This window comes from Podarcis raffonei, chromosome 9, assembly GCF_027172205.1.
Source record: "Podarcis raffonei isolate rPodRaf1 chromosome 9, rPodRaf1.pri, whole genome shotgun sequence".
NCBI classification, from domain to species: domain Eukaryota; kingdom Metazoa; phylum Chordata; class Lepidosauria; order Squamata; family Lacertidae; genus Podarcis; species Podarcis raffonei.
In genome coordinates this window covers 19,041,575-19,112,293 of record NC_070610.1, presented here as the reverse complement: position 1 = coordinate 19,112,293, position 70,719 = coordinate 19,041,575, and positions in this window count along the sequence as shown.

Genomic DNA, 70,719 nt, shown 5'->3' with positions numbered 1-70,719 from the left:
CGACCGCCAAACCTTTCAGGGGAGCATTTGCAACTGTTGGGCACCATTTTTGAGTGAATTGCCGAAAGTCACATTTTTTCTGAAATTGTGACCCCGGGGCTTAGGGATTTTTTCAAAAAAATCTTCTTCCGCCGGTTAAGTTGTCGAGGTCTGATTTCTTTTTCTGTGATAAAAAGCCTTCTGTTCCGACCGCCAAACTTTTCAGGGGAGCATTTGCAACCGTTGGGTACCATTTTCGAGTGAATTGCCGAAAGTCACATTTTTTCTGAAATTGTGACCCCGGGGCTTAGCAAATTTTTTCAAAAAACTATTTTTTACCGGTTAAGTTGTCGAGGTCTGATTTCTTGTCTTGTGATAAAAAGACTTCTGTTTCGACCGCCAAACCTTTGAGTGGAGCATTTGCAACCGCTGGGTACCATTTTTCAGTGAATTGCCAAAAGTCACATTTTTTCTGAAATTGAGACCCCGGGGCTTAGGGATTTTTTCAAAAAACTATTTTTCTGCCGGTTAAGTTTTCAAGATATGATTTCTTTTCCTCTGATAAAAAGCCTTCTGTTTCGACCGCCAAACCTTTCAGGGGAGCATTTGCAACCGTTGGACACCATTTTTGAGTGAATTGCCAAAAGTCACATTTTTTCTGAAATTGTGACCCCGGGGCTTAGCGATTTTTTCAAAAAAAATCTTCTTCTCCCGGTTATGTTGTCGAGGTCTGATTTCTTGTCTTGTGATAAAAAGCCTTCTGTTTCGACCTCCAAACCTTTCAGGAGAGCATTTGCAACCGCTGGGTACCCTTTTTGAGTTAATTGACAAAAGTACATTTTTTCTGAAATTGAGAACCGGGGCTTAGGGATTTTTTCAAAAAACTATTTTTCTGCCGGTTAAGTTTTCAAGGTCTGATTTCTTTTCCTCTGATAAAAAGCCTTCTGTTTCAACCGCCAAACCTTTCAGGGGAGCATTTGCAACCGTTGGGCACCATTTTTGAGTGAATTGCCAAAAGTCACATTTTTTCTGAAATTGTGACCCCGGGGCTTAGCAAATTTTTTCAAAAAACTATTTTTTGCCGGTTAAGTTGTCGAGGTCTGATTTCTTGTCTTGTGATAAAAAGACTTCTGTTTCGACCGCCAAACCTTTCAGGGGAGCATTTGGAACCGCTCGGTACCATTTTTGAGTGAATTGCCAAAAGTCACATTTTTTCTGAAATTGTGACCCCGGGGCTTAGGGATTTTTTCAAAAAACTATTTTCCTGCCGATTAAGTTGTCAAGGTCTGATTTCTTTTCCTCTGATAAAAAGCCTTCTGTTTCGACCGCCAACCCTTTCAGGGGAGCATTTGCAACCGTTGGGAACCATTTTTGAGTGAATTGCCAAAAGTCACATTTTTTCTCAAATTGTGACCCCGGGGCTTAGGGATTTTTTCAAAAAAATCTTCTTCCGCCGGTTAAGTTGTCGAGGTCTGATTTCTTGTCCTGTGATAAAAAGCCTTCTGTTTCGACCGACAAACCTTTGAGGGGAGCATTTGCAACCGCTGGGTACCATTTTTCAGTGAATTGCAAAAAGTCACATTTTTTCTGAAATTGTGACCCCGGGGCTTTGGGATTTTTCAAAAAATCTTCTTCCGCCGGTTAAGTTGTCGAGGTCTGATTTCTTGTCCTGTGATAAAAAGCCTTCTGTTTCGACCGCCAAACCGTTCAGGGGAGCATTTGCAACCGTTGGGCACCATTTTTGAGTGAATTGCCGAAAGTCACATTTTTTCTGAAATTGTGACCCCGGGGCTTAGCGATTTTTTCAAAAAATAATTTTTCTGCCGGTTAAGTTGTCATGGTCTGTTTTGTTCTCCTGTGATAAAAAGCCTTCTGTTTCGACCGCCAAACCTTTCAGGAGAGCATTTGCAACCGCTGGGTACCATTTTTGAGTGAATTGCCAAAAGTCACATTTTTTCTGAAATTGTGACCCCGGGGCTTAGGGATTTTTTCAAAAAACTATTTTTCTGCCGGTTAAGTTGTCAAGGTCTGATTTCTTTTCCTGTGATAAAAAGCCTTCTGTTTCGACCGACAAACCTTTCAGGAGAGCATTTGCAACCATTGGGCACCATTTTTGCGTGAATTGCCGAAAGTCACATTTTTTCTGAAATTGTGACCCCGGGGCTTAGGGATTTTTTCAAAAAAATCTTCTTCCGCCGGTTAAGTTGTCGAGGTCTGATTTCTTGTCCTGTGATAAAAAGCCTTCTGTTTCGACCGACAAACCTTTGAGGGGAGCATTTGCAACCGCTGGGTACCATTTTTCAGTGAATTGCAAAAAGTCACATTTTTTCTGAAATTGTGACCCCGGGGCTTAGCTATTTTTTCGAAAAACTATTTTTCTGCCGGTTAAGTTGTCGAGGTCTGATTTCTTTTCCTGTGATAAAAAGCCTTCTGTTTCGACCGCCAAACTTTTCAGGGGAGCATTTGCAACCGTTGGGCACCATTTTCGAGTGAATTGCCGAAAGTCACATTTTTTCTGAAATTGTGACCCCGGGGCTTAGGGATTTTTTCAAAAAATTATTTTTCTGCCGGTTAAGTTGTCGAGGTCTGAATTCTTGTCCTGTGATAAAAAGCCTTCTGTTTCAACCGCCAAACCTTTCAGGGGAGCATTTGCAACCGTTGGGCACCATTTTTGAGTGAATTGCCGAAAGTCACATTTTTTCTGAAATTGTGACCCCGGGGCTTAGCAAATTTTTTCAAAAAACTATTTTTTGCCGGTTAAGTTGTCGAGGTCTGATTTCTTGTCTTGTGATAAAAAGACTTCTGTTTCGACCGCCAAACCTTTGAGTGGAGCATTTGCAACCGCTGGGTACCATTTTTCAGTGAATTGCCAAAAGTCACATTTTTTCTGAAATTGAGACCCCGGGGCTTAGGGATTTTTTCAAAAAACTATTTTTCTGCCGGTTAAGTTTTCAAGATATGATTTCTTTTCCTCTGATAAAAAGCCTTCTGTTTCGACCGCCAAACCTTTCAGGGGAGCATTTGCAACCGTTGGACACCATTTTTGAGTGAATTGCCAAAAGTCACATTTTTTCTGAAATTGTGACCCCGGGGCTTAGCGATTTTTTCAAAAAAAATCTTCTTCTCCCGGTTATGTTGTCGAGGTCTGATTTCTTGTCTTGTGATAAAAAGCCTTCTGTTTCGACCTCCAAACCTTTCAGGAGAGCATTTGCAACCGCTGGGTACCCTTTTTGAGTTAATTGACAAAAGTACATTTTTTCTGAAATTGAGAACCGGGGCTTAGGGATTTTTTCAAAAAACTATTTTTCTGCCGGTTAAGTTGTCAAGGTCTGATTTCTTTTCCTCTGATAAAAAGCCTTCTGTTTCAACCGCCAAACCTTTCAGGGGAGCATTTGCAACCGTTGGGCACCATTTTTGAGTGAATTGCCGAAAGTCACATTTTTTCTGAAATTGTGACCCCGGGGCTTAGCAAATTTTTTCAAAAAACTATTTTTTGCCGGTTAAGTTGTCGAGGTCTGATTTCTTGTCTTGTGATAAAAAGACTTCTGTTTCGACCGCCAAACCTTTCAGGGGAGCATTTGGAACCGCTCGGTACCATTTTTGAGTGAATTGCCAAAAGTCACATTTTTTCTGAAATTGTGACCCCGGGGATTAGGGATTTTTTCAAAAAACTATTTTTCTGCCGATTAAGTTGTCAAGGTCTGATTTCTTTTCCTCTGATAAAAAGCCTTCTGTTTCGACCGCCAAACCTTTCAGGGGAGCATTTGCAACCGTTGGGCACCATTTTTGAGTGAATTGCCAAAAGTCACATTTTTTCTGAAATTGTGACCCCGGGGCTTAGCGATTTTTTCAAAAAAATCTTCTTCTGCCGGTTAAGTTGTCGAGGTCTGATTTCTTGTCCTCTGATATAAAGCCTTCTGTTTCGACCGCCAAACCTTTCAGGGGAGCATTTGCAACCGTTAGGCACCAATTTTGATTGAATTACCGAAAGTCACATTTTTTCCGAAATTGTGACCCCGGGGCTTAGCGATTTTTTCAAAAAACTATTTTTCTGACGGTTAAGTTGTCAATTTCTGATTTCTTGTCCTGTGATAAAAAGCCTTCTGTTTCGATCGCCAAACCTTTGAGTGGAGCATTTGCAACCGTTAGGCACCATTTTTGAGTGAATTGCCGAAAGTCACATTTTTTCTGAAATTGTGACCCCGGGGCTCAGGGATTTTTTCAAAAAACTATTTCTCTGCCGGTTAAGTTGTCAAGGTCTGATTTCTTTTCCTGTGATAAAAAGCCTTCTGTTTCGATCGCCAAGCCTTTCAGGGGAGCGTTTGCAACCATTGGGCACCATTTTTGAGTGAATTGCCGAAAGTCACATTTTTTCTGAAATTGTGACCCCGGGGCTTAGGGATTTTTTCAAAAAAATCTTCTTCCGCCGGTTAAGTTGTCGAGGTCTGATTTCTTGTCCTGTGATAAAAAGCCTTCTGTTTCGACCGCTAAACCTTTGAGGGGAGCATTTGCAACCGCTGGGTACCATTTTTGAGTGAATTGCCAAAAGTCACATTTTTTCTGAAATTGTGACCCCGGGGCTTTGGGATTTTTCAAAAAAATGTTCTTCCGCCGGTTAAGTTGTCGAGGTCTGATTTCTTGTCCTGTGATAAAAAGCCTTCTGTTTCGACCGCTAAACCTTTGAGGGGAGCATTTGCAACCGTTGGGCACCATTTTTGAGTGAATTGCCAAAAGTCACATTTTTTCTGAAATTGTGACCCCGGGGCTTAGTGATTTTTTCAAAAAACTATTTTTTTGCCGGTTAAGTTGTCGAGGTCTGATTTCTTGTCTTGTGATAAAAAGCCTTCTGTATCGATCGCCAAACCTTTCAGGGGAGCATTTGCAACCGCTGGGTACCATTTTTGAGTGAATTGCCAAAAGTCACATTTTTTCTGAAATTGTGACCCCGGGGCTTAGCGATTTTTTCAAAAAATAATTTTTCTGCCGGTTAAGTTGTCATGGTCTGTTTTGTTCTCCTGTGATAAAACGCCTTCTGTTTCGACCGCCAAACCTTTCAGGAGAGCATTTGCAACTGCTGGGTAGCATTTTAGAGTGAATTGCCAAAAGTCAAATTTTTTCTGAAATTGTGACCCCGGGGCTTAGGGATTTTTTCAAAAAAATCTTCTTCCGCCGGTTAAGTTGGCGAGGTCTGATTTCTTGTCTTGTGATAAAAAGCCTTCTGTTTCGACCGCCAAACCTTTGAGGGGAGCATTTACAACCGCTGGGTACCATTTTTCAGTGAATTGCCAAAAGTCACATTTTTTCTGAAATTGTGACCCCGGGGCTTAGCGATTTTTTCGAAAAACTATTTTTCTGCCGGTTAAGTTGTCGAGGTCTGATTTCTTTTCCTGTGATAAAAAGCCTTCTGTTTCGACCGCCAAACTTTTCAGGGGAGCATTTGCAACCGTTGGACACCATTTTTGAGTGAATTGCCAAAAGTCACATTTTTTCTGAAATTGTGACCCCGGGGCTTAGGGATTTTTTCAAAAAAATCTTCTTCCGGCGGTTAAGTTGTCGAGGTCTGATTTCTTGTCCTGTGATAAAAAGCCTTCTGTTTCGACCGCCAAACCTCTGAGGGGAGCCTTTGCAACCGCTGGGTACCATTTTTCAGTGAATTGCAAAAAGTCACATTTTTTCTGAAATTGTGACCCCGGGGCTTAGCGATTTTTTCGAAAAACTATTTTTCTGCCGGTTAATTTGTCAAGGTCTGATTTCTTTTCCTGTGATAAAAAGCCTTCTGTTTCGACCAACAAAATTTTCAGGGGAGCATTTGCAACCGTTGGGCACCATTTTCGAGTGAATTGCCAAAAGTCACATTTTTTCTCAAATTGTGACCCCGGGGCTCAGGAATTTTTTCAAAAAAACTTCTTCCGCCGGTTAAGTTGTCGAGGTCTCATTTCTTGTCTTGTGATAAAAAGCCTTCGGTTTCGACCCCCAAACATTTCAGGGGAGCATTTGCAACAGTTGGGCACCATTTTTGAGTGAATTACCGAAAGTCACATTTTTTCTGAAATTGTGACCCCGGGGCTTAGCAAATTTTTTCAAAAAACTATTTTTCTGCCGGTTAAGTTGTCGAGGTCTGATTTCTTGTCTTGTGATAAAAAGACTTCTGTTTCGACCGCCAAACCTTTGAGTGGAGCATTTGCAACCGCTGGGTACCATTTTTGAGTGAATTGCCAAAAGTCACATTTTTTCTGAAATTGTGACCCCGGGGCTTAGCCATTTTTTCAAAAAAATCTTCTTCTGCCGGTTAAGTTGTCGAGGTCTGATTTCTTGTTCTCTGATATAAAGCCTTCTGTTTCGACCGCCAAACCTTTGAGGGGAGCATTTGCAACCGTTGGGCACCAATTTTGAGTGAATTACCGAAAGTCACATTTTTTCCGAAATTGTGACCCCGGGGCTTAGGGATTTTTTAAAAAAACTATTTTTCTGACGGTTAAGTTGTCAATTTCTGATTTCTTGTCCTGTGATAAAAAGCCTTCTGTTTCGATCGCCAAACCTTTGAGTGGAGCATTTGCAACCGTTAGGCACCATTTTTGAGTGAATTGCCGAAAGTCACATTTTTTCTGAAATTGTGACCCCGGGGCTTAGGGATTTTTTCAAAAAACTATTTTTCTGCCGGTTAAGTTGTCAAGGTCTGATTTCTTTTCCTGTGATAAAAGCCTTCTGTTTTGACCGCCAAACTTTTCAGGGGAGCATTTGCAACCGTTGGGCACCATTTTTGAGTGAATTGCCAAAAGTCACATTTTTTCTGAAATTGTGACCCCGGGGCTTAGGGATTTTTCAAAAAATCTTCTTCCGCCGGTTAAGCTCTCAATTTCTGATTTATTGTCCTGTGATAAAAAGCCTTCTGTTTCGATCGCCAAACCTTTCAGGGGAGCATTTGCAACCGTTGGGCACCATTTTTGAGTGAATTGCCAAAAGTCACATTTTTTCTGAAATTGTGACCCCGGGGCTTAGCGATTTTTTCAAAAAATAATTTTTCTGCCGGTTAAGTTGTCAAGGTCTGATTTGTTTTCCTGTGATAAAAGGCCTTCTGTTTCGATCGCCAAACTTTTCAGGGGAGCATTTGCAACCGTTGGGCACCATTTTTGAGTGCGTTGCCAAAAGTCACATTTTTTCTGAAATTGTGACCCCGGGGCTTAGCGATTTTTTTAAAAAACTATTTTTCTGACGGTTAAGTTGTCAATTTCTGATTTCTTGTCCTGTGATAAAAAGCCTTCTGTTTCGATCGCCAAACCTTTGAGTGGAGCATTTGCAACCGTTTGGCACCATTTTTGAGTGAATTGCCGAAAGTCACATTTTTTCTGAAATTGTGACCCCGGGGCTTAGGGATTTCTTCACAAAACTATTTTTCTGCCGGTTAAGTTGTCGAGGTCTGATTTCTTGTCTTGTGATAAAAAGCCTTCTGTTTCGACCGCCAAACCTTTGAGGGGAGCATTTGAAACCGCTGGGTACCATGTTTGAGTGAATTGCCAAAAGTCACATTTTTTCTGAAATTGTGACCCCGGGGCTTAGGGATTTCTTCAAAAAACTATTTTTCTGCCGGTTAAGTTGTCGAGGTCTGATTTCTTGTCTTGTGATAAAAAGCCTTCTGTTTCGACCGCCAAACCTTTGAGGGGAGCATTTGCAACCGCTGGGTACCATGTTTGAGTGAATTGCCGAAAGTCACATTTTTTCTGAAATTGTAACCCTCTGGCTTATGGATTTTTTCGAAAAACTATTTTTCTGCCGGTTAAGTTGTCGAGGTCTGATTTCTTGTCTTGTGATAAAAAGCCTTCTGTTTCGACGGCCAAACCGTTCAGGGGAGCATTTGCAACCGTTGGGCACCATTTTTGAGTGAATTGCCAAAAGTCACATTTTTTCTGAAATTGTGACCCCGGGGCTTAGAGATTTTTTCAAATAATAATTTTTCTGCAAGTTAAGTTGTCAACGTCTGATTCCTTGTCCTGTAATATAAAGCCTTCTGTTTCGACCGCCAAACCGTTCAGGGGAGCATTTGCAACCGTTGGGCACCATGTTTGAGTGAATTACCTTAAGTCACATTTTTTCTGAAAATGTAACCCCGGGGCTTAGGAATTTTTTCAAAAAATCTTCTTCCGCCGGTTAAGCTGTCGAGGTCTGATTTCTTGTCCTGTGATAAAAAGCCTTCTGTTTCGACCGCCAAACCGTTCAGGGGAGCATTTGCAACCGTTGGGCACCATTTTTGAGTGAATTGCCGAAAGTCACATTTTTTCTGAAATTGTGACCCCGGGTCTTAGCGATTTTTTCAAAAAACTATTCTTTTGCCGGTTAAGTTGTCGAGGTCTGGTTTCTTTTCCTGTGATAAAAAGCCTTCTGTTTCGATCGCCAAACCTTTCAGGGGAGCGTTTGCAACCATTGGGCACCATTTTTGAGTGAATTGCCGAAAGTCAGATTTTTTCTGAAATTGTGACCCCGGGGCTTAGCGATTTTTTGAAAAAAAATCTTCTTCTCCCGGTTAAGTTGTCGAGGTCTGATTTCTTGTCTTGTGATAAAAAGTCTTCTGTTACGACCGCCAAACCTTTGAGGGGAGCATTTGCAACCGCTGGGTACCATTTTTTAGGGAATTGCCAAAAGTCACATTTTTTCTGAAATTGTGACCCCGGGGCTTAAGGATTTTTTCAAAAAACTATTTTTCTGCCGGTTAAGTTGTCAAGTTCTGATTTATTGTCCTGTGATAAAAAGCCTTCTGTTTCGATCGCCAAGCCTTTCAGGGGAGCGTTTTCAACCGTTGGGAACCATTTTTGAGTGAATTGCCGAAAGTCACATTTTTTCTGAAATTGTGACCCCAGGGCTTCGGGATTTTTTCAAAAAACAATTTTTCTGCCACTTAAGTTGTCAAGGTCTGTTTTGTTTTCCTGTGATAAAAAGCCTTCTGTTTCAACCGCCAAACCTTTGAGTGGAGCATTTGCAACCGCTGGGTAGCATTTTTGAGTGAATTGCCAAAAGTCACATTTTTTCTGAAATTGTGACCCCGGGGCTTAGGGATTTTTTCAAAAAACTATTTTTCTGCCATTTAAGTTGTCGAGGTCTGATTTCTTTTCCTGTGATAAAAAGCCTTCTTTTTCGATCGCCAAACCTTTCAGGGGAGCGTTTGCAACCATTGGGCACCATTTTTGAGTGAATTGCCGAAAGTCACATTTTTTCTGAAATTGTGACCACAGGGCTTAGGGATTTCTTCAAAAAACAATTTTTCTGCCGCTTAAGTTTTCAAGGTCTGTTTTGTTTTCCTGTGATAAAAAGCCATCTGTTTCAACTGCCAAACCTTTGAGTGGAGCATTTGCAACCGCTGGGTAGCATTTTTGAGTGAATTGCCAAAAGTCACATTTTTTCTGAAATTGTGACCCCGGGGCTTAGGGATTTTTTCAAAAAACTATGTTTCTGCCATTTAAGTTGTCGAGGTCTGATTTCTTTTCCTGTGATAAAAAGCCTTCTTTTTCGATCGCCAAACCTTTCAGGGGAGCGTTTGCAACCATTGGGCACCATTTTTGAGTGAATTGCCGAAAGTCACATTTTTTCTGAAATTGTGACCCCGGGGCTTAGGGATTTCTTCAAAAAACTATTTTTCTCCCTGTTAAATTGTCAAAGTCTGATTTATTTTCCTGTCATAAAAAGCCTTCTGTTTCGACCGCCAAACTTTTCAGGGGAGCATTTGCAACCGTTGGGCACCATTTTTGAGTGAATTGCCAAAAGTCACATTTTTTCTGAAATTGTGACCCCGGGGCTTAAGGATTTTTTCAAAAAACTATTTTTCTGCCGGTTAAGTTGTCAAGTTCTGATTTATTGTCCTGTGATAAAAAGCCTTCTGTTTCGATCGCCAAACCTTTCAGGGGAGCGTTTTCAACCGTTGGGAACCATTTTTGAGTGAATTGCCGAAAGTCACATATTTTCTGAAATTGTAACCCCGGGGCTTAGCGATTTTTTTCAAAAAACTATTTTTCTGCCGGTTAAGTTGTCGAGGTCTGATTTCTTGTCTTGTGATAAAAAGCCTTCTGTTTCGACCGCCAAACCTTTGAGTGGAGCATTTGCAACCGCTGGGTAGCATTTTTGAGTGAGTTACCGAAAGTCACATTTTTTCTGAAATTGTGACCCTAGGGCTTAGGGATTTTTTCAAAAAACAATTTTTCTGCCGCTTAAGTTGTCAAGGTCTGTTGTGTTTTCCTGTGATAAAAAGCCTTCTATTTCAACCGCCAAACCTTTCAGGGGAGCGTTTGCAACCATTGGGCACCATTTTCGAGTGAATTGCCAAAAGTCACATTTTTTCTGAAATTGTGACCCCTGGGCTTAGGAATTTTTTCAAAAAAACTTCTTCCGCCGTTTAAGTTGTCGAGGTCTGATTTCTTGTCCTGTGATAAAAAGCCTTCTGTTTCGACCGCCAAACCTTTGAGTGGAGCATTTGCAACCGCTGGGTAGCATTTTTGAGTGTATTGCCAAAAGTCACATTTTTTATGAAATTGTGACCCCGGGGCTTAGGGATTTTTTCAAAAAACAATTTTTCTGCCGGTTAAGTTGTCAAGGTCTGATATCTTGTCCTGTGATAAAAAGCCTTCTGTTTCGATCGCTAAACCTTTCCGGGGAGCGTTTTCAACCGTTGGGCACCATTTTTGAGTGAATTGCCGAAAGTCACATTTTTTCTGAAATTGTGACCCCGGGGCTTAAGGATTTTTTCAAAAAACTATTTTTCTGCCGGTTAAGTTGTCGAGGTCTGATTTCTTGTCTTGTGATAAAAAGCCTTCTGTTTCGACCGCCAAACCTTTGAGTGGAGCATTTGCAACCGCTGGGTAGCATTTTTGAGTGAATTGCCAAAAGTCACATTTTTTCTGAAATTGTGACCCCGGGGCTTAGCGATTTTTTCGAAAAACTATTTTTCTGCCGGTTAAGTTGTCGAGGTCTGATTTCTTTTCCTGTGATAAAAAGCCTTCTGTTTCGACCGCCAAACTTTTCAGGGGAGCATTTGCAACCGTTGGACACCATTTTTGAGTGAATTGCCAAAAGTCACATTTTTTCTGAAATTGTGACCCCGGGGCTTAGGGATTTTTTCAAAAAAATCTTCTTCCGCCGGTTAAGTTGTCGAGGTCTGATTTCTTGTCCTGTGATAAAAAGCCTTCTGTTTCGACCGCCAAACCTCTGAGGGGAGCCTTTGCAACCGCTGGGTACCATTTTTCAGTGAATTGCAAAAAGTCACATTTTTTCTGAAATTGTGACCCCGGGGCTTAGCGATTTTTTCGAAAAACTATTTTTCTGCCGGTTAATTTGTCAAAGTCTGATTTCTTTTCCTGTGATAAAAAGCCTTCTGTTTCGACCAACAAAATTTTCAGGGGAGCATTTGCAACCGTTGGGCACCATTTTCGAGTGAATTGCCAAAAGTCACATTTTTTCTCAAATTGTGACCCCGGGGCTCAGGAATTTTTTCAAAAAAAATTCTTCCGCCGGTTAAGTTGTCGAGGTCTCATTTCTTGTCTTGTGATAAAAAGCCTTCGGTTTCGACCCCCAAACATTTCAGGGGAGCATTTGCAACAGTTGGGCACCATTTTTGAGTGAATTACCGAAAGTCACATTTTTTCTGAAATTGTGACCCCGGGGCTTAGGAAATTTTTTCAAAAAACTATTTTTCTGCCGGTTAAGTTGTCGAGGTCTGATTTCTTGTCTTGTGATAAAAAGACTTCTGTTTCGACCGCCAAACCTTTGAGTGGAGCATTTGCAACCGCTGGGTACCATTTTTGAGTGAATTGCCAAAAGTCACATTTTTTCTGAAATTGTGACCCCGGGGCTTAGCCATTTTTTCAAAAAAATCTTCTTCTGCCGGTTAAGTTGTCGAGGTCTGATTTCTTGTTCTCTGATATAAAGCCTTCTGTTTCGACGGCCAAACCTTTGAGGGGAGCATTTGCAACCGTTGGGCACCAATTTTGAGTGAATTACCGAAAGTCACATTTTTTCCGAAATTGTGACCCCGGGGCTTAGGGATTTTTTAAAAAAACTATTTTTCTGACGGTTAAGTTGTCAATTTCTGATTTCTTGTCCTGTGATAAAAAGCCTTCTGTTTCGATCGCCAAACCTTTGAGTGGAGCATTTGCAACCGTTAGGCACCATTTTTGAGTGAATTGCCGAAAGTCACATTTTTTCTGAAATTGTGACCCCGGGGCTTAGGGATTTTTTCAAAAAACTATTTTTCTGCCGGTTAAGTTGTCAAGGTCTGATTTCTTTTCCTGTGATAAAAGCCTTCTGTTTTGACCGCCAAACTTTTCAGGGGAGCATTTGCAACCGTTGGGCACCATTTTTGAGTGAATTGCCAAAAGTCACATTTTTTCTGAAATTGTGACCCCGGGGCTTAGGGATTTTTCAAAAAATCTTCTTCCGCCGGTTAAGCTCTCAATTTCTGATTTATTGTCCTGTGATAAAAAGCCTTCTGTTTCGATCGCCAAACCTTTCAGGGGAGCATTTGCAACCGTTGGGCACCATTTTTGAGTGAATTGCCAAAAGTCACATTTTTTCTGAAATTGTGACCCCGGGGCTTAGCGATTTTTTCAAAAAATAATTTTTCTGCCGGTTAAGTTGTCAAGGTCTGATTTGTTTTCCTGTGATAAAAGGCCTTCTGTTTCGATCGCCAAACTTTTCAGGGGAGCATTTGCAACCGTTGGGCACCATTTTTGAGTGCGTTGCCAAAAGTCACATTTTTTCTGAAATTGTGACCCCGGGGCTTAGCGATTTTTTTAAAAAACTATTTTTCTGACGGTTAAGTTGTCAATTTCTGATTTCTTGTCCTGTGATAAAAAGCCTTCTGTTTCGATCGCCAAACCTTTGAGTGGAGCATTTGCAACCGTTTGGCACCATTTTTGAGTGAATTGCCGAAAGTCACATTTTTTCTGAAATTGTGACCCCGGGGCTTAGGGATTTCTTCACAAAACTATTTTTCTGCCGGTTAAGTTGTCGAGGTCTGATTTCTTGTCTTGTGATAAAAAGCCTTCTGTTTCGACCGCCAAACCTTTGAGGGGAGCATTTGAAACCGCTGGGTACCATGTTTGAGTGAATTGCCAAAAGTCACATTTTTTCTGAAATTGTGACCTGGGGGCTTAGGGATTTCTTCAAAAAACTATTTTTCTGCCGGTTAAGTTGTCGAGGTCTGATTTCTTGTCTTGTGATAAAAAGCCTTCTGTTTCGACCGCCAAACCTTTGAGGGGAGCATTTGCAACCGCTGGGTACCATGTTTGAGTGAATTGCAGAAAGTCACATTTTTTCTGAAATTGTAACCCTCTGGCTTATGGATTTTTTCGAAAAACTATTTTTCTGCCGGTTAAGTTGTCGAGGTCTGATTTCTTGTCTTGTGATAAAAAGCCTTCTGTTTCGACGGCCAAACCGTTCAGGGGAGCATTTGCAACCGTTGGGCACCATTTTTGAGTGAATTGCCAAAAGTCCCATTTTTTCTGAAATTGTGACCCCGGGGCTTAGAGATTTTTTCAAATAATAATTTTTCTGCAAGTTAAGTTGTCAACGTCTGATTCCTTGTCCTGTAATATAAAGCCTTCTGTTTCGACCGCCAAACCCTTCAGGGGAGCATTTGCAACCGTTGGGCACCATGTTTGAGTGAATTACCTTAAGTCACATTTTTTCTGAAAATGTAACCCCGGGGCTTAGGAATTTTTTCAAAAAATCTTCTTCCGCCGGTTAAGCTGTCGAGGTCTGATTTCTTGTCCTGTGATAAAAAGCCTTCTGTTTCGACCGCCAAACCGTTCAGGGGAGCATTTGCAACCGTTGGGCACCATTTTTGAGTGAATTGCTGAAAGTCACATTTTTTCTGAAATTGTGACCCCGGGGCTTAGCGATTTTTTCAAAAAACTATTCTTTTGCCGGTTAAGTTGTCGAGGTCTGGTTTCTTTTCCTGTGATAAAAAGCCTTCTGTTTCGATCGCCAAACCTTTCAGGGGAGCGTTTGCAACCATTGGGCACCATTTTTGAGTGAATTGCCGAAAGTCACATTTTTTCTGAAATTGTGACCCCGGGGCTTAGCGATTTTTTCAAAAAAATCTTCTTCTCCCGGTTAAGTTGTCGAGGTCTGATTTCTTGTCTTGTGATAAAAAGTCTTCTGTTACGACCGCCAAACCTTTGAGGGGAGCATTTGCAACCGCTGGGTACCATTTTTTAGGGAATTGCCAAAAGTCACATTTTTTCTGAAATTGTGACCCCGGGGCTTAAGGATTTTTTCAAAAAACTATTTTTCTGCCGGTTAAGTTGTCAAGTTCTGATTTATTGTCCTGTGATAAAAAGCCTTCTGTTTCGATCGCCAAACCTTTCAGGGGAGCGTTTTCAACCGTTGGGAACCATTTTTGAGTGAATTGCCGAAATTCACATTTTTTCTGAAATTGTGACCCCGGGGCTTAGGGATTTTTTCAAAAAACTATTTTTCTGCCATTTAAGTTGTCGAGGTCTGATTTCTTTTCCTGTGATAAAAAGCCTTCTTTTTCGATCGCCAAACCTTTCAGGGGAGCGTTTGCAACCATTGGGCACCATTTTTGAGTGAATTGCCGAAAGTCACATTTTTTCTGAAATTGTGACCCCAGGGCTTAGGGATTTTTTCAAAAAACAATTTTTCTGCCGCTTAAGTTGTCAAGGTCTGTTTTGTTTTCCTGTGATAAAAAGCCATCTGTTTCAACCGCCAAACCTTTGAGTGGAGCATTTGCAACCGCTGGGTAGCATTTTTGAGTGAATTGCCAAAAGTCACATTTTTTCTGAAATTGTGACCCCGGGGCTTAGGGATTTTTTCAAAAAACTATGTTTCTGCCATTTAAGTTGTCGAGGTCTGATTTCTTTTCCTGTGATAAAAAGCCTTCTTTTTCGATCGCCAAACCTTTCAGGGGAGCGTTTGCAACCATTGGGCACCATTTTTGAGTGAATTGCCGAAAGTCACATTTTTTCTGAAATTGTGACCCCGGGGCTTAGGGATTTCTTCAAAAAACTATTTTTCTCCCTGTTAAATTGTCAAAGTCTGATTTATTTTCCTGTCATAAAAAGCCTTCTGTTTCGACCGCCACACTTTTCAGGGGAGCATTTGCAACCGTTGGGCACCATTTTTGAGTGAATTGCCGAAAGTCACATTTTTTCTGAAATTGTGACCCCGGGGCTTAGGGATTTCTTCAAAAAACTATTTTTCTCCCTGTTAAATTGTCAAAGTCTGATTTCTTTTCCTGTCATAAAAAGCCTTCTGTTTCGACCGCCAAACTTTTCAGGGGAGCATTTGCAACCGTTGGGCACCATTTTTGAGTGAATTGCCAAAAGTCACATTTTTTCTGAAATTGTGACCCCGGGGCTTAAGGATTTTTTCAAAAAACTATTTTTCTGCCGGTTAAGTTGTCAAGTTCTGATTTATTGTCCTGTGATAAAAAGCCTTCTGTTTCGATCGCCAAACCTTTCAGGGGAGCGTTTTCAACCGTTGGGAACCATTTTTGAGTGAATTGCCGAAAGTCACATATTTTCTGAAATTGTAACCCCGGGGCTTAGCGATTTTTTTCAAAAAACTATTTTTCTGCCGGTTAAGTTGTCGAGGTCTGATTTCTTGTCTTGTGATAAAAAGCCTTCTGTTTCGACCGCCAAACCTTTGAGTGGAGCATTTGCAACCGCTGGGTAGCATTTTTGAGTGAGTTACCGAAAGTCACATTTTTTCTGAAATTGTGACCCTAGGGCTTAGGGATTTTTTCAAAAAACAATTTTTCTGCCGCTTAAGTTGTCAAGGTCTGTTGTGTTTTCCTGTGATAAAAAGCCTTCTGTTTCAACCGCCAAACCTTTCAGGGGAGCGTTTGCAACCATTGGGCACCATTTTCGAGTGAATTGCCAAAAGTCACATTTTTTCTGAAATTGTGACCCCTGGGCTTAGGAATTTTTTCAAAAAAACTTCTTCCGCCGTTTAAGTTGTCGAGGTCTGATTTCTTGTCCTGTGATAAAAAGCCTTCTGTTTCGACCGCCAAACCTTTGAGTGGAGCATTTGCAACCGCTGGGTAGCATTTTTGAGTGTATTGCCAAAAGTCACATTTTTTATGAAATTGTGACCCCGGGGCTTAGGGATTTTTTCAAAAAACAATTTTTCTGCCGGTTAAGTTGTCAAGGTCTGATATCTTGTCCTGTGATAAAAAGCCTTCTGTTTCGATCGCCAAACCTTTCCGGGGAGCGTTTTCAACCGTTGGGCACCATTTTTGAGTGAATTGCCGAAAGTCACATTTTTTCTGAAATTGTGACCCCGGGGCTTAAGGATTTTTTCAAAAAACTATTTTTCTGCCGGTTAAGTTGTCGAGGTCTGATTTCTTGTCTTGTGATAAAAAGCCTTCTGTTTCGACCGCCAAACCTTTGAGTGGAGCATTTGCAACCGCTGGGTAGCATTTTTGAGTGAATTGCCAAAAGTCACATTTTTTCTGAAATTGTGACCCCGGGGCTTAGGGATTTTTTCAAAAAACTATGTTTCTGCCATTTAAGTTGTCGAGGTCTGATTTCTTTTCCTGTGATAAAAAGCCTTCTTTTTCGATCGCCAAACCTTTCAGGGGAGCGTTTGCAACCATTGGGCACCATTTTTGAGTGAATTGCCGAAAGTCACATTTTTTCTGAAATTGTGACCCCGGGGCTTAGGGATTTCTTCAAAAAACTATTTTTCTCCCTGTTAAATTGTCAAAGCCTGATTTATTTTCCTGTCATAAAAAGCCTTCTGTTTCGACCGCCACACTTTTCAGGGTAGCATTTGCAACCGTTGGGCACCATTTTTGAGTGAATTGCCGAAAGTCACATTTTTTCTGAAATTGTGACCCCGGGGCTTAGGGATTTCTTCAAAAAACTATTTTTCTCCCTGTTAAATTGTCAAAGTCTGATTTCTTTTCCTGTCATAAAAAGCCTTCTGTTTCGATCGCCAAACCTTTCAGGGGAGCGTTTTCAACCGTTGGGAACCATTTTTGAGTGAATTGCCGAAAGTCACATATTTTCTGAAATTGTAACCCCGGGGCTTAGCGAATTTTTTCAAAAAACTATTTTTCTGCCGGTTAAGTTGTCGAGGTCTGATTTCTTGTCTTGTGATAAAAAGCCTTCTGTTTCGACCGCCAAACCTTTGAGTGGAGCATTTGCAACCGCTGGGTAGCATTTTTGAGTGAGTTACCGAAAGTCACATTTTTTCTGAAATTGTGACCCCAGGGCTTAGGGATTTTTTCAAAAAACAATTTTTCTGCCGCTTAAGTTGTCAAGGTCTGTTGTGTTTTCCTGTGATAAAAAGCCTTCTGTTTCAACCGCCAAACCTTTCAGGGGAGCGTTTGCAACCATTGGGCACCATTTTCGAGTGAATTGCCAAAAGTCACATTTTTTCTGAAATTGTGACCCCTGGGCTTAGGAATTTTTTCAAAAAAACTTCTTCCGCCGGATAAGTTGTCGAGGTCTGATTTCTTGTCTTGTGATAAAAAGTCTTCTTTTACGACCGCCAAACCTTTGAGGGGAGCATTTGCAACCGCTGGTACCATTTTTGAGTGAATTGCCAAAAGTCACATTTTTTCTGAAATTGAGACCCCGGGGCTTAGGGATTTTTTCAAAAAACTATTTTTCTGCCGGTTAAGTTGTCAAGGTCTGATTTCTTTTCCTGTGATAAAAAGCCTTCTGTTTCGATCGCCAAACCTTTCAGGGGAGCGTTTGCAACCATTGGGCACCATTTTTGACTGAATTGCCGAAAGTCACATTTTTTCTGAAATTGTGACCCCGGGGCTTAGCGATTTTTTCAAAAAAATCTTCTTCTGCCGGTTAAGTTGTCGAGGTCTGATTTCTTGTCTTGTGAAAAAAAGTCTTCTCTTACGACCGCCAAACCTTTGAGGGGAGCATTTGCAACAGCTGGGTACCATTTTTAAGTGAATTGCCAAAAGTCACATTTTTTCTGAAATTGTGACCCCGGGGCTTAGGGATTTTTTAAAAAAACTATTTTTCTGCCGATTAAGTTGTCGAGGTCTGATTTCTTGTCTTGTGATAAAAAGCCTTCTTTTCCAACCGCCAAACCTTTCAGGGGAGCATTTGCAACCGCTGTGTAGCATTTTTGAGTGAATTGCCAAAAGTCACATTTTTTCTGAAATTGTGACCCCGGGGCTTAGCGATTTTTTCAAAAAACAATTTTTCTGCCGGTTAAGTTGTCATGGTCTGTTTTATTTTCCTGTGATAAAAAGCCTTCTGTTTCGACCGCCAAACCTTTCAGGGGAGCATTTGCAACCGCTGGGTACCATTTTTGAGTGAATTGCCAAAAGTCACATTTTTTCTGAAATTGTGACCCTGAGGCTTTGGGATTTTTTCAAAAAAGTTCTTCCGCCATTTAAGTTGTCGAGGTCTGATTTCTTCTCCTGTGATAAAAAGCCTTCTGTTTCGAAAGCCAAACCTTTCAGGGGAGCATTTGCAACCGTTGGGCACCATTTTTGAGTGAATTACCGAAAGTCACATTTTTTCTGAAATTGTGACCCCGGGGCTTAAGAATTTTTTCAAAAAACTATTTTTCTGCTGGTTAAGTTGTCGAGGTCTGATTTTTGTCTTGTGATAAAAAGCTTTCTGTTTCGACCGCCAAACCTTTGAGTGGAGCATTTGCAACCGCTGGGTAGCATTTTTGAGTGAATTGCCAAAAGTCACATTTTTTCTGAAATTGTGACCCCGGGGCTTAGAGATTTTTTCAAAAAACTATTTTTCTGCCGTTTAAGTTGTCGAGTTTTGATTTCTTTTCCTGTGATATAAAGCCTTCTGTTTCGATCGCCAAACCTTTCAGGGGAGCGTTTGCAACCATTGGGCACCATTTTTGAGTGAATTACCGAAAGTCACATTTTTTCTGAAATTGTGACCCCGGGGCTTAGCGATTTTTTCAAAAAAATCTTCTTCTCCCGGTTAAGTTGTCGAGGTCTGATTTCTTGTCTTGTGAAAAAAAGTCTTCTCTTACGACCGCCAAACCTTTGAGGGGAGCATTTGCAACCGCTGTGTAGCATTTTTGAGTGAATTGCCAAAAGTCACATTTTTTCTGAAATTGTGACCCCGGGGCTTAGCGATTTTTTAAAAAAACTATTTTTCTGCCGATTAAGTTGTCGAGGTCTGATTTCTTGTCTTGTGATAAAAAGCCTTCTTTTCCAACCGCCAAACCTTTCAGGGGAGCATTTGCAACCGCTGGGTACCATTTTTGAGTGAATTGCCAAAAGTCACATTTTTTCTGAAATTGTGACCCTGAGGCTTTGGGATTTTTTCAAAAAACTTCTTCCGCCATTTAAGTTGTCGAGGTCTGATTTCTTCTCCTGTGATAAAAAGCCTTCTGTTTCGACAGCCAAACCTTTCAGGGGAGCATTTGCAACCGTTGGGCACCATTTTTGAGTGAATTACCGAAAGTCACATTTTTTCTGAAATTGTGACCCCGGGGCTTAAGAATTTTTTCAAAAAACAATTTTTCTGCCGCTTAAGTTGTCAAGGTCTGTTTTGTTTTCCTGTGATAAAAAGCCTTCTGTTTCAACCGCCAAACCTTTGAGTGGAGCATTTGCAACCGCTGGGTAGCATTTTTGAGTGAATTGCCAAAAGTCACATTTTTTCTGAAATTGTGACCCCGGGGCTTAGGGATTTTTTCAAAAAACTATTTTTCTGCCATTTAAGTTGTCGAGGTCTGATTTCTTTTCCTGTGATAAAAAGCCTTCTGTTTCGATCGCCAAACCTTTCAGGGGAGCGTTTGCAACCATTGGGCACCATTTTTGACTGAATTGCCGAAAGTCACATTTTTTATGAAATTGTGACCCCGGGGCTTAGCGATTTTTTCAAAAAAATCTTGTTCTCCTGGTTAAGTTGTCGAGGTCTGATTTCTTGTCTTGTGAAAAAAAGTCTTCTCTTACGACCGCCAAACCTTTGAGGGGAGCATTTGCAACCGCTGGGTACCATTTTTGAGTGAATTGCCAAAAGTCACATTTTTTCTGAAATTGTGACCCCGGGGCTTAGGGATTTTTTCAAAAAACTATTTTTCTGACGATTAAGTTGTCAAGGTCTGATTTCTTGTCTTGTGATAAAAAGCCTTCTTTTTCGACCGCCAAACCTTTGAGGGGAGCATTTGCAACCGCTGTGTAGCATTTTTGAGTGAATTGCCAAAAGTCACATTTTTTCTGAAATTGTGACCCCGGGGCTTAGCGATTTTTTCAAAAAACAATTTTTCTGCCGGTTAAGTTGTCATGGTCTGTTTTGTTTTCCTGTGATAAAAAGCCTTCTGTTTCGACCGCCAAACCGTTCAGGGGAGCATTTGCAAATGTTGGGCACCATTTTTGAGTGAATTGCCAAAAGTCACATTTTTTCTGAAATTGTGACCCTGAGGCTTTGGGATTTTTTCAAAAAACTTCTTCCGCCATTTAAGTTGTCGAGGTCTGATTTCTTGTCCTGTGATAAAAAGCCTTCTGTTTCGACAGCCAAACCTTTCAGGGGAGCATTTGCAACCGTTGGGCACCATTTTTGAGTGAATTACCGAAAGTCACATTTTTTCTGAAATTGTGACCCCGGGGCTTAAGAATTTTTTCAAAAAACTATTTTTCTGCTGGTTAAGTTGTCGAGGTCTGATTTTTGTCTTGTGACAAAAAGCTTTCTGTTTCGACCGCCAAACCTTTGAGTGGAGCATTTGCAACCGCTGGGTAGCATTTTTGAGTGAATTGCCAAAAGTCACATTTTTTCTGAAATTGTGACCCCGGGGCTTAGGGATTTTTTCAAAAAACTATTTTTCTGCCGTTTAAGTTGTCGAGGTCTGATTTCTTTTCCTGTGATAAAAAGCCTTCTGTTTCGATCGCCAAACCTTTCAGGGGAGCGTTTGCAACCATTGGGCACCATTTTTGAGTGAATTGCCGAAAGTCACATTTTTTCTGAAATTGTGACCCCGGGGCTTATCGATTTTTTCAAAAAAATCTTCTTCTCCCGGTTAAGTTGTCGAGGTCTTATTTCTTGTCTTGTGATAAAAAGTCTTCTGTTACGACCGCCAAACCTTTGAGGGGAGCATTTGCAACCGCTGGGTACCATTTTTGAGTGAATTGCCAAAAGTCACATTTTTTCTGAAATTGTGACCCCGGGGCTTAGGGATTTTTTCAAAAAACTATTTTTCTGCCGGTTAAGTTGTCAAGTTCTGATTTATTGTCCCGTGATAAAAAGCCTTCTGTTTCGATCGCCAAACCTTTCAGGGGAGCGTTTCTAACCGTTGGGAACCATTTTTGAGTGAATTGCCGAAAGTCACATATTTTCTGAAATTGTGACCCCGGGGCTTAGCGAATTTTTTCAAAAAACTACTTTTCTGCCGGTTAAGTTGTCGAGGTCTGATTTCTTGTCTTGTGATAAAAAGCCTTCTTTTCCGACCGCCAAACCTTTGAGGGGAGCGTTTGCAACCATTGGGCACCATTTTTGACTGAATTGCCGAAAGTCACATTTTTTCTGAAATTGTGACCCCGAGGCTTAGCGATTTTTTCAAAAAAATCTTCTTCTGCCGGTTTAGTTGTCGAGGTCTGATTTCTTGTCTTGTGAAAAAAAGTCTTCTCTTACGACCGCCAAACCTTTCAGGGGAGCATTTGCAACCGCTGGGTACCATTTTTGAGTGAATTGCCAAAAGTCACATTTTTTCTGAAATTGTGACCCCGGGGCTTAGGAATTTTTTAAAAAAACTTCTTCCGCCATTTAAGTTGTTGAGGTCTGATTTCTTCTCCTGTGATAAAAAGCCTTCTGTTTCGACAGCCAAACCTTTGAGTGGAGCATTTGCAACCGCTGGGTAGCATTTTTGAGTGAATTTGCCAAAAGTCACATTTTTTCTGAAATTGTGACCCCGGGGCTTAGGGATTTTTTCAAAAAACTATTTTTCTGCCATTTAAGTTGTCGAGGTCTGATTTCTTTTCCTGTGATAAAAAGCCTTCTGTTTCGATCGCCAAACCTTTGAGGGGAGCGTTTGCAACCATTGGGCACCATTTTTGACTGAATTGCCGAAAGTCACATTTTTTATGAAATTGTGACCCCGGGGCTTAGCGATTTTTTCAAAAAAATCTTCTTCTGCCAGTTAAGTTGTCGAGGTCTGATTTCTTGTCCTGTGATAAAAAGCCTTCTGTTTCGACAGCCAAACCTTTCAGGGGAGCATTTGCAACCGTTGGGCACCATTTTTGAGTGAATTACCGAAAGTCACATTTTTTCTGAAATTGTGACCCCGGGGCTTAAGAATTTTTTCAAAAAACTATTTTTCTGCTGGTTAAGTTGTCAAGGTCTGATTTTTGTCTTGTGATAAAACGCTTTCTGTTTCGACCGCCAAACCTTTGAGTGGAGCATTTGCAACCGCTGTGTAGCATTTTTGAGTGCATTGCCAAAAGTCACATTTTTTCTGAAATTGTGACCCCGGGGCTTAGGGATTTTTTCAAAAAACTATTTTTCTGCCGGTTAAGTTGCCAAGGTCTGTTTTGTTTTCCTGTGATAAAAAGCCTTCTGTTTCAACCGCCACACTTTTCAGGGGAGCATTTGCAACCGTTGGGCACCATATTTGAGTGAATTACCGAAAGTCACATTTTTTCTGAAATTGTGACCCCGGGGCTTAAGGATTTTTTCAAAAAACTATTTTTCTGCCGGTTAAGTTGTCAAGTTCTGATTTATTGTCCTGTGATAAAAAGCCTTCTGTTTCGATCGCCAAACCTTTCAGGGGAGCGTTTTCAACCGTTGGGAACCATTTTTCAGTGAATTGCCGAAAGTCACATATTTTCTGAAATTGTAACCCCGGGGCTTAGCGAATTTTTTCAAAAAACTATTTTTCTGCCGGTTAAGTTGTCGAGGTCTGATTTCTTGTCTTGTGATAAAAAGCCTTCTGTTTCGACCACCAAACCTTTGAGTGGAGCATTTGCAACCGCTGGGTACCATTTTTGAGTGAATTGCCAAAAGTCACATTTTTTCTGAAATTGTGACCCTGAGGCTTTGGGATTTTTTCAAAAAACTTCTTCCGCCATTTAAGTTGTCGAGGTCTGATTTCTTCTCCTGTGATAAAAAGCCTTCTGTTTCGACAGCCAAACCTTTCAGGGGAGCATTTGCAACCGTTGGGCACCATTTTTGAGTGAATTACCGAAAGTCACATTTTTTCTGAAATTGTGACCCCGGGGCTTAAGAATTTTTTCAAAAAACTATTTTTCTGCTGGTTAAGTTGTCGAGGTCTGATTTTTGTCTTGTGATAAAAAGCTTTCTGTTTCGACCGCCAAACCTTTGAGTGGAGCATTTGCAACCGCTGGGTAGCATTTTTGAGTGAATTGCCAAAAGTCACATTTTTTCTGAAATTGTGACCCCGGGGCTTAGAGATTTTTTCAAAAAACTATTTTTCTGCCGTTTAAGTTGTCGAGTTTTGATTTCTTTTCCTGTGATATAAAGCCTTCTGTTTCGATCGCCAAACCTTTCAGGGGAGCGTTTGCAACCATTGGGCACCATTTTTGAGTGAATTACCGAAAGTCACATTTTTTCTGAAATTGTGACCCCGGGGCTTAGCGATTTTTTCAAAAAAATCTTCTTCTCCCGGTTAAGTTGTCGAGGTCTGATTTCTTGTCTTGTGAAAAAAAGTCTTCTCTTACGACCGCCAAACCTTTGAGGGGAGCATTTGCAACCGCTGTGTAGCATTTTTGAGTGAATTGCCAAAAGTCACATTTTTTCTGAAATTGTGACCCCGGGGCTTAGCGATTTTTTAAAAAAACTATTTTTCTGCCGATTAAGTTGTCGAGGTCTGATTTCTTGTCTTGTGATAAAAAGCCTTCTTTTCCAACCGCCAAACCTTTCAGGGGAGCATTTGCAACCGCTGGGTACCATTTTTGAGTGAATTGCCAAAAGTCACATTTTTTCTGAAATTGTGACCCTGAGGCTTTGGGATTTTTTCAAAAAACTTCTTCCGCCATTTAAGTTGTCGAGGTCTGATTTCTTCTCCTGTGATAAAAAGCCTTCTGTTTCGACAGCCAAACCTTTCAGGGGAGCATTTGCAACCGTTGGGCACCATTTTTGAGTGAATTACCGAAAGTCACATTTTTTCTGAAATTGTGACCCCGGGGCTTAAGAATTTTTTCAAAAAACAATTTTTCTGCCGCTTAAGTTGTCAAGGTCTGTTTTGTTTTCCTGTGATAAAAAGCCTTCTGTTTCAACCGCCAAACCTTGGAGTGGAGCATTTGCAACCGCTGGGTAGCATTTTTGAGTGAATTGCCAAAAGTCACATTTTTTCTGAAATTGTGACCCCGGGGCTTAGGGATTTTTTCAAAAAACTATTTTTCTGCCATTTAAGTTGTCGAGGTCTGATTTCTTTTCCTGTGATAAAAAGCCTTCTGTTTCGATCGCCAAACCTTTCAGGGGAGCGTTTGCAACCATTGGGCACCATTTTTGACTGAATTGCCGAAAGTCACATTTTTTATGAAATTGTGACCCCGGGGCTTAGCGATTTTTTCAAAAAAATCTTGTTCTCCTGGTTAAGTTGTCGAGGTCTGATTTCTTGTCTTGTGAAAAAAAGTCTTCTCTTACGACCGCCAAACCTTTGAGGGGAGCATTTGCAACCGCTGGGTACCATTTTTGAGTGAATTGCCAAAAGTCACATTTTTTCTGAAATTGTGACCCCGGGGCTTAGGGATTTTTTCAAAAAACTATTTTTCTGACGATTAAGTTGTCAAGGTCTGATTTCTTGTCTTGTGATAAAAAGCCTTCTTTTTCGACCGCCAAACCTTTGAGGGGAGCATTTGCAACCGCTGTGTAGCATTTTTGAGTGAATTGCCAAAAGTCACATTTTTTCTGAAATTGTGACCCCGGGGCTTAGCGATTTTTTCAAAAAACAATTTTTCTGCCGGTTAAGTTGTCATGGTCTGTTTTGTTTTCCTGTGATAAAAAGCCTTCTGTTTCGACCGCCAAACCGTTCAGGGGAGCATTTGCAAATGTTGGGCACCATTTTTGAGTGAATTGCCAAAAGTCACATTTTTTCTGAAATTGTGACCCTGAGGCTTTGGGATTTTTTCAAAAAACTTCTTCCGCCATTTAAGTTGTCGAGGTCTGATTTCTTGTCCTGTGATAAAAAGCCTTCTGTTTCGACAGCCAAACCTTTCAGGGGAGCATTTGCAACCGTTGGGCACCATTTTTGAGTGAATTACCGAAAGTCACATTTTTTCTGAAATTGTGACCCCGGGGCTTAAGAATTTTTTCAAAAAACTATTTTTCTGCTGGTTAAGTTGTCGAGGTCTGATTTTTGTCTTGTGACAAAAAGCTTTCTGTTTCGATCGCCAAACCTTTGAGTGGAGCATTTGCAACCGCTGGGTAGCATTTTTGAGTGAATTGCCAAAAGTCACATTTTTTCTGAAATTGTGACCCCGGGGCTTAGGGATTTTTTCAAAAAACTATTTTTCTGCCGTTCAAGTTGTCGAGGTCTGATTTCTTTTCCTGTGATAAAAAGCCTTCTGTTTCGATCGCCAAACCTTTCAGGGGAGCGTTTGCAACCATTGGGCACCATTTTTGAGTGAATTGCCGAAAGTCACATTTTTTCTGAAATTGTGACCCCGGGGCTTAGCGATTTTTTCAAAAAAATCTTCTTCTCCCGGTTAAGTTGTCGAGGTCTTATTTCTTGTCTTGTGATAAAAAGTCTTCTGTTACGACCGCCAAACCTTTGAGGGGAGCATTTGCAACCGCTGGGTACCATTTTTGAGTGAATTGCCAAAAGTCACATTTTTTCTGAAATTGTGACCCCGGGGCTTAGGGATTTTTTCAAAAAACTATTTTTCTGCCGGTTAAGTTGTCAAGTTCTGATTTATTGTCCCGTGATAAAAAGCCTTCTGTTTCGATCGCCAAACCTTTCAGGGGAGCGTTTCTAACCGTTGGGAACCATTTTTGAGTGAATTGCCGAAAGTCACATATTTTCTGAAATTGTGACCCCGGGGCTTAGCGAATTTTTTCAAAAAACTACTTTTCTGCCGGTTAAGTTGTCGAGGTCTGATTTCTTGTCTTGTGATAAAAAGCCTTCTTTTCCGACCGCCAAACCTTTGAGGGGAGCGTTTGCAACCATTGGGCACCATTTTTGACTGAATTGCCGAAAGTCACATTTTTTCTGAAATTGTGACCCCGAGGCTTAGCGATTTTTTCAAAAAAATCTTCTTCTGCCGGTTTAGTTGTCGAGGTCTGATTTCTTGTCTTGTGAAAAAAAGTCTTCTCTTACGACCGCCAAACCTTTCAGGGGAGCATTTGCAACCGCTGGGTACCATTTTTGAGTGAATTGCCAAAAGTCACATTTTTTCTGAAATTGTGACCCCGGGGCTTAGGAATTTTTTAAAAAAACTTCTTCCGCCATTTAAGTTGTCGAGGTCTGATTTCTTCTCCTGTGATAAAAAGCCTTCTGTTTCGACAGCCAAACCTTTGAGTGGAGCATTTGCAACCGCTGGGTAGCATTTTTGAGTGAATTTGCCAAAAGTCACATTTTTTCTGAAATTGTGACCCCGGGGCTTAGGGATTTTTTCAAAAAACTATTTTTCTGCCATTTAAGTTGTCGAGGTCTGATTTCTTTTCCTGTGATAAAAAGCCTTCTGTTTCGATCGCCAAACCTTTGAGGGGAGCGTTTGCAACCATTGGGCACCATTTTTGACTGAATTGCCGAAAGTCACATTTTTTATGAAATTGTGACCCCGGGGCTTAGCGATTTTTTCAAAAAAATCTTCTTCTGCCAGTTAAGTTGTCGAGGTCTCATTTCTTGTCCTGTGATAAAAAGCCTTCTGTTTCGACAGCCAAACCTTTCAGGGGAGCATTTGCAACCGTTGGGCACCATTTTTGAGTGAATTACCGAAAGTCACATTTTTTCTGAAATTGTGACCCCGGGGCTTAAGAATTTTTTCAAAAAACTATTTTTCTGCTGGTTAAGTTGTCAAGGTCTGATTTTTGTCTTGTGATAAAACGCTTTCTGTTTCGACCGCCAAACCTTTGAGTGGAGCATTTGCAACCGCTGTGTAGCATTTTTGAGTGCATTGCCAAAAGTCACATTTTTTCTGAAATTGTGACCCCGGGGCTTAGGGATTTTTTCAAAAAACTATTTTTCTGCCGGTTAAGTTGCCAAGGTCTGTTTTGTTTTCCTGTGATAAAAAGCCTTCTGTTTCAACCGCCACACTTTTCAGGGGAGCATTTGCATCCGTTGGGCACCATATTTGAGTGAATTACCGAAAGTCACATTTTTTCTGAAATTGTGACCCCGGGGCTTAAGGATTTTTTCAAAAAACTATTTTTCTGCCGGTTAAGTTGTCAAGTTCTGATTTATTGTCCTGTGATAAAAAGCCTTCTGTTTCGATCGCCAAACCTTTCAGGGGAGCGTTTTCAACCGTTGGGAACCATTTTTCAGTGAATTGCCGAAAGTCACATATTTTCTGAAATTGTAACCCCGGGGCTTAGCGAATTTTTTCAAAAAACTATTTTTCTGCCGGTTAAGTTGTCGAGGTCTGATTTCTTGTCTTGTGATAAAAAGCCTTCTGTTTCGACCACCAAACCTTTGAGTGGAGCATTTGCAACCGCTGGGTACCATTTTTGAGTGAATTGCCAAAAGTCACATTTTTTCTGAAATTGTGACCCTGAGGCTTTGGGATTTTTTCAAAAAACTTCTTCCGCCATTTAAGTTGTCGAGGTCTGATTTCTTCTCCTGTGATAAAAAGCCTTCTGTTTCGACAGCCAAACCTTTCAGGGGAGCATTTGCAACCGTTGGGCACCATTTTTGAGTGAATTACCGAAAGTCACATTTTTTCTGAAATTGTGACCCCGGGGCTTAAGAATTTTTTCAAAAAACTATTTTTCTGCTGGTTAAGTTGTCGAGGTCTGATTTTTGTCTTGTGATAAAAAGCCTTCTGTTTCAACCGCCAAACCTTTGAGTGGAGCATTTGCAACCGCTGGGTAGCATTTTTGAGTGAATTGCCAAAAGTCACATTTTTTCTGAAATTGTGACCCCGGGGCTTAGGGATTTTTTCACAAAAATCTTCTTCTGCCGGTTAAGTTGTCGAGGTCTGATTTCTTGTCTTGTGAAAAAAAGTCTTCTCTTACGACCGCCAAACCTTTCAGGGGAGCATTTGCAACCGCTGGATACCATTTTTGAGTGAATTGCCGAAAGTCACATTTTTTCTGAAATTGTGACCCCGGGGCTTAGGGATTTTTAAAAAAAACTTCTTCCGCCATTTAAGTTGTCGAGGTCTGATTTCTTCTCCTGTGATAAAAAGCCTTCTGTTTCGACCGCCAAACCTTTGAGTGGAGCATTTGCAACCACTGGGTAGCATGTTTGAGTGAATTACCGAAAGTCACATTTTTTCTGAAATTGTGACCCCAGGGCTTAGGGATTTTTTCAAAAAACAATTTTTCTGCCGCTTAAGTTGTCAAGGTCTGTTTTGTTTTCCTGTGATAAAAAGCCTTCTGTTTCAACCGCCAAACCTTTGAGTGGAGCATTTGCAACCGCTGGGTAACATTTTTGAGTGAATTGCCGAAAGTCACATTTTTTCTGAAATTGTGACCCCGGGGCTTAGCGATTTTTTCAAAAAAATCTTCTTCTGCCGGTTAAGTTGTCGAGGTCTGATTTCTTGTCCTGTGAAAAAAAGTCTTCTCTTACGACCGCCAAACCTTTGAGGGGAGCATTTGCAACCGCTGGGTACCATTTTTGAGTGAATTGCCAAAAGTCACATTTTTTCTGAAATTGTGACCCCGGGGCTTAGCGAATTTTTTCAAAAAACTATTTTTCTGCCGGTTAAGTTGTCGACGTCTGATTTCTTGTCTTGTGATAACAAGCCTTCTGTTTCGACCGCCAAACCTTTGAGTGGAGCATTTGCAACCGCTGGGTACCATTTTTGAGTGAATTGCCAAAAGTCACATATTTTCTGAAATTGTAACCCCGGGGCTTAGCGAATTTTTTCAAAAAACTATTTTTCTGCCGGTTAAGTTGTCGAGGTCTGATTTCTTGTCTTGTGATAAAAAGCCTTCTGTTTCGACCACCAAACCTTTGAGTGGAGCATTTGCAACCGCTGGGTAGCATTTTTGAGTGAATTGCCAAAAGTCACATTTTTTCTGAAATTGTGACCCTGAGGCTTTGGGATTTTTTCAAAAAAGTTCTTCCGCCATTTAAGTTGTCGAGGTCTGATTTCTTCTCCTGTGATAAAAAGCCTTCTGTTTCGGCAGCCAAACCTTTCAGGGGAGCATTTGCAACCGTTGGGCACCATTTTTGAGTGAATTACCGAAAGTCACATTTTTTCTGAAATTGTGACCCCGGGGCTTAAGAATTTTTTCAAAAAACTATTTTTCTGCTGGTTAAGTTGTCGAGGTCTGATTTCTTGTCTTGTGATAAAAAGCCTTCTGTTTCGACCGCCAAACCTTTGAGTGGAGCATTTGCAACCGCTGGGTAGCATTTTTGAGTGAATTGCAAAAGTCACATTTTTTCTGAAATTGAGACCCCGGGGCTTAGGGATTTTTTCAAAAAACAATTTTTCTGACGGTTAAGTTGTCAAGGTCTGATTTCTTTTCCTGTGATAAAAAGCCTTCTGTTTCGATCGCCAAACCTTTCAGGGGAGCGTTTTCAACCATTGGGCACCATTTTTGACTGAATTGCCGAAAGTCACATTTTTTCTGAAATTGTGACCCCGGGGCTTAGCGATTTTTTCAAAAAAATCTTCTTCTGCCGGTTAAGTTGTCGAGGTCTGATTTCTTGTCTTGTGAAAAAAAGTCTTCTGTTACGACCGCCCAAACCTTTGAGGGGAGCATTTGCAACCGCTGGGTACCATTTTTGAGTGAATTGCCAAAAGTCACATTTTTTCTGAAATTGTGACCCCGGGGCTTAGGGATTTTTTCAAAAAACTATTTTTCTGCCGGTTAAGTTGTCGAGGTCTGATTTCTTGTCTTGTGATAAAAAGCCTTCTTTTTCGACCGCCAAACCGTTGAGGGGAGCATTTGCAACCGCTGTGTAGCATTTTTGAGTAAATTGCCAAAAGTCACATTTTTTCTGAAATTGTGACCCCGGGGCTTAGCGATTTTTTCAAAAAACAATTTTTCTGCCGGTTAAGTTGTCATGGTCTGTTTTGTTTTCCTGTGATAAAAAGCCTTCTGTTTCGACCGCCAAACCTTTCAGGGGAGCATTTGCAACCGCTGGGTACCATTTCTGAGTGAATTGCCAAAAGTCACATTTTTTCTGAAATTGTGACCCTGAGGCTTTGGGATTTTTTCAAAAAAGTTCTTCCGCCATTTAAGTTGTCGAGGTCTGATTTCTTCTCCTGTGATAAAAAGCCTTCTGTTTCGACCGCCAAACTTTTCAGGGGAGCGTTTTCAAGCATTGGGAACCATTTTTCAGTGAATTGCCGAAAGTCACATATTTTCTGAAATTGTGACCCCGGGGCTTAGGGATTTTTTCAAAAAACTATTTTTCTGCCGTTTAAGTTGTCGAGGTCTGATTTCTTTTCCTGTGATAAAAAGCCTTCTGTTTCGATCGCCAAACCTTTGAGTGGAGCATTTGCAACCGCTGGGTACCATTTTTGAGTGAATTGCCAAAAGTCACATTTTTTCTGAAATTGTGACCCCGGAGCTTAGGGATTTTTTCAAAAAACTACTTTTCTGCCAGTTAAGTTGTCAAGGTCTGATTTCTTGTCCTGTGATAAAAAGCTTTTTGTTTCGACCGCCAAACCTTTCAGGGGAGCATTTGCAACCGTTGGGCACCATTTTTGAGTGAATTACCGAAAGTCACATTTTTTCTGAAATTGTGACCCCGGGGCTTAAGGATTTTTTCAAAAAACTATTTTTCTACCGGTTAAGTTGTCGAGGTCTGATTTCTTGTCTTGTGATAAAAAGCCTTCTGTTTCGACCGCCAAACCTTTGAGTGGAGCATTTGCAACCACTGGGTAGCATTTTTGAGTGAATTGCCAAAAGTCACATTTTTTCTGAAATTGTGACCCCGGGGCTTAGGGATTTTTTCAAAAAACTATTTTTCTGCCATTTAAGTTGTCGAGGTCTGATTTCTTTTCCTGTGATAAAAAGCCTTCTTTTTCGATCGCCAAACCTTTCAGGGGAGCGTTTGCAACCATTGGGCACCATTTTTGAGTGAATTGCCGAAAGTCACATTTTTTCTGAAATTGTGACCCCGGGGCTTAGGGATTTCTTCAAAAAACTATTTTTCTCCCTGTTAAATTGTCAAAGTCTGATTTCTTTTCCTGTCATAAAAAGCCTTCTGTTTCGACCGCCACACTTTTCAGGGGAGCATTTGCAACCGTTGGGCACCATATTTGAGTGAATTACCGAAAGTCACATTTTTTCTGAAATTGTGACCCCGGGGCTTAAGGATTTTTTCAAAAAACTATTTTTCTGCCGGTTAAGTTGTCAAGTTCTGATTTATTGTCCTGTGATAAAAAGCCTTCTGTTTCGATCGCCAAACCTTTCAGGGGAGCGTTTTCAACCGTTGGGAACCATTTTTCAGTGAATTGCCGAAAGTCACATATTTTCTGAAATTGTAACCCCAGGGCTTAGCGAATTTTTTCAAAAAACTATTTTTCTGCCGTTTAAGTTGTCAAGGTCTGTTTTGTTTTCCTGTGATAAAAAGCCTTCTGTTTCAACCGCCAAACCTTTCAGGGGAGCGTTTGCAACCATTGGGCACCATTTTCGAGTGAATTGCCAAAAGTCACATTTTTTTCTGAAATTGTGACCCCTGGGCTTAGGAATTTTTTCAAAAAAACTTCTTCCGCCGTTTAAGTTGTCGAGGTCTGATTTCTTGTCTTGTGATAAAAAGCCGTCTTTTTCGACCGCCAAACCTTTGAGGGGAGCATTTGCAACCGTTGGGCACCACTTTTGAGTGAATTACCGAAAGTCAAATTTTTTCTGAAATTGTGACCCCGGGGCTTAAGAATTTTTTCAAAAAACTATTTTTCTGCTGGTTAAGTTGTCGAGGTCTGATTTTTGTCTTGTGATAAAAAGCTTTCTGTTTCGACCGCCAAACCTTTGAGTGGAGCATTTGCAACCGCTGGGTAGCATTTTTGAGTGAATTGCCAAAAGTCACATTTTTTCTGAAATTGTGACCCCGGAGCTTAGGGATTTTTTCAAAAAACTACTTTTCTGCCGGTTAAGTTGTCAAGGTCTGATTTCTTGTCCTGTGATAAAAAGCCTTTTGTTTCGACCGCCAAACCTTTCAGGGGAGCATTTGCAACCGTTGGGCACCATTTTTGAGTGAATTACCGAAAGTCACATTTTTTCTGAAATTGTGACCCCGGGGCTTAAGGATTTTTTCAAAAAACTATTTTTCTACCGGTTAAGTTGTCGAGGTCTGATTTCTTGTCTTGTGATAAAAAGCCTTCTGTTTCGACCGCCAAACCTTTGAGTGGAGCATTTGCAACCGCTGGTACCATTTTTGAGTGAATTGCAAAAGTCACATTTTTTCTGAAATTGAGACCCCGGGGCTTAGGGATTTTTTCAAAAAACAATTTTTCTGACGGTTAAGTTGTCAAGGTCTGATTTCTTGTCCTGTGATAAAAAGCCTTCTGTTTCGATCGCCAAACCTTTCAGGGGAGCGTTTGCAACCATTGGGCACCATTTTTGACTGAATTGCCGAAAGTCACATTTTTTCTGAAATTGTGACCCTGGGGTTTAGCGATTTTTTCAAAAAAATCTTCTTCTGCCGGTTAAGTTGTCGAGGTCTGATTTCTTGTCTTGTGAAAAAAAGTCTTCTGTTACGACCGCCCAAACCTTTGAGGGGAGCATTTGCAACCGCTGGGTACCATTTTTGAGTGAATTGCCAAAAGTCACATTTTTTCTGAAATTGTGACCCCGGGGCTTAGGGATTTTTTCAAAAAACTATTTTTCTGCCGGTTAAGTTGTCGAGGTCTGATTTCTTGTCTTGTGATAAAAAGCCTTCTTTTTCGACCGCCAAACCTTTGAGGGGAGCATTTGCAACCGATGTGTAGCATTTTTGAGTGAATTGCCAAAAGTCACATTTTTTCTGAAATTGTGACCCCGGGGCTTAGCGATTTTTTCAAAAAACAATTTTTCTGCCGGTTAAGTTGTCATGGTCTGTTTTGTTTTCCTGTGATAAAAAGCCTTCTGTTTCGACCGCCAAACCTTTCAGGGGAGCATTTGCAACCGCTGGGTACCATTTCTGACTGAATTGCCAAAAGTCACATTTTTTTCTGAAATTGTGACCCTGAGGCTTTGGGATTTTTTCAAAAAAGTTCTTCCGCCATTTAAGTTGTCGAGGTCTGATTTCTTCTCCTGTGATAAAAAGCCTTCTGTTTCGACAGCCAAACCTTTCAGGGGAGCATTTGCAACCGTTGGGCACCATTTTTGAGTGAATTACCGAAAGTCACATTTTTTCTGAAATTGTGACCCCGGGGCTTAGCGATTTTTTCAAAAAAATCTTCTTCTCCCGGTTAAGTTGTCGAGGTCTGATTTCTTGTCTTGTGATAAAAAGCCTTCTTTTTCGACCGCCAAACCTTTGAGGGGAGCATTTGCAACCGCTGGGTACCATTTTTGAGTGAATTGCCAAAAGTCACATTTTTTCTGAAATTGTGACCCCGGAGCTTAGGGATTTTTTCAAAAAACTACTTTTCTGCCGGTTAAGTTGTCAAGGTCTGATTTCTTGTCCTGTGATAAAAAGCCTTTTGTTTCGATCGCCAAACCTTTGAGTGGAGCATTTGCAACCGCTGGGTAGCATTTTTGAGTGAATTGCCAAAAGTCACATTTTTTCTGAAATTGTGACCCCGGGGCTTAGGGATTTTTTCAAAAAACAATTTTTCTGACGGTTAAGTTGTCAAGGTCTGATTTCTTGTCCTGTGATAAAAAGCCTTCTGTTTCGATCGCCAAACCTTTCAGGGGAGCGTTTTCAACCGTTGGGCACCATTTTTGACTGAATTGCCGAAAGTCACATTTTTTCTGAAATTGTGACCCCGGGGCTTAAGGATTTTTTCAAAAAACTATTTTTCTGCCGGTTAAGTTGTCGAGGTCTGATTTCTTGTCTTGTGATAAAAAGCCTTCTGTTTCGACCGCCAAACTTTTCAGGGGAGCATTTGCAACCGTTGGGCACCATTTTTGAGTGAATTGCCAAAAGTCACATTTTTTCTGAAATTGTGACCCCGGGGCTTAGGAATTTTTTCAAAAAACTACTTTTCTGCCGGTTAAGTTGTCAAGGTCTGATTTCTTTACCTGTGATAAAAAGCCTTCTGTTTCGACCGCCAAACTTTCCAGGGGAGCATTTGCAAGCTTTGGGCACCATTTTCGAGTGAATTACCAAAAGTCACATTTTTTCTGAAATTGTGACCCCGGGGCTTAGGAATTTTTTCAAAAAAACTTCTTCCGCCGTTTAAGTTGTCGAGGTCTGATTTCTTGTCCTGTGATAAAAAGCCTTCTGTTTCGACCGCCAAACCTTTCAGGGGAGCATTTGCAACCGTTGGGCACCATTTTTGAGTGAATTACCGAAAGTCACATTTTTTCTGAAATTGTGACCCCGGGGCTTAGGGATTTTTTCAAAAAACTATTTTTCTGCCAGTTAAGTTGTCAAGGTCTGATTTCTTTTCCCGTGATAAAAAGCCTTCTGTTTCGATCGCCAAACCTTTCAGGGGAGCGTTTTCAACCATTGGGCACCATTTTTGAGTGAATTGCCGAAAGTCACATTTTTTCTGAAATTGTGACCCCGGGGCTTAGCGATTTTTTCAAGAAAATCTTCTTCTGCCGGTTAAGTTGTCGAGGTCTGATTTCTTGTCTTGTGATAAAAAGTCTTCTGTTACGACCGCCAAACCTTTGAGGGGAGTATTTGCAACCGCTGGGTTCCATTTTTGAGTGAATTGCCAAAGTCACATTTTTTTCTGAAATTGTGAACCCGGGGCTTAGGGATTTTTTCAAAAAACTATTTTTCTGCTGGTTAAGTTGTCAAGGTCTGATTTCTTTTCCTGTGATAAAAAGCCTTCTGTTTCGATCGCCAAACCTTTCAGGGGAGTATTTGCAACCGCTGCGTACCATTTTTGAGTGAATTGCCAAAAGTCACATTTTTTCTGAAATTGTGACCCCGAGGCTTAGGGATTTTTTCAAAAAACTACTTTTCTGCCGGTTAAGTTGTCAAGCTCTGATTTCTTGTCCTGTGATAAAAAGCCTTTTGTTTTGACCGCCAAACCTTTCAGGGGAGCATTTGCAACCGTTGGGCACCATTTTTGAGTGAATTACCGAAAGTCACATTTTTTCTGAAATTGTGACCCCGGGGCTTAGCGATTTTTTCAAGAAAATCTTCATCTGCCGGTTAAGTTGTCGAGGTCTGATTTCTTGTCTTGTGATAAAAAGTCTTCTGTTACGACCGCCAAACCTTTCAGGGGAGAATTTGCAACCGCTGGGTACCCTTTTTGAGTTAATTGCCAAAAGTACATTTTTTTCTGAAATTGAGACCCGGTGCTTAGGGATTTTTTCAATAAACAATTTTTCTGCCGCTTAAGTTGCCAAGGTCTGTTTTGTTTTCCTGTGATAAAAAGCCTTCTGTTTCGATCGCCAAACCTTTCAGGGGAGCGTTTTCAAGCATTGGGAACCATTTTTCAGTGAATTGCCGAAAGTCACATATTTTCTGAAATTGTAACCCCGGGGCTTAGCGAATTTTTTCAAAAAACTATTTTTCTGCCGGTTAAGTTGTCGAGGTCTGATTTCTTGTCTTGTGATAAAAAGCCTTCTGTTTCGACCACCAAACCTTTGAGTGGAGCATTTGCAACCGCTGGGTACCATTTTTGAGTGAATTGCCAAAAGTCACATTTTTTCTGAAATTGTGACCCTGAGGCTTTGGGATTTTTTCAAAAAACTATTTTTCTGCCGGTTAAGTTGTCGAGGTCTGATTTCTTCTCCTGTGATAAAAAGCCCTCTGTTTCGACAGCCAAACCTTTCAGGGGAGCATTTGCAACCGTTGGGCACCATATTTGAGTGAATTACCGAAAGTCACATTTTTTCTGAAATTGTGACCCCGGGGCTTAAGAATTTTTTCAAAAAACTATTTTTCTGCTGGTTAAGTTGTCGAGGTCTGATTTTTGTCTTGTGATAAAAAGCCTTCTGTTTCAACCGCCAAACCTTTGAGTGGAGCATTTGCAACCGCTGGGTAGCATTTTTGAGTGAATTGCCAAAAGTCACATTTTTTCTGAAATTGTGACCCCGGGGCTTAGGGATTTTTTCAAAAAAATCTTCTTCTGCCGGTTAAGTTGTCGAGGTCTGATTTCTTGTCTTGTGAAAAAAAGTCTTCTGTTACGACCGCCAAACCTTTCAGGGGAGCATTTGCAACCGCTGGATACCATTTTTGAGTGAATTGCCAAAAGTCACATTTTTTCTGAAATTGTGACCCCGGGGCTTAGGAATTTTTTCAAAAAAATCTTCTTCTGCCGGTTATGTTGTCGAGGTCTGATTTCTTGTCCTGTGAAAAAAAGTCTTCTCTTACGACCGCCAAACCTTTGAGGGGAGCATTTGCAACTGCTGGGTACCATTTTTGAGTGAATTGCCAAAAGTCACATTTTTTCTGAAATTGTGACCCCGGGGCTTAGCGAATTTTTTCAAAAACTATTTTTCTGCCGGTTAAGTTGTCGACGTCTGATTTCTTGTCTTGTGATAACAAGCCTTCTGTTTCGACCGCCAAACCTTTGAGTGGAGCATTTGCAACCGCTGGGTACCATTTTTGAGTGAATTGCCAAAAGTCACATTTTTTCTGAAATTGTGACCCCGGAGCTTAGGGATTTTTTCAAAAAACTACTTTTCTGCCGGTTAAGTTGTCAAGGTCTGATTTCTTGTCCTGTGATAAAAAGCCTTCTGTTTCGACCGCCAAACCTTTCAGGGGAGCATTTGCAACCGTTGGGCACCATTTTTGAGTGAATTACCGAAAGTCACATTTTTTCTGAAATTGTGACCCCTGGGCTTAGGAATTTTTTCAAAAAAACTTCTTCCGCCATTTAAGTTGTCGAGGTCTGATTTCTTGTCCTGTGATAAAAAGCCTTCTGTTTCGACCGCCAAACCTTTCAGGGGAGCATTTGCAACCGTTGGGCACCATTTTTGAGTGAATTACCGAATGTCACATTTTTTCTGAAATTGTGAACCCGGGGCTTAGGGATTTTTTAAAAAAACTATTTTTCTGCCGGTTAAGTTGTCAAGGTCTGATTTCTTGTCCTGTGATAAAAAGCCTTCTGTTTCGACCGCCAAACCTTTCAGGGGAGCATTTGCAACCGCTGGGTAGCATTTTTGAGTGAATTGCCAAAAGTCACATTTTTTCTGAAATTGTGACCCCGTGGCTTAGCGATTTTTTCAAAAAAATCTTCTTCTGCCGGTTAAGTTGTCGAGGTCTGATTTCTTGTCTTGTGAAAAAAAGTCTTCTGTTACGACCGCCCAAACCTTTGAGGGGAGCATTTGCAACCGCTGGGTACCATTTTTGAGTGAATTGCCAAAAGTCACATTTTTTCTGAAATTGTGACCCCGGGGCTTAGGGATTTTTTCAAAAAACTATTTTTCTGCCGGTTAAGTTGTCGAGGTCTGATTTCTTGTCTTGTGATAAAAAGCCTTCTTTTTCGACCGCCAAACCTTTGAGGGGAGCATTTGCAACCGCTGTGTAGCATTTTTGAGTAAATTGCCAAAAGTCACATTTTTTCTGAAATTGTGACCCCGGGGCTTAGCGATTTTTTCAAAAAACAATTTTTCTGCCGGTTAAGTTGTCATGGTCTGTTTTGTTTTCCTGTGATAAAAAGCCTTCTGTTTCGACCGCCAAACCTTTCAGGGGAGCATTTGCAACCGCTGGGTACCATTTCTGAGTGTATTGCCAAAAGTCACATTTTTTCTGAAATTGTGACCCTGAGGCTTTGGGATTTTTTCAAAAAAGTTCTTCCGCCATTTAAGTTGTCGAGGTCTGATTTCTTCTCCTGTGATAAAAAGCCTTCTGTTTCGACAGCCAAACCTTTCAGGGGAGCATTTGCAACCGTTGGGCACCATTTTTGAGTGAATTACCGAAAGTCACATTTTTTCTGAAATTGTGACCCCGGGGCTTAAGAATTTTTTCAAAAAACTATTTTTCTGCTGGTTAAGTTGTCGAGGTCTGATTTCTTGTCTTGTGATAAAAAGCCTTCTGTTTCGACCGCCAAACCTTTGAGTGGAGCATTTGCAACCGCTGGGTAGCATTTTTGAGTGAATTGCAAAAGTCACATTTTTTCTGAAATTGAGACCCCGGGGCTTAGGGATTTTTTCAAAAAACAATTTTTCTGACGGTTAAGTTGTCAAGGTCTGATTTCTTTTCCTGTGATAAAAAGCCTTCTGTTTCGATCGCCAAACCTTTCAGGGGAGCGTTTGCAACCATTGGGCACCATTTTTGACTGAATTGCCGAAAGTCACATTTTTTCTGAAATTGTGACCCCGGGGCTTGGCGATTTTTTCAAAAAAATCTTCTTCTGCCGGTTAAGTTGTCGAGGTCTGATTTCTTGTCTTGTGAAAAAAAGTCTTCTGTTACGACCGCCCAAACCTTTGAGGGGAGCATTTGCAACCGCTGGGTACCATTTTTGAGTGAATTGCCAAAAGTCACATTTTTTTCTGAAATTGTGACCCCGGGGCTTAGGGATTTTTTCAAAAAACTATTTTTCTGCCGGTTAAGTTGTCGAGGTCTGATTTCTTGTCTTGTGATAAAAAGCCTTCTTTTTCGACCGCCAAACCTTTGAGGGGAGCATTTGCAACCGATGTGTAGCATTTTTGAGTAAATTGCCAAAAGTCACATTTTTTCTGAAATTGTGACCCCGGGGCTTAGCGATTTTTTCAAAAAACAATTTTTCTGCCGGTTAAGTTGTCATGGTCTGTTTTGTTTTCCTGTGATAAAAAGCCTTCTGTTTCGACCGCCAAACCTTTCAGGGGAGCATTTGCAACCGCTAGGTACCATTTCTGAGTGAATTGCCAAAAGTCACATTTTTTCTGAAATTGTGACCCTGAGGCTTTGGGATTTTTTCAAAAAAGTTCTTCCGCCATTTAAGTTGTCGAGGTCTGATTTCTTCTCCTGTGATAAAAAGCCTTCTGTTTCGACAGCCAAACCTTTCAGGGGAGCATTTGCAACCGTTGGGCACCATTTTTGAGTGAATTACCGAAAGTCACATTTTTTCTGAAATTGTGACCCCGGGGCTTAAGAATTTTTTCAAAAAACTATTTTTCTGCTTGTTAAGTTGTCGAGGTCTGATTTTTGTCTTGTGATAAAAAGCTTTCTGTTTCGACCGCCAAACCTTTGAGTGGAGCATTTGCAACCGCTGGGTAGCATTTTTGAGTGAATTGCCAAAAGTCACATTTTTTCTGAAATTGTGACCCCGGGGCTTAGGGATTTTTTCAAAAAACTATTTTTCTGCCGTTTAAGTTGTCGAGGTCTGATTTCTTTTCCTGTGATAAAAAGCCTTCTGTTTCGATCGCCAAACCTTTCAGGGGAGTGTTTGCAACCATTGGGCACCATTTTTGAGTGAATTGCCAAAAGTCACATTTTTTCTGAAATTGTGACCCCGGGGCTTAGGGATTTTTTCAAAAAACTATTTTTCTGCCGGTTAAGTTGTCGAGGTCTGATTTCTTGTCTTGTGATAAAAAGCCTTCTTTTTCGACCGCCAAACCTTTGAGTGGAGCATTTGGAACCGCTGGGTACCATTTTTGAGTGAATTGATAAAAAGTCACATTTTTTCTGAAATTGTGACCCCGGGGCTTAGGGATTTTTTCAAAAAACTATTTTTCTGCCGGTTAAGTTGTCAAGTTCTGATTTCTTGTCCTGTGATAAAAAGCCTTCTGTTTCGATCGCCAAACCTTTCAGGGGAGCGTTTCCAACCGTTGGGAACCATTTTTGAGTGAATTGCCGAAAGTCACATATTTTCTGAAATTGTGACCCCGGGGCTTAGCGAATTTTTTCAAAAAACTATTTTTCTGCCGGTTAAGTTGTCGAGGTCTGATTTCTTGTCTTGTGATAAAAAGCCTTCTGTTTCGACCGCCAAACCTTTGAGTGGAGCATTTGCAACCGCTGGGTAACATTTTTGAGTGAATTGCCAAAAGTCACATTTTTTCTGAAATTGTGACCCCGGAGCTTAGGGATTTTTTCAAAAAACTACTTTTCTGCCAGTTAAGTTGTCAAGGTCTGATTTCTTGTCCTGTGATAAAAAGCCTTCTGTTTCGATCGCCAAACCTTTCAGGGGAGCGTTTTCAACCGTTGGGAACCATTTTTCGGTGAATTGCCGAAAGTCACATATTTTCTGAAATTGTAACCCCAGGGCTTAGCGAATTTTTTCAAAAAACTATTTTTCTGCCGGTTAAGTTGTCAAGGTCTGTTTTGTTTTCCTGTGATAAAAAGCCTTCTGTTTCAACCGCCAAACCTTTCAGGGGAGCGTTTGCAACCATTGGGCACCATTTTCGAGTGAATTGCCAAAAGTCACATTTTTTTCTGAAATTGTGACCCCTGGGCTTAGGAATTTTTTCAAAAAAACGTCTTCCGCCGTTTAAGTTGTCGAGGTCTGATTTCTTGTCTTGTGATAAAAAGCCTTCTTTTTCGACCGCCAAACCTTTGAGGGGAGCATTTGCAACCGCTGTGTAGCATTTTTGAGTGAATTGCCAAAAGTCACATTTTTTCTGAAATTGTGACCCCGGGGCTTAGCGATTTTTTCAAAAAACAATTTTTCTGCCGCTTAAGTTGTCATGGTCTGTTTTGTTTTCCTGTGATAAAAAGCCTTCTGTTTCGACCGCCAAACCTTTCAGGGGAGCATTTGCAACCGCTGGGTACCATTTCTGAGTGTATTGCCAAAAGTCACATTTTTTCTGAAATTGTGACCCTGAGGCTTTGGGATTTTTTCAAAAAAGTTCTTCCGCCATTTAAGTTGTCGAGGTCTGATTTCTTCTCCTGTGATAAAAAGCCTTCTGTTTCGATCGCAAAACCTTTCAGGGGAGCGTTTTCAACCGTTGGGAACCATTTTTCAGTGAATTGCTGAAAGTCACATATTTTCTGAAATTGTAACCCCAGGGCTTAGCGAATTTTTTCAAAAAACCATTTTTCTGCCGGTTAAGTTGTCAAGGTCTGTTTTGTTTTCCTGTGATAAAAAGCCTTCTGTTTCAACCGCCAAACCTTTCAGGGGAGCGTTTGCAACCATTGGGCACCATTTTCGAGTGAATTGCCAAAAGTCACATTTTTTTCTGAAATTGTGACCCCTGGGCTTAGGAACTTTTTCAAAAAAACTTCTTCCGCCGTTTAAGTTGTCGAGGTCTGATTTCTTGTCTTGTGATAAAAAGCCTTCTTTTTAGACCGCCAAACCTTTGAGGGGAGCATTTGCAACCGCTGTGTAGCATTTTTGAGTGAATTGCCAAAAGTCACATTTTTTCTGAAATTGTGACCCCGGGGCTTAGCGATTTTTTCAAAAAACAATTTTTCTGCCGCTTAAGTTGTCATGGTCTGTTTTGTTTTCCTGTGATAAAAAGCCTTCTGTTTCGACCGCCAAACCTTTCAGGGGAGCATTTGCAACCGCTGGGTACCATTTCTGAGTGTATTGCCAAAAGTCACATTTTTTCTGAAATTGTGACCCTGAGGCTTTGGGATTTTTTCAAAAAAGTTCTTCCGCCATTTAAGTTGTCGAGGTCTGATTTCTTCTCCTGTGATAAAAAGCCTTCTGTTTCGATCGCAAAACCTTTCAGGGGAGCGTTTTCAACCGTTGGGAACCATTTTTCAGTGAATTGCCGAAAGTCACATATTTTCTGAAATTGTAACCCCAGGGCTTAGCGAATTTTTTCAAAAAACCATTTTTCTGCCGGTTAAGTTGTCAAGGTCTGTTTTGTTTTCCTGTGATAAAAAGCCTTCTGTTTCAACCGCCAAACCTTTCAGGGGAGCGTTTGCAACCATTGGGCACGATTTTCGAGTGAATTGCCAAAAGTCACATTTTTTTCTGAAATTGTGACCCCTGGGCTTAGGAATTTTTTCAAAAAAACTTCTTCCGCCGTTTAAGTTGTCGAGGTCTGATTTCTTCTCCTGTGATAAAAAGCCTTCTGTTTCGACAGCCAAACCTCTCAGGGGAGCATTTGCAACCGTTGGGCACCATTTTTGAGTGAATTACCGAAAGTCACATTTTTTCTGAAATTGTGACCCCGGGGCTTAAGAATTTTTTCAAAAAACTATTTTTCTGCTGGTTAAGTTGTCGAGGTCTGATTTTTGTCTTGTGATAAAAAGCTTTCTGTTTCGACCGCCAAACCTTTGAGTGGAGCATTTGCAACCGCTGGGTAGCATTTTTGAGTGAATTGCCAAAAGTCACATTTTTTCTGAAATTGTGACCCCGGAGCTTAGGGATTTTTTCAAAAAACTACTTTTCTGCCGGTTAAGTTGTCAAGGTCTGATTTCTTGTCCTGTGATAAAAAGCCTTTTGTTTCGACCACCAAACCTTTCAGGGGAGCATTTGCAACCGTTGGGCACCATTTTTGAGTGAATTACCGAAAGTCACATTTTTTCTGAAATTGTGACCCCGGGGCTTAAGGATTTTTTCAAAAAACTATTTTTCTACCGGTTAAGTTGTCGAGGTCTGATTTCTTGTCTTGTGATAAAAAGCCTTCTGTTTCGACCGCCAAACCTTTGAGTGGAGCATTTGCAACCGCTGGTACCATTTTTGAGTGAATTGCAAAAGTCACATTTTTTCTGAAATTGAGACCCCGGGGCTTAGGGATTTTTTCAAAAAACAATTTTTCTGACGGTTAAGTTGTCAAGGTCTGATTTCTTTTCCTGTGATAAAAAGCCTTCTGTTTCGATCGCCAAACCTTTCAGGGGAGCGTTTGCAACCATTGGGCACCATTTTTGACTGAATTGCCGAAAGTCACATTTTTTCTGAAATTGTGACCCTGGGGTTTAGCGATTTTTTCAAAAAAATCTTCTTCTGCCGGTTAAGTTGTCGAGGTCTGATTTCTTGTCTTGTGAAAAAAAGTCTTCTGTTACGACCGCCCAAACCTTTGAGGGGAGCATTTGCAACCGCTGGGTACCATTTTTGAGTGAATTGCCGAAAGTCACATTTTTTCTGAAATTGTGACCCCGGGGCTTAGGGATTTTTTAAAAAAACTATTTTTCTGCCGGTTAAGTTGTCGAGGTCTGATTTCTTGTCTTGTGATAAAAAGCCTTCTTTTTCGACCGCCAAACCTTTGAGGGGAGCATTTGCAACCGATGTGTAGCGTTTTTGAGTGAATTGCCAAAAGTCACATTTTTTCTGAAATTGTGACCCCGGGGATTAGCGATTTTTTCAAAAAACAATTTTTCTGCCGGTTAAGTTGTCATGGTCTGTTTTGCTTTCCTGTGATAAAAAGCCTTCTGTTTCGACCGCCAAACCTTTCAGGGGAGCATTTGCAACCGCTGGGTACCATTTCTGACTGAATTGCCAAAAGTCACATTTTTTCTGAAATTGTGACCCTGAGGCTTTGGGATTTTTTCAAAAAAGTTCTTCCGCCATTTAAGTTGTCGAGGTCTGATTTCTTCTCCTGTGATAAAAAGCCTTCTGTTTCGACAGCCAAACCTTTGAGTGGAGCATTTGCAACCGTTGGGCACCATTTTTGAGTGAATTACCGAAAGTCACATTTTTTCTGAAATTGTGACCCCGGGGCTTAAGAATTTTTTCAAAAAACTATTTTTCTGCTGGTTAAGTTGTCGAGGTCTGATTTTTGTCTTGTGATAAAAAGCTTTCTGTTTCGACCGCCAAACCTTTGAGTGGAGCATTTGCAACCGCTGGGTAGCATTTTTGAGTGAATTGCCAAAAGTCACATTTTTTCTGAAATTGTGACCCCGGGGCTTAGGGATTTTTTCAAAAAACTATTTTTCTGCCGTTTAAGTTGTCGAGGTCTGATTTCTTTTCCTGTGATAAAAAGCCTTCTGTTTCGATCGCCAAACCTTTCAGGGGAGTGTTTGCAACCATTGGGCACCATTTTTGAGTGAATTGCCGAAAGTCACATTTTTTCTGAAATTGTGACCCCGGGGCTTAGCGATTTTTTCAAAAAAATCTTCTTCTCCCGGTTAAGTTGTCGAGGTCTGATTTCTTGTCTTGTGATAAAAAGCCTTCTTTTTCGACCGCCAAACCTTTGAGGGGAGCATTTGCAACCGATGTGTAGCATTTTTGAGTGAATTGCCAAAAGTCACATTTTTTCTGAAATTGTGACCCCGGGGATTAGCGATTTTTTCAAAAAACAATTTTTCTGCCGGTTAAGTTGTCATGGTCTGTTTTGTTTTCCTGTGATAAAAAGCCTTCTGTTTCGACCGCCAAACCTTTCAGGGGAGCATTTGCAACCGCTGGGTACCATTTCTGACTGAATTGCCAAAAGTCACATTTTTTCTGAAATTGTGACCCTGAGGCTTTGGGATTTTTTCAAAAAAGTTCTTCCGCCATTTAAGTTGTCGAGGTCTGATTTCTTCTCCTGTGATAAAAAGCCTTCTGTTTCGACAGCCAAACCTTTGAGTGGAGCATTTGCAACCGTTGGGCACCATTTTTGAGTGAATTACCGAAAGTCACATTTTTTCTGAAATTGTGACCCCGGGGCTTAAGAATTTTTTCAAAAAACTATTTTTCTGCTGGTTAAGTTGTCGAGGTCTGATTTTTGTCTTGTGATAAAAAGCTTTCTGTTTCGACCGCCAAACCTTTGAGTGGAGCATTTGCAACCGCTGGGTAGCATTTTTGAGTGAATTGCCAAAAGTCACATTTTTTCTGAAATTGTGACCCCGGGGCTTAGGGATTTTTTCAAAAAACTATTTTTCTGCCGTTTAAGTTGTCGAGGTCTGATTTCTTTTCCTGTGATAAAAAGCCTTCTGTTTCGATCGCCAAACCTTTCAGGGGAGTGTTTGGAACCATTGGGCACCATTTTTGTGTGAATTGCCGAAAGTCACATTTTTTCTGAAATTGTGACCCCGGGGCTTAGCGATTTTTTCAAAAAAATCTTCTTCTCCCGGTTAAGTTGTCGAGGTCTGATTTCTTGTCTTGTGATAAAAAGCCTTCTTTTTCGACCGCCAAACCTTTGAGGGGAGCATTTGCAAACGCTGGGTACCATTTTTGAGTGAATTGCCAAAAGTCACATTTTTTCTGAAATTGTGACCCCGGAGCTTAGGGATTTTTTCAAAAAACTACTTTTCTGCCGGTTAAGTTGTCAAGGTCTGATTTCTTGTCCTGTGATAAAAAGCCTTTTGTTTCGATCGCCAAACCTTTGAGTGGAGCATTTGCAACCGCTGGGTAGCATTTTTGAGTGAATTGCCAAAAGTCACATTTTTTCTGAAATTGTGACCCCGGGGCTTAGGGATTTTTTCAAAAAACAATTTTTCTGACGGTTAAGTTGTCAAGGTCTGATTTCTTGTCCTGTGATAAAAAGCCTTCTGTTTCGATCGCCAAACCTTTCAGGGGAGCGTTTTCAACCGTTGGGCACCATTTTTGACTGAATTGCCGAAAGTCACATTTTTTCTGAAATTGTGACCCCGGGGCTTAAGGATTTTTTCAAAAAACTATTTTTCTGCCGGTTAAGTTGTCGAGGTCTGATTTCTTGTCTTGTGATAAAAAGCCTTCTGTTTCGACCGCCAAACTTTTCAGGGGAGCATTTGCAACCGTTGGGCACCATTTTTGAGTGAATTGCCAAAAGTCACATTTTTTCTGAAATTGTGACCCCGGGGCTTAGGAATTTTTTCAAAAAACTACTTTTCTGCCGGTTAAGTTGTCAAGGTCTGATTTCTTTACCTGTGATAAAAAGCCTTCTGTTTCGACCGCGAAACTTTTCAGGGGAGCATTTGCAACCGTTGGGCACCATTTTCGAGTGAATTGCCAAAAGTCACATTTTTTCTGAAATTGTGACCCCGGGGCTTAGGAATTTTTTCAAAAAAACTTCTTCCGCCGTTTAAGTTGTCGAGGTCTGATTTCTTGTCCTGTGATAAAAAGCCTTCTGTTTCGACCGCCAAACCTTTCAGGGGAGCATTTGCAGCCGTTGGGCACCATTTTTGAGTGAATTACCGAAAGTCACATTTTTTCTGAAATTGTGACCCCGGGGCTTAAGGATTTTTTCAAAAAACAATTTTTCTGCCGGTTAAGTTGTCGAGGTCTGATTTCTTGTCTTGTGATAAAAAGCCTTCTGTTTCGACCGCCAAACATTTCAGGGGAGCATTTGCAACCGCTGGGTAGCATTTTTGAGTGAATTGCCAAAAGTCACATTTTTTCTGAAATTGTGACCCCGGGGCTTAGGGATTTTTGCAAAAAACTATTTTTCTGCCAGTTAAGTTGTCAAGGTCTGATTTCTTTTCCCGTGATAAAAAGCCTTCTGTTTCGATCGCCAAACCTTTCAGGGGAGCGTTTTCAACCATTGGGCACCATTTTTGAGTGAATTGCCGAAAGTCACATTTTTTCTGAAATTGTGACCCCGGGGCTTAGCGATTTTTTCAAGAAAATCTTCTTCTGCCGGTTAAGTTGTCGAGGTCTGATTTCTTGTCTTGTGATAAAAAGTCTTCTGTTACGACCGCCAAACCTTTGAGGGGAGTATTTGCAACCGCTGGGTACCATTTTTGAGTGAATTGCCAAAAGTCACATTTTTTTCTGAAATTGTGACCCCGAGGCTTAGGGATTTTTTCAAAAAACTACTTTTCTGCCGGTTAAGTTGTCAAGCTCTGATTTCTTGTCCTGTGATAAAAAGCCTTTTGTTTTGACCGCCAAACCTTTCAGGGGAGCATTTGCAACCGTTGGGCACCATTTTTGAGTGAATTACCGAAAGTCACATTTTTTCTGAAATTGTGACCCCGGGGCTTAGCGATTTTTTCAAGAAAATCTTCATCTGCCGGTTAAGTTGTCGAGGTCTGATTTCTTGTCTTGTGATAAAAAGTCTTCTGTTATGACCGCCAAACCTTTGAGGGGAGAATTTGCAACCGCTGGGTACCATTTTTGAGTGAATTGCCAAAAGTCACATTTTTTCTGAAATTGTGACCCCGGGGCTTAGGGATTTTTTCAAAAAACAATTTTTCTGCCGGTTAAGTTGTCAAGGTCTGATTTCTTTTCCTGTGATAAAAAGCCTTCTGTTTCGATCGCCAAACCTTTCAGGGGAGCATTTGCAACCGCTGCGTACCATTTTTGAGTGAATTGCCAAAAGTCACATTTTTTCTGAAATTGTGACCCCGGGGCTTAGGGATTTTTTCAAAAAACTACTTTTCTGCCGGTTAAGTTGTCAAGGTCTGATTTCTTGTCCTGTGATAAAAAGCCTTTTGTTTTGACCGCCAAAGCTTTCAGGGGAGCATTTGCAACCGTTGGGCACCATTTTTGAGTGAATTACCGAAAGTCACATTTTTTCTGAAATTGTGACCCCGGGGCTTAAGGATTTTTTCAAAAAACTATTTTTCTGCCGGTTAAGTTGTCGAGGTCTGATTTCTTGTCTTGTGATAAAAAGCCTTCTGTTTCGACCGCCAAACTTTTCAGGGGAGCATTTGCAACCGTTGGGCACCATTTTTGAGTGAATTGCCAAAAGTCACATTTTTTCTGAAATTGTGACCCCGGGGCTTAGGGATTTTTTCAAAAAACAATTTTTCTGACGGTTAAGTTGTCAAGGTCTGATTTCTTGTCCTGTGATAAAAAGCCTTCTGTTTCGATCGCCAAACCTTTCAGGGGAGCGTTTTCAACTGTTGGGCACCATTTTTGAGTGAATTGCCAAAAGTCACATTTTTTCTGAAATTGTGACCCCGGGGCTTAGGGATTTTTTCAAAAAACTATTTTTCTGCCGGTTAAGTTGTCAAGGTCTGATTTCTTTTCCTGTGATAAAAAGCCTTCTGTTTCGATCGCCAAACCTTTCAGGGGAGCATTTGCAACCGCTGTGTACCATTTTTGAGTGAATTGCCAAAAGTCACATTTTTTCTGAAATTGTGACCCCGGGGCTTAGGGATTTTTTCAAAAAACTACTTTTCTGCCGGTTAAGTTGTCAACGTCTGATTTCTTGTCCTGTGATAAAAAGCCTTCTGTTTCGATCGCCAAACCTTTCAGGGGAGCGTTTTCAACCGTTGGGCACCATTTTTGAGTGAATTGCCAAAAGTCACATTTTTTCTGAAATTGTGACCCCGGGGCTTAGGGATTTTTTCAAAAAACAATTTTTCTGACGGTTAAGTTGTCAAGGTCTGATTTCTTGTCCTGTGATAAAAAGCCTTCTGTTTCGATCGCCAAACCTTTCAGGGGAGCGTTTTCAACCGTTGGGCACCATTTTTGACTGAATTGCCGAAAGTCACATTTTTTCTGAAATTGTGACCCCGGGGCTTAAGGATTTTTTCAAAAAACTATTTTTCTGCCGTTTAAGTTGTCGAGGTCTGATTTCTTGTCTTGTGATAAAAAGCCTTCTGTTTCGACCGCCAAACTTTTCAGGGGAGCATTTGCAACCGTTGGGCACCATTTTTGAGTGAATTGCCAAAAGTCACATTTTTTCTGAAATTGTGACCCCGGGGCTTAGGAATTTTTTCAAAAAACTACTTTTCTGCCGGTTAAGTTGTCAAGGTCTGATTTCTTTACCTGTGATAAAAAGCCTTCTGTTTCGACCGCCAAACTTTTCAGGGGAGCATTTGCAACCGTTGGGCACCATTTTCGAGTGAATTGCCAAAAGTCACATTTTTTCTGAAATTGTGACCCCGGGGCTTAGGAATTTTTTCAAAAAAACTTCTTCCGCCGTTTAAGTTGTCGAGGTCTGATTTCTTGTCCTGTGATAAAAAGCCTTCTGTTTCGACCGCCAAACCTTTCAGGGGAGCATTTGCAACCGTTGGGCACCATTTTTGAGTGAATTACCGAAAGTCACATTTTTTCTGAAATTGTGACCCCGGGGCTTAAGGATTTTTTCAAAAAACTATTTTTCTGCCGGTTAAGTTGTCGAGGTCTGATTTCTTGTCTTGTGATAAAAAGCCTTCTGTTTCGACCGCCAAACATTTCAGGGGAGCATTTGCAACCGCTGGGTAGCATTTTTGAGTGAATTGCCAAAAGTCACATTTTTTCTGAAATTGTGACCCCGGGGCTTAGGGATTTTTTCAAAAAACTATTTTTCTGCCAGTTAAGTTGTCAAGGTCTGATTTCTTTTCCCGTGATAAAAAGCCTTCTGTTTCGATCGCCAAACCTTTCAGGGGAGCGTTTTCAACCATTGGGCACCATTTTTGAGTGAATTGCCGAAAGTCACATTTTTTCTGAAATTGTGACCCCGGGGCTTAGCGATTTTTTCAAGAAAGTCTTCTTCTGCCGGTTAAGTTGTCGAGGTCTGATTTCTTGTCTTGTGATAAAAAGTCTTCTGTTACGACCGCCAAACCTTTGAGGGGAGTATTTGCAACCGCTGGGTACCATTTTTGAGTGAATTGCCAAAAGTCACATTTTTTTCTGAAATTGTGACCCCGGGGCTTAGGGATTTTTTCAAAAAACTATTTTTCTGCTGGTTAAGTTGTCAAGGTCTGATTTCTTTTCCTGTGATAAAAAGCCTTCTGTTTCGATCGCCAAACCTTTCAGGGGAGTATTTGCAACCGCTGCGTACCATTTTTGAGTGAATTGCCAAAAGTCACATTTTTTCTGAAATTGTGACCCCGAGGCTTAGGGATTTTTTCAAAAAACTACTTTTCTGCTGGTTAAGTTGTCAAGCTCTGATTTCTTGTCCTGTGATAAAAAGCCTTTTGTTTTGACCGCCAAACCTTTCAGGGGAGCATTTGCAACCGTTGGGCACCATTTTTGAGTGAATTACCGAAAGTCACATTTTTTCTGAAATTGTGACCCCGGGGCTTAGCGATTTTTTCAAGAAAATCTTCATCTGCCGGTTAAGTTGTCGAGGTCTGATTTCTTGTCTTGTGATAAAAAGTCTTCTGTTACGACCGCCAAACCTTTGAGGGGAGAATTTGCAACCGCTGGGTACCATTTTTGAGTGAATTGCCAAAAGTCACATTTTTTCTGAAATTGTGACCCCGGGGCTTAGGGATTTTTTCAAAAAACAATTTTTCTGCCGGTTAAGTTGTCAAGGTCTGATTTCTTTTCCTGTGATAAAAAGCCTTCTGTTTCGATCGCCAAACCTTTCAGGGGAGCATTTGCAACCGTTGGGCACCATTTTTGAGTGAATTACCGAAAGTCACATTTTTTCTGAAATTGTGACCCCGGGGCTTAAGGATTTTTTCAAAAAACTATTTTTCTGCCGGTTAAGTTGTCGAGGTCTGATTTCTTGTCTTGTGATAAAAAGCCTTCTGTTTCGACCGCCAAACATTTCAGGGGAGCATTTGCAACCGCTGGGTAGCATTTTTGAGTGAATTGCCAAAAGTCACATTTTTTCTGAAATTGTGACCCCGGGGCTTAGGGATTTTTTCAAAAAACTATTTTTCTGCCAGTTAAGTTGTCAAGGTCTGATTTCTTTTCCCGTGATAAAAAGCCTTCTGTTTCGATCGCCAAACCTTTCAGGGGAGCGTTTTTAACCATTGGGCACCATTTTTGAGTGAATTGCCGAAAGTCACATTTTTTCTGAAATTGTGACCCCGGGGCTTAGCGATTTTTTCAAGAAAATCTTCTTCTGCCGGTTAAGTTGTCGAGGTCTGATTTCTTGTCTTGTGATAAAAAGTCTTCTGTTACGACCGCCAAACCTTTGAGGGGAGTATTTGCAACCGCTGGGTACCATTTTTGAGTGAATTGCCAAAAGTCACATTTTTTTCTGAAATTGTGACCCCGGGGCTTAGGGATTTTTTCAAAAAACTATTTTTCTGCTGGTTAAGTTGTCAAGGTCTGATTTCTTTTCCTGTGATAAAAAGCCTTCTGTTTCGATCGCCAAACCTTTCAGGGGAGTATTTGCAACCGCTGGGTAGCATTTTTGAGTGAATTGCCAAAAGTCACATTTTTTCTGAAATTGTGACCCCGAGGCTTAGGGATTTTTTCAAAAAACTACTTTTCTGCCGGTTAAGTTGTCAAGCTCTGATTTCTTGTCCTGTGATAAAAAGCCTTTTGTTTTGACCGCCAAACCTTTCAGGGGAGCATTTGCAACCGTTGGGCACCATTTTTGAGTGAATTACCGAAAGTCACATTTTTTCTGAAATTGTGACCCCGGGGCTTAGCGATTTTTTCAAGAAAATCTTCATCTGCCGGTTAAGTTGTCGAGGTCTGATTTCTTGTCTTGTGATAAAAAGTCTTCTGTTACGAACGCCAAACCTTTGAGGGGAGAATTTGCAACCGCTGGGTACCATTTTTGAGTGAATTGCCAAAAGTCACATTTTTTCTGAAATTGTGACCCCGGGGCTTAGGGATTTTTTCAAAAAACAATTTTTCTGCCGGTTAAGTTGTCAAGGTCTGATTTCTTTTCCTGTGATAAAAAGCCTTCTGTTTCGATCGCCAAACCTTTCAGGGGAGCATTTGCAACCGCTGCGTACCATTTTTGAGTGAATTGCCAAAAGTCACATTTTTTCTGAAATTGTGACCCCGGGGCTTAGGGATTTTTTTAAAAAAACTACTTTTCTGCCGGTTAAGTTGTCAAGGTCTGATTTCTTGTCCTGTGATAAAAAGCCTTTTGTTTTGACCGCCAAACCTTTCAGGGGAGCATTTGCAACCGTTGGGTACCATTTTTGAGTGAATTACCGAAAGTCACATTTTTTCTGAAATTGTGACCCCGGGGCTTAAGGATTTTTTCAAAAAACTATTTTTCTGCCGGTTAAGTTGTCGAGGTCTGATTTCTTGTCTTGTGATAAAAAGCCTTCTGTTTCGACCGCCAAACCTTTGAGTGGAGCATTTGCAACCGCTGGGTAGCATTTTTGAGTGAATTGCCAAAAGTCACATTTTTTCTGAAATTGTGACCCCGGGGCTTAGGGATTTTTTCAAAAAACAATTTTTCTGACGGTTAAGTTGTCAAGGTCTGATTTCTTGTCCTGTGATAAAAAGCCTTCTGTTTCGATCGCCAAACCTTTCAGGGGAGCGTTTTCAACCGTTGGGCACCATTTTTGACTGAATTGCCGAAAGTCACATTTTTTCTGAAATTGTGACCCCGGGGCTTAAGGATTTTTTCAAAAAACTATTTTTCTGCCGGTTAAGTTGTCGAGGTCTGATTTCTTGTCTTGTGATAAAAAGCCTTCTTTTTCGACCGCCAAACCTTTGAGTGGAGCATTTGGAACCGCTGGGTACCATTTTTGAGTGAATTGATAAAAAGTCACATTTTTTCTGAAATTGTGACCCCGGGGCTTAGGGATTTTTTCAAAAAACTATTTTTCTGCCGGTTAAGTTGTCAAGGTCTGATTTCTTTTCCTGTGATAAAAAGCCTTCTGTTTCGACCGCCAAACTTTTCAGGGGAGCATTTGCAACCGTTGGGCACCATTTTTGAGTGAATTGCCAAAAGTCACATTTTTTCTGAAATTGTGACCCCGGGGCTTAGGAATTTTTTCAAAAAACTACTTTTCTGCCAGTTAAGTTGTCAAGGTCTGATTTCTTTACCTGTGATAAAAAGCCTTCTGTTTCGACCGCCAAACTTTTCAGGGGAGCATTTGCAACCGTTGGGCACCATTTTCGAGTGAATTGCCAAAAGTCACATTTTTTCTGAAATTGTGACCCCGGGGCTTAGGAATTTTTTCAAAAAAACTTCTTCCGCCGTTTAAGTTGTCGAGGTCTGATTTCTTGTCCTGTGATAAAAAGCCTTTTGTTTCGACCGCCAAACCTTTCAGGGGAGCATTTGCAACCGTTGGGTAGCATTTTTGAGTGAATTACCGAAAGTCACATTTTTTCTGAAATTGTGACCCCGGGGCTTAAGGATTTTTTCAAAAAACTATTTTTCTGCCGGTTAAGTTGTCGAGGTCTGATTTCTTGTCTTGTGATAAAAAGCCTTCTGTTTCGACCGCCAAACCTTTCAGGGGAGCATTTGCAACCGCTGGGTAGCATTTTTGAGTGAATTGCCAAAAGTCACATTTTTTCTGAAATTGTGACCCCGGGGCTTAGGGATTTTTTCAAAAAACTATTTTTCTGCCGGTTAAGTTGTCAAGGTCTGATTTCTTTTCCTGTTATAAAAAGGCTTCTGTTTCGATCGTCAAACCTTTCAGGGGAGCGTTTGCAACCATTGGGCACCATTTTTGAGTGAATTGCCGAAAGTCACATTTTTTCTGAAATTGTGACCCCGGGGCTCAGCGATTTTTTCAAAAAACTATTTTTCTGCCGGTTAAGTTGTCGAGGTCTGATTTCTTGTCTTGTGATAAAAAGTCTTCTGTTACGACCGCCAAACTTTTGAGGGGAGAATTTGCAACCCTTGGGCACCATTTTTGAGTGAATTGCCAAAAGTCACATTTTTTCTGAAATTGTGACCCCGGGGCTTAGGGATTTTTTCAAAAAACTATTTTTCTGCCGGTTAAGTTGTCAAGGTCTGATTTCTTTTCCTGTGATAAAAAGCCTTCTGTTTCGATCGCCAAACCTTTCAGGGGAGCATTTGCAACCGCTGCGTACCATTTTTGAGTGAATTGCCAAAAGTCACATTTTTTCTGAAATTGTGACCCCTGAGGCTTAGGGATTTTTTCAAAAAACTTCTTCCGCCGTTTAAGTTGTCGAGGTCTGATTTCTTGTCCTGTGATAAAAAGCCTTCTGTTTCGACCGCCAACCCTTTCAGGGGAGCATTTGCAACCGTTGGGCACCATTTTTGAGTGAATTACCGAAAGTAACATTTTTTCTGAAATTGTGACCCCGGGGCTTAAGAATTTTTTCAAAAAACTATTTTTCTGCCGGTTAAGTTGTCGAGGTCTGATTTCTTGTCTTGTGATAAAAAGCTTTCTGTTTCGACCGCCAAACCTTTGAGTGGCGCATTTGCAACCGCTGGGTAGCATTTTTGAGTGAATTGCCAAAAGTCACATTTTTTCTGAAATTGTGACCCCGGGGCTTAGGGATTTTTTCAAAAAACAATTTTTCTGCCGGTTAAGTTGTCAAGGTCTGATTTCTTTTCCTGTGATAAAGAGCCTTCTGTTTCGACCACCAAACTTTTCAGGGGAGCATTTGCAACCGTTGGGCACCATTTTCGAGTGAATTGCCAAAAGTCACATTTTTTCTGAAATTGTGACCCAAGGGCTTAGGGATTTTTTCAAAAAATCTTCTTCCGCCGTTTAAGTTGTCGAGGTCTGATTTCTTGTCCTGTGATAAAAAGCCTTCTGTTTCGACAGCCAAACCTTTCAGGGGAGCATTTGCAACCGTTGGGCACCATTTTTGAGAGAATTACCGAAAGTCACATTTTTTCTGAAATTGTGACCCCGGGGCTTTAGGATTTTTTCAAAAAACTATTTTTCTGCCGGTTAAGTTGTCAAGTTCTGATTTCTTGTCCTGTGATAAAAAGCCTTCTGTTTCGATCGCCAAACCTTTGAGTGGAGCATTTGCAACCGCTGGGTAGCATTTTTGAGTGAATTGCCGAAAGTCACATTTTTTCTGAAATTGTGACCCCAGGGCTTAGGGATTTTTTCAAAAAACAATTTTTCTGCCGGTTAAGTTGTCAAGTTCTGATTTCTTGTCCTGTGATATAAAGCCTTCTGTTTCGACCGCCAAACTTTTCAGGGGAGCATTTGCAACCGTTGGGCACCATTTTCGAGTGAATTGCCAAAAGTCACATTTTTTCTGAAATTGTGACCCCAGGGCTTAGGGATTTTTTCAAAAAGCAATTTTTCTGCCGTTTAAGTTGTCAAGGTCTGATTTCTTTTCCTGTGATAAAAAGCCTTCTGTTTCGACTGCCAAACTTTTCAGGGGAGCATTTCCAACCGTTGGGGACCATTTTCGAGTGAATTTCCAAAAGTCACATTTTTTCTGAAATTGTGACCCCGGGACTTAGGAATTTTTTCAAAAAACTATTTTTCTGCCGGTTAAATTGTCGAGGTCTGATTTCTTTTCCTGTGATAAAAAGCCTTCTGTTTCGACCGCCAATCCGTTCAGGGGAGAATTTGCAAACGTTGGGCACCATATTTGAGTGAATTGCCGAAAGTCACATTTTTTCTGAAATTGTGACCCCGGGGCTTAGGAATTTTTTCAAAAAAACTTCTTCCGCCGTTTAAGTTGTCGAGGTCTGATTTCTTGTCCTGTGATAAAAAGCCTTTTGTTTCGACCGCCAAACCTTTCAGGGGAGCATTTGCAACCGTTGGGCACCATTTTTGAGCGAATTACCGAAAGTCACATTTTTTCTGAAATTGTGACCCCGGGGCTTAAGGATTTTTTCGAAAAACTATTTTTCTGCCGGTTAAGTTGTCGAGGTCTGATTTCTTGTCTTGTGATAAAAAGCCTTCTGTTTCGACCGCCAAACCTTTCAGGGGAGCATTTGCAACCGCTGGGTAGCATTTTTGAGTGAATTGCCAAAAGTCACATTTTTTCTGAAATTGTGACCCCGGGGCTTAGCGATTTTTTCAAAAAACTATTTTTCTGCCGGTTAAGTTGTCAAGGTCTGATTTCTTTTCCTGTGATAAAAAGCCTTCTGTTTCGATCGCCAAACCTTTCAGGGGAGCGTTTGCAACCATTGGGCACCATTTTTGAGTGAATTGCCGAAAGTCACATTTTTTCTGAAATTGTGACCCCGGGGCTTAGCGATTTTTTCAAGAAAATCTTCTTCTGCCGGTTAAGTTGTCGAGGTCTGATTTCTTGTCTTGTGATAAAAAGTCTTCTGTTACGACCGCCAAACTTTTGAGGGGAGAATTTGCAACCGCTGGGTACCATTTTTGAGTGAATTGCCAAAAGTCACATTTTTTCTGAAATTGTGACCCCGGGGCTTAGGGATTTTTTCAAAAAACTATTTTTCTGCCGGTTAAGTTGTCAAGGTCTGATTTCTATTCCTGTGATAAAAAGCCTTCTGTTTCGATCGCCAAACCTTTCAGGGGAGCATTTGCAACCGCTGCGTACCATTTTTGAGTGAATTGCCAAAAGTCACATTTTTTCTGAAATTGTGACCCCTGAGGCTTAGGGATTTTTTCAAAAAACTTCTTCCGCCGTTTAAGTTGTCGAGGTCTGATTTCTTGTCCTGTGATAAAAAGCCTTCTGTTTCGACCGCCAACCCTTTCAGGGGAGCATTTGCAACCGTTGGGCACCATTTTTGAGTGAATTACCGAAAGTAACATTTTTTCTGAAATTGTGACCCCGGGGCTTAAGAATTTTTTCAAAAAACTATTTTTCTGCCGGTTAAGTTGTCGAGGTCTGATTTCTTGTCTTGTGATAAAAAGCTTTCTGTTTCGACCGCCAAACCTTTGAGTGGAGCATTTGCAACCGCTGGGTAGCATTTTTGAGTGAATTGCCAAAAGTCACATTTTTTCTGAAATTGTGACCCCAGGGCTTAGGGATTTTTTCAAAAAATCTTCTTCCGCCGTTTAAGTTGTCGAGGTCTGATTTCTTGTCCTGTGATAAAAAGCCTTCTGTTTCGACCGCCAAACCTTTCAGGGGAGCATTTGCAACCGTTGGGCACCATTTTTGAGAGAATTACCGAAAGTCACATTTTTTCTGAAATTGTGACCCCGGGGCTTTAGGATTTTTTCAAAAAACTATTTTTCTGCCGGTTAAGTTGTCAAGTTCTGATTTCTTGTCCTGTGATATAAAGCCTTCTGTTTCGACCGCCAAACTTTTCAGGGGAGCATTTGCAACCGTTGGGCACCATTTTCGAGTGAATTGCCAAAAGTCACATTTTTTCTGAAATTGTGACCCCGGGGTTTAGGGATTTTTTCAAAAAACTATTTTTCTGCCGGTTAAGTTGTCGAGGTCTGATTTCTTGTCTTGTGATAAAAAGCCTTCTGTTTCGACCGACAAACCTTTGAGGGGAGCATTTGCAACCGCTGTGTAGCATTTTTGAGTGAATTGCCAAAAGTCACATTTTTTCTGAAATTGTGACCCCGGGGCTTAGCGATTTTTTCAAAAAACTATTTTTCTGCCGGTTAAGTTGTCATGGTCTGTTTTGTTTTCCTGTGATAAAAAGCCTTCTGTTTCGATCGCCAAACCTTTGAGGGGAGCATTTGCAACCGCTGTGTAGCATTTTTGAGTGAATTGCCAAAAGTCACATTTTTTCTGAAATTGTGACCCCGGAGCTTAGCGATTTTTTCAAAAAACTATTTTTCTGCCGGTTAAGTTGTCGAGGTCTGATTTCTTGTCTTGTGATAAAAAGCCTTCTGTTTCGACCGCCAAACCTTTCAGGGGAGCGTTTTCAACCGCTGTGTAGCATTTTTGAGTGAATTGCCAAAAGTCCCATTTTTCTGAAATTGTGACCCCGGGGCTTAGGGATTTTTTCAAAAAACAATTTTTCTGCCGGTTAAGTTGTCAAGGTCTGATTTCTTTTCCTGTGATAAAAAGCCTTCTGTTTCGACCGCCAAACCTTTCAGGGGAGCATTTGCAACCGTTGGGCACCATTTTCTAGTGAATTGCCAAAAGTCACATTTTTTGTGAAATTGTGACCCCGGGGCTTAGGAATTTTTTCAAAAAACTATTTTACTGCCGGTTAAGTTGTCAAGTTCTGATTTCTTGTCCTGTGATAAAAAGCCTTCTGTTTTGATCGCCAAACCTTTCAGGGGAACGTTTTCAACCGTTGGGCACCATTTTTGAGTGAATTGCCGAAAGTCACATTTTTTCTGAAATTGTGACCCCGGGGCTTAGCGAATTTTTTCAAAAAACTAATTTTCTGCCGGTTAAGTTGTCGAGGTCTGATTTATTGTCTTGTGATAAGAAGCCTTCTTTTTCGACCGCCAAACCTTTGAGGGGAGCATTTGCAACCGCTGTGTAGCATTTTTGAGTGAATTGCCAAAAGTCACATTTTTTCTGAAATTGTGACCCCAGGGCTTAGGGATTTTTTCAAAAAGCAATTTTTCTGCCGTTTAAGTTGTCAAGGTCTGATTTCTTTTCCTGTGATAAAAAGCCTTCTGTTTCGACCGCCAAACTTTTCAGGGGAGCATTTGCAACCGTTGGGCACCATTTTTGAGTGAATTGCCAAAAGTCACATTTTTTCTGAAATTGTGACCCCGGGGCTTAGGAATTTTTTCAAAAAACTACTTTTCTGCCGGTTAAGTTGTCAAGGTCTGATTTCTTTTCCTGTGATAAAAAGCCTTCTGTTTCGACCGCCAAACTTTTCAGGGGAGCATTTGCAACCGTTGGGCACCATTTTCGAGTGAATTGCCAAAAGTCACATTTTTTCTGAAATTGTGACCCCGGGGCTTAGGAATTTTTTCAAAAAAACTTCTTCCGCCGTTTAAGTTGTCGAGGTCTGATTTCTTGTCCTGTGATAAAAAGCCTTTTGTTTCGACCGCCAAACCTTTCAGGGGAGCATTTGCAACCGTTGGGCACCATTTTTGAGTGAATTACCGAAAGTCACATTTTTTCTGAAATTGTGACCCAGGGGCTTAAGGATTTTTTCAAAAAACTATTTTTCCGCCGTTTAAGTTGTCGAGGTCTGATTTCTTGTCCTGTGATAAAAAGCCTTTTGTTTCGACCGCCAAACCTTTCAGGGGAGCATTTGCAACCGTTGGGCACCATTTTTGAGTGAATTACCGAAAGTCACATTTTTTCTGAAATTGTGACCCAGGGGCTTAAGGATTTTTTCAAAAAACTATTTTTCTGCCGGTTAAGTTGTCAAGGTCTGATTTCTTTTCCTGTGATAAAAAGCCTTCTGTTTCGACCGCCAAACTTTTCAGGGGAGCATTTGCAACCGTTGGGCACCATTTTTGAGTGAATTGCCAAAAGTCACATTTTTTCTGAAATTGTGACCCCGGGGCTTAGGAATTTTTTCAAAAAACTACTTTTCTGCCGGTTAAGTTGTCAAGGTCTGATTTCTTTACCTGTGATAAAAAGCCTTCTGTTTCGACCGCCAAACTTTTCAGGGGAGCATTTGCAACCGTTGGGCACCATTTTCGAGTGAATTGCCAAAAGTCACATTTTTTCTGAAATTGTGACCCCGGGGCTTAGGAATTTTTTCAAAAAAACTTCTTCCGCCGTTTAAGTTGTCGAGGTCTGATTTCTTGTCCTGTGATAAAAAGCCTTTTGTTTCGACCGCCAAACCTTTCAGGGGAGCATTTGCAACCGTTGGGCACCATTTTTGAGTGAATTACCGAAAGTCACATTTTTTCTGAAATTGTGACCCAGGGGCTTAAGGATTTTTTCAAAAAACTATTTTTCTGCCGGTTAAGTTGTCGAGGTCTGATTTCTTGTCTTGTGATAAAAAGCCTTCTGTTTCGACCGCCAAACCTTTCAGGGGAGCATTTGCAACCGCTGGGTAGCATTTTTGAGTGAATTGCCAAAAGTCACATTTTTTCTGAAATTGTGACCCCGGGGCTTAGGGATTTTTTCAAAAAACTATTTTTCTGCCGGTTAAGTTGTCAAGGTCTGATTTCTTGTCCTGTGATAAAAAGCCTTCTGTTTCGACCGCCAACCCTTTCAGGGGAGCATTTGCAACCGTTGGGAACAATTTTTGATTGAATTACCGAAAGTAACATTTTTTCTGAAATTGTGACCCCGGGGCTTAAGAATTTTTTCAAAAAACTATTTTTCTGCCGGTTAAGTTGTCGAGGTCTGATTTCTTGTCTTGTGATAAAAAGCTTTCTGTTTCGACCGCCAAACCTTTGAGTGTAGCATTTGCAACCGCTGGGTAGCATTTTTGAGTGAATTGCCAAAAGTCACATTTTTTCTGAAATTGTGACCCCAGAGCTTAGGGATTTTTTCAAAAAATCTTCTTCTGCCGTTTAAGTTGTCGAGGTCTGATTTCTTGTCCTGTGATAAAAAGCCTTCTGTTTCGACCGCCAAACCTTTCAGTGGAGCATTTGCAACCGTTGGGCACCATTTTTGAGAGAATTACCGAAATTCACATTTTTTCTGAAATTGTGACCCCGGGGCTTTAGGATTTTTTCAAAAAACTATTTTTCTGCCGGTTAAGTTGTCAAGTTCTGATTTCTTGTCCTGTGATAAAAAGCCTTCTGTTTCGATCGCCAAACCTTTGAGTGGAGCATTTGCAACCGCTGGGTAGCATTTTTGAGTGAATTGCCGAAAGTCACATTTTTTCTGAAATTGTGACCCCAGGGCTTAGGGATTTTTTCAAAAAACAATTTTTCTGCCGGTTAAGTTGTCAAGTTCTGATTTCTTGTCCTGTGATATAAAGCCTTCTGTTTCGACCGCCAAACTTTTCAGGGGAGCATTTGCAACCGTTGGGCACCATTTTTGAGCGAATTACCGAAAGTCACATTTTTTCTGAAATTGTGACCCCGGGGCTTAAGGATTTTTTCAAAAAACTATTTTTCTGCCGGTTAAGTTGTCGAGGTCTGATTTCTTGTCTTGTGATAAAAAGCCTTCTGTTTCGACCGCCAAACCTTTCAGGGGAGCATTTGCAACCGCTGGGTAGCATTTTTGAGTGAATTGCCAAAAGTCACATTTTTTCTGAAATTGTGACCCCGGGGCTTAGGGATTTTTTCAAAAAACTATTTTTCTGCCGGTTAAGTTGTCAAGGTCTGATTTCTTTTCCTGTGATAAAAAGCCTTCTGTTTCGATCGCCAAACCTTTCAGGGGAGCGTTTGCAACCATTGGGCACCATTTTTGAGTGAATTGCCGAAAGTCACATTTTTTCTGAAATTGTGACCCCGGGGCTTAGCGATTTTTTCAAGAAAATCTTCTTCTGCCGGTTAAGTTGTCGAGGTCTGATTTCTTGTCTTGTGATAAAAAGTCTTCTGTTACGACCGCCAAACTTTTGAGGTGAGAATTTGCAACCGCTGGGTACCATTTTTGAGTGAATTGCCAAAAGTCACATTTTTTCTGAAATTGTGACCCCGGGGCTTAGGGATTTTTTCAAAAAACTATTTTTCTGCCGGTTAAGTTGTCAAGGTCTGATTTCTATTCCTGTGATAAAAAGCCTTCTGTTTCGATCGCCAAACCTTTCAGGGGAGCATTTGCAACCGCTGCGTACCATTTTTGAGTGAATTGCCAAAAGTCACATTTTTTCTGAAATTGTGACCCCTGAGGCTTAGGGATTTTTTCAAAAAACTTCTTCCGCCGTTTAAGTTGTCGAGGTCTGATTTCTTGTCCTGTGATAAAAAGCCTTCTGTTTCGACCGCCAACCCTTTCAGGGGAGCATTTGCAACCGTTGGGAACAATTTTTGAGTGAATTACCGAAAGTAACATTTTTTCTGAAATTGTGACCCCGGGGGTTAAGAATTTTTTCAAAAAACTATTTTTCTGCCGGTTAAGTTGTCGAGGTCTGATTTCTTGTCTTGTGATAAAAAGCTTTCTGTTTCGACCGCCAAACCTTTGAGTGGAGCATTTGCAACCGCTGGGTAGCATTTTTGAGTGAATTGCCAAAAGTCACATTTTTTCTGAAATTGTGACCCCAGGGCTTAGGGATTTTTTCAAAAAATCTTCTTCCGCCGTTTAAGTTGTCGAGGTCTGATTTCTTGTCCTGTGATAAAAAGCCTTCTGTTTCGACCGCCAAACCTTTCAGGGGAGCATTTGCAACCGTTGGGCACCATTTTTGAGAGAATTACCGAAAGTCACATTTTTTCTGAAATTGTGACCCCGGGGCTTTAGGATTTTTTCAAAAAACTATTTTTCTGCCGGTTAAGTTGTCAAGTTCTGATTTCTTGTCCTGTGATAAAAAGCCTTCTGTTTCGATCGCCAAACCTTTGAGTGGAGCATTTGCAACGGCTGGGTAGCATTTTTGAGTGAATTGCCGAAAGTCACATTTTTTCTGAAATTGTGACCCCAGGGCTTAGGGATTTTTTCAAAAAACAATTTTTCTGCCGATTAAGTTGTCAAGTTCTGATTTCTTGTCCTGTGATATAAAGCCTTCTGTTTCGACCGCCAAACTTTTCAGGGGAGCATTTGCAACCGTTGGGCACCATTTTCGAGTGAATTGCCAAAAGTCACATTTTTTCTGAAATTGTGACCCCGGGGTTTAGGGATTTTTTCAAAAAACTATTTTTCTGCCGGTTAAGTTGTCGAGGTCTGATTTCTTGTCTTGTGATAAAAAGCCTTCTGTTTCGACCGACAAACCTTTGAGGGGAGCATTTGCAACCGCTGTGTAGCATTTTTGAGTGAATTGCCAAAAGTCACATTTTTTCTGAAATTGTGACCCCGGGGCTTAGCGATTTTTTCAAAAAACTATTTTTCTGCCGGTTAAGTTGTCATGGTCTGTTTTGTTTTCCTGTGATAAAAAGCCTTCTGTTTCGATCGCCAAACCTTTCAGGGGAGCGTTTGCAACCATTGGGCACCATTTTTGAGTGAATTGCCGAAAGTCACATTTTTTCTGAAATTGTGACCCCGGGGCTTAGGGTTTTTTTCAAAAAAATCTTCTTCCGCCGGTTAAGTTGTCGAGGTCTGATTTCTTGTCTTGTGATAAAAAGCCTTCTGTTTCGACCGCCAAACCTTTCAGGGGAGCGTTTTCAACCGCTGTGTAGCATTTTTGAGTGAATTGCCAAAAGTCCCATTTTTCTGAAATTGTGACCCCGGGGCTTAGGGATTTTTTCAAAAAACAATTTTTCTGCCGGTTAAGTTGTCAAGGTCTGATTTCTTTTCCTGTGATAAAAAGCCTTCTGTTTCGACCGCCAAACCTTTCAGGGGAGCATTTGCAACCGTTGGGCACCATTTTCTAGTGAATTGCCAAAAGTCACATTTTTTGTGAAATTGTGACCCCGGGGCTTAGGAATTTTTTCAAAAAACTATTTTACTGCCGGTTAAGTTGTCAAGTTCTGATTTCTTGTCCTCTGATAAAAAGCCTTCTGTTTTGATCGCCAAACCTTTCAGGGGAACGTTTTCAACCATTGGGCACCATTTTTGAGTGAATTGCCGAAAGTCACATTTTTTCTGAAATTGTGACCCCGGGGCTTAGCGAATTTTTTCAAAAAACTATTTTTCTGCCGGTTAAGTTGTCGAGGTCTGATTTATTGTCTTGTGATAAGAAGCCTTCTTTTTCGACCGCCAAACCTTTGAGGGGAGCATTTGCAACCGCTGTGTAGCATTTTTGAGTGAATTGCCAAAAGTCACATTTTTTCTGAAATTGTGACCCCAGGGCTTAGGGATTTTTTCAAAAAGCAATTTTTCTGCCGTTTAAGTTGTCAAGGTCTGATTTCTTTTCCTGTGATAAAAAGCCTTCTGTTTCGACTGCCAAACTTTTCAGGTGAGCATTTCCAACCGTTGGGGACCATTTTTGAGTGAATTGATAAAAAGTCACATTTTTTCTGAAATTGTGACCCCGGGGCTTAGGGATTTTTTCAAAAAACTATTTTTCTGCCGGTTAAGTTGTCAAGGTCTGATTTCTTTTCCTGTGATAAAAAGCCTTCTGTTTCGACCGCCAAACTTTTCAGGGGAGCATTTGCAACCGTTGGGCACCATTTTTGAGTGAATTGCCAAAAGTCACATTTTTTCTGAAATTGTGACCCCGGGGCTTAGGAATTTTTTCAAAAAACTACTTTTCTGCCGGTTAAGTTGTCAAGGTCTGATTTCTTTACCTGTGATAAAAAGCCTTCTGTTTCGACCGCCAAACTTTTCAGGGGAGCATTTGCAACCGTTGGGCACCATTTTCGAGTGAATTGCCAAAAGTCACATTTTTTCTGAAATTGTGACCCCGGGGCTTAGGAATTTTTTCAAAAAAACTTCTTCCGCCTTTTAAGTTGTCGAGGTCTGATTTCTTGTCCTGTGATAAAAAGCCTTTTGTTTCGACCGCCAAACCTTTCAGGGGAGCATTTGCAACCGTTGGGCACCATTTTTGAGTGAATTACCGAAAGTCACATTTTTTCTGAAATTGTGACCCAGGGGCTTAAGGATTTTTTCAAAAAACTATTTTTCTGCCGGTTAAGTTGTCGAGGTCTGATTTCTTGTCTTGTGATAAAAAGCCTTCTGTTTCGACCGCCAAACCTTTCAGGGGAGCATTTGCAACCGCTGGGTAGCATTTTTGAGTGAATTGCCAAAAGTCACATTTTTTCTGAAATTGTGACCCCGGGGCTTAGGGATTTTTTCAAAAAACTATTTTTTCTGCCGGTTAAGTTGTCAAGGTCTGATTTCTTTTCCTGTGATAAAAAGCCTTCTGTTTCGATCGCCAAACCTTTCAGGGGAGCGTTTGCAACCATTGGGCACCATTTTTGAGTGAATTGCCGAAAGTCACATTTTTTCTGAAATTGTGACCCCGGGGCTTAGCGATTTTTTCAAGAAAATCTTCTTCTGCCGGTTAAGTTGTCGAGGTCTGATTTCTTGTCTTGTGATAAAAAGTCTTCTGTTACGACCGCCAAACTTTTGAGGGGAGAATTTGCAACCGCTGGGTACCATTTTTGAGTGAATTGCCAAAAGTCACATTTTTTCTGAAATTGTGACCCCGGGGCTTAGGGATTTTTTCAAAAAACTATTTTTCTGCCGGTTAAGTTGTCAAGGTCTGATTTCTATTCCTGTGATAAAAAGCCTTCTGTTTCGATCGCCAAACCTTTCAGGGGAGCATTTGCAACCGCTGCGTACCATTTTTGAGTGAATTGCCAAAAGTCACATTTTTTCTGAAATTGTGACCCCTGAGGCTTAGGGATTTTTTCAAAAAACTTCTTCCGCCGTTTAAGTTGTCGAGGTCTGATTTCTTGTCCTGTGATAAAAAGCCTTCTGTTTCGACCGCCAACCCTTTCAGGGGAGCATTTGCAACCGTTGGGAACAATTTTTGAGTGAATTACCGAAAGTAACATTTTTTCTGAAATTGTGACCCCGGGGCTTAAGAATTTTTTCAAAAAACTATTTTTCTGCCGGTTAAGTTGTCGAGGTCTGATTTCTTGTCTTGTGATAAAAAGCTTTCTGTTTCGACCGCCAAACCTTTGAGTGGAGCATTTGCAACCGCTGGGTAGCATTTTTGAGTGAATTGCCAAAAGTCACATTTTTTCTGAAATTGTGACCCCAGAGCTTAGGGATTTTTTCAAAAAATCTTCTTCTGCCGTTTAAGTTGTCGAGGTCTGATTTCTTGTCCTGTGATAAAAAGCCTTCTGTTTCGACCGCCAAACCTTTCAGGGGAGCGTTTGCAACCGTTGGGCACCATTTTTGAGAGAATTACCGAAAGTCACATTTTTTCTGAAATTGTGACCCCGGGGCTTTAGGATTTTTTCAAAAAACTATTTTTCTGCCGGTTAAGTTGTCAAGTTCTGATTTCTTGTCCTGTGATAAAAAGCCTTCTGTTTCGATCGCCAAAGCTTTGAGTGGAGCATTTGCAACCGCTGGGTAGCATTTTTGAGTGAATTGCCGAAAGTCACATTTTTTCTGAAATTGTGACCCCAGGGCTTAGGGATTTTTTCAAAAAACAATTTTTCTGCCGGTTAAGTTGTCAAGTTCTGATTTCTTGTCCTCTGATATAAAGCCTTCTGTTTCGACCGCCAAACTTTTCAGGGGAGCATTTGCAACCGTTGGGCACCATTTTCGAGTGAATTGCCAAAAGTCACATTTTTTCTGAAATTGTGACCCCGGGGTTTAGGGTTTTTTTCAAAAAAATCTTCTTCCGCCGGTTAAGTTGTCGAGGTCTGATTTCTTGTCTTGTGATAAAAAGCCTTCTGTTTCGACCGCCAAACCTTTCAGGGGAGCGTTTTCAACCGCTGTGTAGCATTTTTGAGTGAATTGCCAAAAGTCCCATTTTTCTGAAATTGTGACCCCGGGGCTTAGGGATTTTTTCAAAAAACAATTTTTCTGCCGGTTAAGTTGTCAAGGTCTGATTTCTTTTCCTGTGATAAAAAGCCTTCTGTTTCGACCGCCAAACCTTTCAGGGGAGCATTTGCAACCGTTGGGCACCATTTTCTAGTGAATTGCCAAAAGTCACATTTTTTGTGAAATTGTGACCCCGGGGCTTAGGGATTTTTTCAAAAAACTATTTTACTGCCGGTTAAGTTGTCAAGTTCTGATTTCTTGTCCTGTGATAAAAAGCCTTCTGTTTTGATCGCCAAACCTTTCAGGGGAACGTTTTCAACCGTTGGGCACCATTTTTGAGTGAATTGCCGAAAGTCACATTTTTTCTGAAATTGTGACCCCGGGGCTTAGCGAATTTTTTCAAAAAACTAATTTTCTGCCGGTTAAGTTGTCGAGGTCTGATTTATTGTCTTGTGATAAGAAGCCTTCTGTTTCGACCGCCAAACCTTTGAGGGGAGCATTTGCAACCGCTGTGTAGCATTTTTGAGTGAATTGCCAAAAGTCACATTTTTTCTGAAATTGTGACCCCAGGGCTTAGGGATTTTTTCAAAAAGCAATTTTTCTGCCGTTTAAGTTGTCAAGGTCTGATTTCTTTTCCTGTGATAAAAAGCCTTCTGTTTCGACTGCCAAACTTTTCAGGGGAGCATTTCCAACCGTTGGGGACCATTTTCGAGTGAATTTCCAAAAGTCACATTTTTTCTGAAATTGTGACCCCGTGGCTTAGGGATTTTTTCAAAAAACTATTTTTCTGCCGGTTAAGTTGTCGAGGTCTGATTTCTTGTCTTGTGATAAAAAGCCTTCTGTTTCGACCGCCAAACCTTTCAGGGGAGCATTTGCAACCGCTGTGTAGCATTTTTGAGTGAATTGCCAAAAGTCCCATTTTTCTGAAATTGTGACCCCGGGGCTTAGGGATTTTTTCAAAAAACAATTTTTCTGCCGGTTAAGTTGTCAAGGTCTGATTTCTTTTCCTGTGGTAAAAAGCCTTCTGTTTCGACCGCCAAACTTTTCAGGGGAGCATTTGCAACCGTTGGGCACCATTTTTGAGTGAATTGCCAAAAGTCACATTTTTTCTGAAATTGTGACCCCGGGGCTTAGGAATTTTTTCAAAAAAACTTCTTCTGCCGTTTAAGTTGTCGAGGTCTGATTTCTTGTCCTGTGATAAAAAGCCTTCTGTTTCGACCGCCAAACATTTCAGGGGAGCATTTGCAACCGTTGGGCACCATTTTTGAGTGAATTGCAGAAAGTCACATTTTTTCTGAAATTGTGACCCCGGGGCTTAAGGATTTTTTCAAAAAACTATTTTTCTGCCGGTTAAGTTGTCAAGCTCTGATTTCTTCTCCTGTGATAAAAAGCCTTTTGTTTCGATCGCCAAACCTTTCAGGGGAGCGTTTTCAACCGTTGGGCACCATTTTTGAGTGAATTGCCGAAAGTCACATTTTTTCTGAAATTGTGACCCCAGGGCTTAGGGATTTTTTTAAAAAATCTTCTTCCGCCGCTTAAGTTGTCGAGGTCTGATTTCATGTCCTGTGATAAAAAGCCTTCTGTTTCGATCGCCAAACCTTTCAGGGGAGCGTTTGCAACCATTGGGCACCATTTTTGAGTGAATTGCCGAAAGTCACATTTTTTCTGAAATTGTGACCCCGGGGCTTAGGGATTTTTTCAAAAAACTATTTTTCTGCCGGTTAAGTTGTCGAGGTCTGATTTCTTGTCTTGTGATAAAAAGCCTTCTTTTTCGACCGCCAAACCTTTCAGGGGAGCATTTGCAACCGCTGGGTACCATTTTTGAGTGAATTGCCAAAAGTCACATTTTTTCTGAAATTGTGACCCGGGGCTTAGGGATTTTTTCAAAAAACTATTTTTCTGCCGGTTAAGTTCTCAAGGTCTGATTTCTTGTCTTGTGATAAAAAGCCTTCTTTTTCGACCGCCAAACCTTTGAGGGGAGCATTTGCAACCGCTGGGTACCATTTTTGAGTGAATTGCCAAAGGTCACATTTTTTCTGAAATTGTGACCCCGGGGCTTAGGGATTTTTTCAAAAAACAATTTTTTTTATTAGTTTTTCCATACAATCATTTCACACTAACAAATTATAATACATTTCCAATTTTTTGACTTCCTTCAGCTTCTCTGAAAATCATTCGAATTCTGATTTTTTAATACACATTTCCCAATTTCTATATTACCTTTATGCTTGCCCCTATCTTATATTCTGCTTTTTTGCAATATTTCTTAATCTATTACAGAGCTTCTTTAAATGCCACTAACGTTATTTCATTATCACTTATACATTCCCAATAATCTGCTAATTTTTTCCAGTCCTCGATGAAACTTTGATCTCGCTGATATCTGATCTTCCCTGTCAGTTTATCAAGTTCTGCATAGTCCATCGGCTTTGTTCTGCATTCCTCCAACGTTGGTATTTGTTCTTGTTTCCAATTCTGGGCCAATAATATTCTTGCCGCTGTCACTGCATACAGGAAAATTTTATAATCCTTTCTATTTATTTCATTTCCCATTATTCCTAAGAGAAAAGCCTCTGGTTTTTTAACAAATTTTTAACACATTTTTTCTGAAATTGTGACCCCGGGGCTTAGCGATTTTTTCAAAAAACAATTTTTCTGCCGGTTAACTTCTCATGGTCTGTTTTGTTTTCCTGTGATAAAAAGCCTTCTGTTTCGACCGCCAAACCTTTCAGGGGAACATTTGCAACCGCTGGGTACCATTTTTGAGTGAATTGCCAAAAGTCACATTTTTTCTGAAATTGTGACCCCGGGGCTTAGGGATTTTTTCAAAAAACTATTTTTCTGCCGGTTAAGTTGTCAAGGTCTGATTTCTTGTCCTGTGATAAAAAGCCTTCTGTTTCGATTGCCAAACCTTTCAGGGGAGCGTTTGCAACCATTGGGCACCATTTTTGAGTGAATTGCCGAAAGTCACATTTTTTCTGAAATTGTGACCCCGGGGCTTAGCGATTTTTTCAAAAAACTATTTTTCTGCCGGTTAAGTTGTCGAGGTGTGATTTCTTGTCCTGTGATAAAAAGCCTTCTGTTTCGATCGCCAAACCTTTCAGGGGAGCATTTGCAACCTTGGGCACCATTTTTGAGTGAATTGCCGAAAGTCACATTTTTTCTGAAATTGTGACCCCGGGGCTTAGGGATTTTTTCAAAAAATCTTCTTCCGCCGTTTAAGTTGTCGAGGTCTGATTTCTTGTCCTGTGATAAAAAGCCTTCTGTTTGGACCGCCAAACCTTTCAGGGGAGCATTTGCAACCGTTGGGTACCATTTTTGAGTGAATTACCGAAAGTCACATTTTTTCTGAAATTGTGACCCCGGGGCTTAAGGATTTTTTCAAAAAACTATTTTTCTGCCGGTTAAGTTGTCGAGGTCTGATTTCTTGTCTTGTGATAAAAAGCCTTCTGTTTCGACCGCCAAACCTTTGAGTGGAGCATTTGCAAACGCTGGGTAGCATTTTTGAGTGAATTGCCAAAAGTCACATTTTTTCTGAAATTGTGAGCCCGGGGCTTAGGGATTTTTTCAAAAAACTATTTTTCTGCCGTTTAAGTTGTCGAGGTCTGATTTCTTGTCCTGTGATAAAAAGCCTTCTGTTTCAACCGCCAAACCTTTCAGGGGAGCGTTTGCAACCATTGGGCACCATTTTTGAGTGAATTGCCGAAAGTCACATTTTTTCTGAAATTGTGACCCCGGGGCTTAAGGATTTTTTCAAAAAACTATTTTTCTGCCGGTTAAGTTGTCGAGGTCTGATTTCTTGTCTTGTGATAAAAAGCCTTCTTTTTCGACCGCCAAACCTTTCAGGGGAGCATTTGCAACCGCTGGGTACCATTTTTGAGTGAATTGCCAAAAGTCACATTTTTTCTGAAATTGTGACCCGGGGCTTAGGGATTTTTTCAAAAAACTATTTTTCTGCCGGTTAAGTTCCCAAGGTCTGATTTCTTGTCTTGTGATAAAAAGCCTTCTTTTTCGACCGCCAAACCTTTGAGGGGAGCATTTGCAACCGCTGGGTACCATTTTTGAGTGAATTGCCAAAGGTCACATTTTTTCTGAAATTGTGACCCCGGGGCTTAGGGATTTTTTCAAAAAACAATTTTTTTTATTAGTTTTTCCATACAATCATTTCACACTAACAAATTATAATACATTTCCAATTTTTTGACTTCCTTCAGCTTCTCTGAAAATCATTCGAATTCTGATTTTTTAATACACATTTCCCAATTTCTATATTACCTTTATGCTTGCCCCTATCTCATATTCTGCTTTTTTGCAATATTTCTTAATCTATTACAGAGCTTCTTTAAATGCCACTAACGTTATTTCATTATCACTTATACATTCCCAATAATCTGCTAATTTTTTCCAGTCCTCGATGAAACTTTGATCTCGCTGATATCTGATCTTCCCTGTCAGTTTATCAAGTTCTGCATAGTCCATCGGCTTTGTTCTCCATTCCTCCAACGTTGGTATTTGTTCTTGTTTCCAATTCTGGGCCAATAATATTCTTGCCGCTGTCACTGCATACAGGAAAATTTTATAATCCTTTCTATTTATTTCATTTCCCATTATTCCTAAGAGAAAAGCCTCTGGTTTTTTAACAAATTTTTAACACATTTTTTCTGAAATTGTGACCCCGGGGCTTAGCGATTTTTTCAAAAACAATTTTTCTGCCGGTTAACTTCTCATGGTCTGTTTTGTTTTCCTGTGATAAAAAGCCTTCTGTTTCGACCGCCAAACCTTTCAGGGGAACATTTGCAACCGCTGGGTACCATTTTTGAGTGAATTGCCAAAAGTCACATTTTTTCTGAAATTGTGACCCCGGGGCTTAGGGATTTTTTCAAAAAACTATTTTTCTGCCGGTTAAGTTGTCAAGGTCTGACTTCTTGTCCTGTGATAAAAAGCCTTCTGTTTCGATCGCCAAACCTTTCAGGGGAGCGTTTGCAACCATTGGGCACCATTTTTGAGTGAATTGCCAAAAGTCACATTTTTTCTGAAATTGTGACCCCGGGGCTAAGGGATTTTTTCAAAAAACTATTTTTCTGCCGTTTAAGTTGTCGAGGTCTGATTTCTTTTCCTGTGATAAAAAGCCTTCTGTTTCGATCGCCAAACCTTTCAGGGGAGCGTTTGCAACCATTGGGCACCATTTTTGAGTGAATTGCCGAAAGTCACATTTTTTCTGA